General features: G+C 40.3%; 3 protein-coding genes across 4 annotated transcripts in view; 2 read left to right on the forward strand and 1 right to left on the reverse strand.

Annotated features, from left to right (window-relative positions):
* Nucleotides 1-6,660: 6,660 nt before the first annotated feature.
* On the reverse strand, nt 6,661-22,649 carry ATP6AP1L (ATPase H+ transporting accessory protein 1 like). 2 transcript variants are annotated; one of them, XM_015849754.2, is made up of 9 exons: nt 21,794-22,649; nt 20,869-21,039; nt 20,051-20,357; nt 15,261-15,301; nt 14,437-14,498; nt 13,064-13,305; nt 10,051-10,101; nt 8,544-8,787; nt 6,661-7,307 (listed from the first exon to the last, which is right to left on the reverse strand). In XM_015849754.2, the coding sequence occupies exons 2-9, from the start codon at nt 20,948-20,950 to the stop codon at nt 7,005-7,007; spliced, it is 1,332 nt and encodes a 443-aa protein (XP_015705240.1). In that variant the 5' UTR covers nt 20,951-21,039; nt 21,794-22,649; the 3' UTR covers nt 6,661-7,004. The 2 variants fall into 2 exon arrangements, with proteins under 2 accessions (XP_015705240.1, XP_015705241.1); XM_015849755.2 differs by lacking the exon at nt 21,794-22,649 and having other exon boundaries at nt 20,846-21,004.
* A 218-nt stretch (nt 22,650-22,867) lies between these two features.
* On the forward strand, nt 22,868-24,483 carry RPS23 (ribosomal protein S23). Its single transcript, XM_015849752.2, has 4 exons — nt 22,868-23,039; nt 23,288-23,447; nt 23,947-24,067; nt 24,289-24,483. The coding sequence occupies exons 1-4, from the start codon at nt 22,883-22,885 to the stop codon at nt 24,433-24,435; spliced, it is 585 nt and encodes a 194-aa protein (XP_015705238.1). The 5' UTR covers nt 22,868-22,882; the 3' UTR covers nt 24,436-24,483.
* A 20,922-nt stretch (nt 24,484-45,405) lies between these two features.
* The window catches only part of EDIL3 (EGF like repeats and discoidin domains 3), a 98,370-nt gene continuing 88,475 nt past the window's right edge, over nt 45,406-55,300 (forward strand). The window contains exons 1-3 of the mRNA XM_015849756.2: nt 45,406-45,413; nt 49,840-49,898; nt 54,768-54,771. Coding sequence (XP_015705242.2) covers nt 45,406-45,413; nt 49,840-49,898; nt 54,768-54,771 — 71 coding nt within the window. The remainder of the gene's footprint in view (nt 45,414-49,839; nt 49,899-54,767; nt 54,772-55,300) is intronic.

Raw genomic sequence — 55,300 nt, forward strand, 5'->3', positions numbered from 1 at the left:
TCCTGGGAGTAAGTTCCCTTCAGGTATTGAAAGGCCTCAATGAGGTCAGAGATGAGACCTTGGTGATAAGAACACTCTAGCAGTCATTTGTTGTAGTTTCATGGAAGTTAAAGCTTTGCTGTTTTAGCAGCTTCAGAAGTTTTCTCTTTGGAGGCTGTTACCTCACCAAACACCTCCAATGCAGGTGGCAGAAGACTTGCAGTTTGGGACACATCTTGATGTCTTCTGCTAAAACATGAACCCTGCATGTACTTTGTGTAGTGGAAAACCAATATGGAGCCTAGCACAATGTAGAAACAGCCAATAACCAAAATATACATATATACAAGTTTAACATTATTTATTGTTTTCATAGTCTGAAAATAGATTTCGCAAGGGAATCACTCAGTTTTAAAGAAACCATTAAAATCTGATTACTACAGTTTGGTTCTAAGGTCCTTTGAAGAGCAGTTCATACTGAAAAACCATCTGCATGTATGTGAGCAAGACCTTATACTCTCTGACTTGTTCATTCTTGTTATCCAGGGATGAAAGGAGAAGAGAGGAGCAGGTTTCTACAAGACAGAAGACTTAACAAAAGAAAACCAGACCAGTGATCACAGTCTTTTTGCAACTGCTAAAAAGATGAAAAGAGATTTTAAAATATGATAACACTTGAGTAAAATCATAGGAAATATTCAGCTCGGTCTTGCTTTCCCTTTGTTTCAAACAAAGGGCTGTAAGCATCTGAATGTATGAATGAAACCGCTAATGATACTATCTTTTTGCTTGATGGTTTTACCTCTCCAGTATCAAGTTGCGATTAAGAGTGGCTTCAGGCAGAGTTTGTGGAAAATACTACAGTCTAAATGGTGAAACACAACTTATAGTCTTATCCCAAACAAGTGTGCTGCTGTGTTTACTGTATTTAAAACCAGCTGCAAAGAGTGTACCTGTTTTTTAAAGAAAGACAGTGCTCCACTGCAACCTCTGTCTTCACCCAAATGACATTAAACTGCATGTTTCACTAAGAAACACCGCTTAGTATGAGGCAAACTGTCTGAAAGAAACAAAAGATTGTTTTTGATAGTTCAGGATACTTGTCAAATCATACAATATTTGACTGAGTTCAGAAATCTCGCTCCAGAATAGGGAAGTGAACTTATAGCTGTTCATTTTAAATGAAACATGCCACAGACTTGGCATGACAGTACACTTGCACCAGGCAATGCATCCTTCTGCTACACTATACTTCTTAATGGTTATTACACAGAAAATGTAACAAAATACATGTCTTGGAAGATGTAATTAGCATTAACAGAACATTTTTGGGACTACATCTCTCCTGTGAAAACTTTTGTCTCAGTATCCTTGGAGAAGTCATGATCTTAGACATGACTAAAACAGACAGCATAGGGAGATTAAAGCAGCAAGAATGAAAAGCCACAAACCTAAACCTAACCTTCCTCCCTATCGATCTAATTCTACCTCCTCCACCAAAATGGTGGAGGGGAAAAGGGAACAGGGCCCATAGACAGTTCGTAATGCTTTGTCTCTGATGACTCCTCAGCAGACTCTGCACCTGCTCCAGCATGGGGCTTCTCCACAGCTGTACATAGAGATCTGCTCCAAATGGTTCCCAATACACTACAGGGGGACACCCTGCCCCATCATGGGCCTCTCTACAGGCTGTAAGATACTTCTGCATCAAGAAAATTAGACAGATGTAAGCCCTCAGTCCTTTGCACAGACTCAGAGCACCAAAGTGGGCTTTGCCACTTGGAGGACTATGTAGACACCGTAATAGGCCATAGCCTGCCTCTGGCGTTGCTGCTTTGCATAGCTGAGTACATTAAAGCTTTTGGAATTGCTTTGTTAATTTATGATCTAAGAATCTTTACCAGTCTGAAACACATGGATTTACGTAAACTCTTCTGGTAACACATACTCTATTGTAAGCTGGTGAGGAAGAGCAAATAGTGCTCCCAGCTAAGAGGAAAACAAGTCTAGATGAAGTTTGGATAAACCAGTGTCAGGGAAGCACTCTGTAACTTAACTGTCTTGAATTTTGGGATTGATTTTTCAGCTGATTTTTTCCTCCCTTACAGTGAAGTCTTTTTGTTACAACATATTTGCCAAGTAATTGACCTTAACAAAGCTATTTTGTTCACAGAATTCAGTGAGAAATCAGAGACACTTTTCCAGGTCTGGAGAGTCAGTGGCAACATAATTTATTTGATCTTCATCTACTAGACTTAATTTTGAACTTTGATATAATTGTTCTTATAAAACAGGTCCTACAGAGCTGGAACTCGACAAGCAACTCTGGGATGTCTCGTGGTTTGGTTTTTTGTTGGTTTTTTTTAAGTTATTGGAAATTCAGGAATGTCCTATAAAATGTACGACTGGAAGAAAAATGCCAAGTCCATAATATTTGAAGTTCCCCTGCACTGTGAGACTTTTAGGGAAATTAAAAGGGGCTAATACCGATTAGGTATCAATTAGTCCTAATGCTTCTGTGCATTTAATGAGGACAGGGAATTGAAGATTCACTTGCTTCAGGGCTTAGGCTTGGAAGAACACAGGCTCTTCAGAAAACAGCATGGCTGAGCAAGTGCTGTCAGGGCTCCTGATGGCCCTTTGTGTCCCAGACCAGCCTCCCCACCCCTGCTCATCCTACATAACCCAGCTCAGAAATGTTACCCAGCCTTTCCTGCTTAATTTCTTTCATATTCTTTAATTCTTTAATAATCCTTCTTAAATTTCTTTACGAGCGTGGGGTTGCGGTGTCCATGTTTGCCCACCAGGGGGCGGTGATGCTCCAGATGAACCCAACACGCCGCGCTCTGAGCGCAGGCATCGCTCCATCGGCATTAGGCAGCATCACTGCCTAGTGTTTGCGTTAGCTCCTTTGCGAAACAAACGAAAATAAAGAAGTATTATAGCACCGCCTAAAAATATCCTTCTAGCAGTCGTCTAAAGAGTACATTCAGGAAGATATGCATTTAGACACTGCTACAGTGTGATCCTCCATCTACTTTGTGTACGCTGCCGTATTATGCTACATAATACACGACAGCAGATTTCCAGGAGAGCTGAGGTTTTCCTAGTGCCATTGAAGGGGTCTGCACTATCACCACATTCTCTATGGCGACGACCCACTAATCTCCCCAATGCCAAAGTAAGATTATTTGTGTACTTCTGTCTGCTTAACTTTCACTATGGAGCTCTTGCAAAAACTGAGGTGTATTCTGAGAGCAGAGAGACGTCTCACCATGGGCTGGCAGAGCATCAGTTCTAGTCTAAGTGTTTATAGAGCCCTAAACATTCCCAGCCAGCCCTACAGGCAGCAGCCGTGCTGACTAACAGGACCCACCGAGTGAACAGCTGGATTTATAATTACTTCTCCTGTAGTGCAAGCAGCCAAGCTGTTCCAAGCCAAATGGAATGGAAGCGCATTTGAAAGAGAGGAACGTCAGCACTGAGGCTTTGCTTCCTTGGAAATAGGTTTGGGGATTTCCACTGATATAAAGGACAAAAGGGAGCTGACTGGGAGGGATTTTCTATTGGCACACCAGGGCAACACCAACCATTTCTGAGACCTGCAAAGCAACCCGTATCTGGGCTGCAAAACTTCTGCACTGTGCTTCCAAATACTGTGTTCTCAAATTCTTCACCATTTTTACCCATTTCTTTTTTCTGCCAGTGAACAGTGAAGAAAGAAGCAGAGGCTCTGCTGGAATTTAGAACAAAGGGGGGCTAAAGGGGCATAGTTAAATGTAGTTTGTAGGTGGGAAAAGGAATGGTTAGTTAGAATAACAAGGAATGGAGACAATGGGTCTGGGAGAGCAGGAAGGATGCAGATAAGGAGTGAGAGCTCCCTGAGACACCTGGCAAGGAGGGGATTAGATGTTTTAAATATCAGAAGAGGAGTTGCATCTCCCTGATAAGATGGGCGATAACAAGAGGGGGTCTGCATGATAAAGAATTATTGAATATGTATCAGAATTACGGGAAATCATTGACTATGCATGAGGTGTACCTATATCTGTATCACGGTTTTACAAGTCGGTGTGCAAGTTTGGTGGAGCTATCCCCCTTGCACCCGGTGCTGGAATAAACATACCTGCTTTATAACCCATCTCTGGATTATAGAGTTTGATTCCGCAAGTCACCAGCTCTCCCTTGGGCCTGAAAATTGGTCATTTTTGTGCATTTCTCAAAAAAAAAAAAAAAAAAAAAAAGTGGTTGTGCTATTAGATTGATATTGCTGCCTAGGGTACAATGCGATGACCATCTGTGTTTCACAAAGACATCACCTTGCCAGCGGGAATCTGGGCACCGGCCCACTGCTCATTGTGTTTAGTTCTAGGACTGTGCACAATGAATGTTGCTCTCCCAGCCCACAAGAAGCCCTGGTTAGTACTTTGTGATGGAAATCCACCGCTAAGAGTGAAAAATCCGCTCACTGTTGATAAAGAAAAATGCTGAAACCTCAAGGATAAGACCCTGGTGAGCTTCAGGCTCTGAGAAGCCACTTTCAAGGCCAGGCACCTGGCTCTGTCTGGGCACTGTTAGTTCAGTTAGTTCAGAAGCTGGCTCATCCAGTGATGGCATTAAGATGAGGGAAGTGCTGTCATGTTTAAACAGAGGGTTATGGAGTAGATGAACAAATACAGAGAAGTGACATGGGGAGAAATCAATGCAAACTTCCATCCTAAATCAATCTTATGTTCACAAGCAGCAGCTCTCACCTACAGTCTCAGAAGTTACTCGCAAATACTAGTTCAGACCTTTCGCTGGTACAGGACATGACAATCAGTCAATGTGAAATTATCAATCATCAAAAAAAGCCTGTATCTGAAATTCTACCACAGAACTGCCATTGCTTAGCTCTTGTTCTAATTTGACGTGGAAGCCAACAAAAAACTGTCATGGAAAACAGAGTTCTGAGCAGTTTTCATCAGGAAACTGGAAATGGAGGAAGCTTTGGGAAGCAGTGGTGAGGAGCAGATCCACCTCGAAAAATGCAGACACTGGGGGGTGGGCTGAACAATGGAAGTTACAGACAGAACCCAAAAGCAATTTGCTGTTAGCTATGATACAAAAGGGAGAAACAATGCAGACAACAACCAGTGGCAATGACATGAGATGTGGAGCACCAACACATACACATGTAACTCAAGCAGCCATCTGTGTAAGAGGATTTATCCTATCTGTCCACCACAAAGTGAATACTAAGTTGTGATTTCTTCTCATTTCAGCATTTCTATTATTATTTGAGTGAGTACACATTTCCTGCAATTAACAGGAGTAATTAACAGGAGGTGTACCACGACATGGAAGGAGGTGCTGACATTCGTTGTCTTCTTCAGTCTCCTGTCGGTGTAACAGCAGAGCACTTCACAGCCATGCCTTGTCCAGTGCCTCACACGCACAACACCCCCATCTTTAATTCTGCACCAACATTCTGTGCTGAGACATGAGCAGAAGATCACATGGACAGGTGAGCAGGCAGGGAAGGAGGTAACCTTGATGGACAGGCTGCCACTGATGAGTGCCAGTTTTTCAGTGCCTGGTGGGACTGCAGACTGCCGGCACAAGAGCGCTGCCCTCCCACCCCTGGGGAACATCACCTGTTCAGCACTGACATGCTGAGCTCCTTCTAACATTGCCATCAACCTGCATCTGTCACTGTGGTGTTTAACGAAGGGGGACCAAGCCAGTGAGTGTGACACCACCTCGTGTAGAATGCCGTGGATTTTTTATTTGCAGCTCCAAGTCTTATTCTCATTTGGGTTCCCAGATATTCCTGTTTTTGCTTGCCTCCTTTATGAAACACTTTATGTTTGGCAGAGACCAGCCATGGGCAGCCCTGCCAAGTCCCCAGAAGCTTATCTCCCAACATCTGTTCAAAGATGACGTTTATTTCCCTCTGATGTGCTCCCCTAGCTCAACTAACTGCATCATACTTTACATCTGGTCTGTGTGTCACCTGTGCTAGTAAGTAAGAGCTCTTTGGACATCTCCCAACATGCTTAAAGAGCACTGCAGGATAGGTTAAAAAGACCATGAACAACTAACTAGCTCTGTTATTTAAAATGAAGGCATTTGATTATTAAATCTGCTTTTGCAGGAGGTTTTCTAACGTTCTGGAAATTCCTTGTGCTGCTGGGGAGCTTCCAATTGCACTGTGTTTGTGTGTATTTTCAATTTTAGTGTTAAGTATTCTCCATTTAGGTAAACTATTGGGAAACTAAAGGGATTTGATAGAGAAGAATCAAAATCTGGAATTATAGGGCATAATGCTCATAATCCTTCTTTTGGCATAAAGTTGAGCTGGGAAGTTAAGGGTAAGCCTTTGACCAGATGTCTGGTCCTTTCCCAGCAGATCTTTATGGTAAGCCTCCAGCTTATAGAAAAGTATCGAGGTGCCTCTGTACCACAACTATCACTGTTTCAGCAGGGTAGTGTGTAATATACAGCTTAAATGGCTCTGAAGAAGGAGTTTATGCAGATGAAGAGGAGGGATGTAATTTGGAATGCCTGAATTAAATATAATGAAAATACACACTGTAAAATGAGTGGATGCTATTTTGTTAGGATACACAGCAGAACAGCTGAAGCAGTTACAAAACCAAGAAAACTCTCATTTTCTGTAAGAATGAGCCAAGAGATATATATTTATTATTATTTTTTTTTTCTCTTTATTTAAGTTCAAAAATCATTCCATTAGTGACTCTTCAGAACTTGATAAGCTGGCTGCAAAGGTATGCATTTTGGTTTTGTACTACAGGAATAAACTCCTATCACATTGTATCTGTAACTCACACTGGAATCTTTTGTCCTGTTTTCAAAGGAAACTTTGAGATGGCTATCAATAAATAAAAGGATAAGTTGGATAAACAGTCTATTACCTGTTTTCTCTTTCGTTGGCTGGTGAAAAATTTGCACAAACTACATAGAACAAGGCCAGTAGAAGATAAATACCACTTTCACTGCTTCACTGAGACAGATGCACACTGTTAAATATAGATTTTACAAAACTGCTGGCTTCTAAGTTCATAGGATTCATTTCCACTAATTCTCAGTGGCTCTTTCTCATCCCCCATGTCACTGTCTTTCATTTGTGCAAAATAGGCAGGAGAAGCTTTGCATTCGTAGTGCCTGTCAAGAGATTTCAGGTGGATCAACATATGAAGAGCATAGGCGAGAACCAGCAGCAGAATCAGCGACATGACCAGCCCCATAAGAATTGCTGGAGAGAAAAAGGATGCACAATCTTTTGCATAGGCAAAATGTCCTTCTTGAATGTTAAAACCTTGAATCTACAAAGAGAACAGAAAGGCTCGTATTAAATAAGATCTTTGCAAACAGTTTTGTGGATCTGCTCTGGTGCCAGTAAGAATATTTGATTTAGTATCATCATATTACAAAACTATATGTTGCAGTTGTAGCTGGAGTTCATAGTGAGCTTATCCAGATCTGTCCTCTGGAAACCAAAAGTTATTCTAATCTCCTTCGCTCTGCCACCCAAAGGATTTGCAGTTGTATTTTAAACAAAATCTTCCATGATTGCTCTCAATATTTTGGTCACATTTAATTCTAAGTACCCCTCTGGTACAGAGCACTTCCAGTGTCATTTGTTAAGAATTTCCAGACTCTCTGTTTTAAACTGCACAAAGACTGGAAGATGCATTCATCTATGGCCAGGACAAGTTAAGTTTTACTTGTGGCTTCAGTTCTAATGCAAAGTTTATCATAATAACATTCACAGAGTTGACTGCTTCACTCAAATGGGTTCATAGACATTTACCAAATGGGGAATAAAAGGCAAAGAAGTCCCACGTCTCTGCATTTACTTCTTACACACTTGTTTTGCTTTACCCTCACTAAAAAAAAAAAAATAAAAAAATAAAAAATTTAAAATTAAAAAAAAAAAAAGCACTGAAGGTGAGGTAGAGTAGAAGTACTTCATCCCATCAGGGCTATTGGGCAATTTGGTCTGGGATTCATCCCCTAAAACTTAGGTATCTAAAAGCAAAATATCCAAGCCGAGACATTTTAGGATCAATTACTGCCAAATTCAGAAATACAGGCACGCTCAGGTGATGATTAATCTCATCCTAAAATAAGGACTTAGGATGCGTCAGAGGAATTATCCACTGGCTTTAGAGGCAGACTGGGGTGATTATAACCAGAGCACAAGGTTAACACTTCTTGTCTTCAAAAGTTGAGTTAGATGAATCCCAACGCTGATGACTGGTTTTAAGAGTCCAGCTCAGAGATATCTAATATTGACAGGTAATTTTACTTCCGTCATTAAGAGGAAACCCAAGCAAGACACTACAGAAAAGCTACATAGCCCTGTATCTCCTTTGACAGGAGAATAACTATAGTAATTTAAATCTCCATTTGTATTGAATTTGTTTGAAGTTTGATGAAGTTTGATGGAGATCAAACAAATTGTACACAGGAGATCATAATACTTTCTTGGAACTTAAGTACAGGATTTCCCATCAGTCTACCTATGAGATCCATTTGGCCCAGTTCCACAACATTACCTGGAAATCAATGAAAGTAACTTCCCAGAGCTTTGAAACATCGTTTGCTGAGCTCGGTATCAGGAGCGCATCATATCTCTGCAAGCTGCTCACATGTTCACAGTGGAAGGAGTAACTTGCTGGTGCATATATTCTTGTTGCATTAAACGTTGCTTGTACAGAGTGGTTGTAAAGAAGCTGCAGTCTCTGTAAGCTGAACCAGTTCTGAACAGACAGCTGGTAATAGCTGGTTGTTAATAAGAATCTGAAAATATTTTATGGGGAAAAAAGAAGAATATGATAGCAAGTCTGAGAGTTGGAACTATTAAGTTCATGACAGATAATCTTAGAAGACCAACCAATATTTTCCTCCATTCATATTATTGCAAGCTCTCACTCTCTTGAGTCTAGAAAATAATTTGTGGTTGTTCAGTACTGTAGATAAAGGATTTTGTTGCTCTTCCCCACAGATGGGAGAAAGACAAGAGTTTTTCCAAAAAAAAAAATGAAAGCTGTATCCAACATTGGTATTGCACCTCTGTCAACTATGGAGAAAGTCTTGTCAAACCTTGGCCTGCTGATACATACACTCATATGCCCATAAGACACTTCCTGAAGACCCCAGTGATCACTCTGAGACATGATGCAGTTCACAAGAAAACAATACAGATTTTATTGACGTTAATGATAACACTTTGTATGTGAAATGTGTTTCTCATTCCAAGTGTACTAAATTGTTGTAATGGAAAAGGTAAACTTTTCTTTTGTCACCTACACTAAAGCCCATTTTTTGCATTTTGTGTACTTTTGTTTCATACAGTTCCACAGTAGGATTCAGAGAGAACACTACAGAACACTACTTTCACTGGCTTCACAGAGAAAACTACAGGCAACACATATCTGTCTTAACTTTAGTCATGACACAGTAAATTAGAAAGAGCAGATAGATGTGGAAGAAAAAAGGCTAAATTGATATGATCTAATATACGCTCAATTTATGTATGGAGTCTTGGTAAAATACAATCACTTACGAAATTATTTACCAGGAAATGCTGTTTTCCTTGGACACCATTGAGCAAACACAAAGGAGGTCACAGTCTGATGCCTGTGCAGCCTACACTGTCAGTTCTTCCAACAAAATTCCCTAATTAGCAAGGTCTAGCAAATATCTTGGACTAATCCAATGAGATGACATGAACTTTTCTCATGAGCTGAGAAATCAGCATAGAAGAAGAAATGCCTTAAGAAAATACAAAAGGCAAATAATTGAAAATGACAGCTCTGTTTAATGCAAATATCTTGGTTATATCACAGAACCATAAAATGTCTGGGTTGGAAAGAACCTTTGAAGATAATCTAGTTCTGAGCCCCCTGCCAAGGACAGAGACACCTGCCACTAGCTCACATTTCAACAGTTCTATTACATCATTTTTATCATCTCTTTCTGCCCAAAAATCACACAAATAATTGCATACCAACAAATACTAACATATGATTGTCCAATGTTATTCTTTATCATATAACTTACCTAATAACAAGTCCCTTTAGATTTCCAATGTCACCAAACTTCAGAGAAAGCCTAGGTCAAAAAGCAAGTAATGTCAGGTTAGATAAAAACTTCAGAAGCCTTAAGAGAAAAAACAGCATAGAAAATTAAGCACAGTTACAGACAGTCTTTTCGACAGCACACCTTTAAAATATGTAGGAAAAAAAAAAAAACCAAAAAAAACCCACCTTACAATTATTAAATCTTTCTCCATTGAAATCCAGTAGTTTGTATGTTAATTTGAACAAGGTGTAGACTTTCCACAAAGAACACAACATACTTAAATCCCACTGTTTCAAGCTCAGTTGATAATTAGGTGCATTTGATCTACACTCACCTTTTCAAGTCAAAAAGGCTGATTTGTAATACAGTATTGCTCAGGTGTAAACAGGCATGTAATCCTCACCTTTTTAGGTACTAGAGTATAATAAATGCAGATATGGAAGTTCAGATTTTGCACATATGCATCATTACAGCAATATAAATACATTGGCTGTGAGGTAGATCTACAGAGCTTATGTGCAGTCAGCACAGGCAATTGAAGTGAAAGGCCCTAGCATGTACAAAACTAATTAAAAACATATTGCAAATTATTTTATACTTTTTGTGAGCTTTTTGAGATGCTGAAAATTACAAAATTTGTCAGCACTGCATGAGTATTCTGGATATTTCTTTCACAGTGAACATGCATTAAACTATGGCAACAAATGATACAAGCCAAAGTTGAATAATTAAATAAGAAAATTTACATGCCAACTCAATAACAAAAAACGCATGTCTTCACAGGTACACACATATGTACGTAGGTCTAAACATTATCAGCAACCACTGCATTGCATTCACCACGCTGCACAATTGAAACGTGGCTTTCAATTTGACTATGTGTGGTGGGCACAAGAGGTGGAGCCAGCTCTGCACTGAACCCACCCTTCTGCAGCATTCCCACATGGTCCATGTTTGAGCTACACACAACTGACCCATGAAAATTACCAATGAAAATCATGCTATAACGCTAGAAGTTTCTGATCACATGGGAGACACATCATTAGCCACACAGGGCCACAAGTGACCCACAGTCCACAGTCTGTGGGTTGCCCTCTCCTCAATATCTAAACAATCCAATGTTTTATTACAAAGTCATATCATAGTCCAAGGATAGACACATCACGAAAGAAGACCAGATGCTGACAAATATGACATTAAACTTAGCTGCCTGATCCATGAACTGGTGCTTAAAAACCAAAACCAACCACTGGCTAGTTTATTATATTATATTTACATAGCAAATGCATATGCATTTGTAGCCAGATCGTGGCTGCAGCTATTTTGTATTGATCAGACAGCATAAAGCAGCTTGAAGCTAATCCAAAGCCACAGCACAGGACTGTCTTAGCAAAGAAGGCTGCAAATGAGAGAAGTTTAAGGGACTTCCCTGGGGTGAGAAAAACAGGGCAATTCATCATGTGAGCACTCAGCCAGCTAATCCACTATCTAAGTTGCTAAGCCACTATCCATCATATCTGAGAAGTCATGTCAGTCTGGTGACTGGAAAAGGGGATTTGCAGCCCTAATTTTTAAAAAGAGAAAAAAGGAAGACCCAGGAACTACAGGCCAGTCAGTATTCCCTCTGTGCCTGGCAAGACCACAGAGCAGATCCTCCTAGAAACTACATTAAAGTACATGGAAAACACAAAGAGGCGTTTGGTGAAAACCAACACATGTGTTCACTAAGGGCAAATTGTGACCTTCTACAGAGAGTTTACAGCATTGGTGGATGAGGATGAGGGAAGAACAAGTGACATCATCTACCTACAAAGCATTTGACACTGTCCCACACAGCATCCTTGTCTCTAAATGAAAGAAACACGGAGTTGACAGATGAGCCACTCAGTGGAATTGGCCAGCTGGTTGCACTCAAGTCAATGGCTCCATGTCCAGGTGGTGATAAAGGGTGCTCCTCAGAGGTCTGTATTGGATTTGGTACTACTAAAACATCTCTGTTGGTGACACAGACAATGGGACTGAGTGCACCCCCAGAAAGTTTGCAAGTTACACCAATTGCAGAATCATAGAATGTTGGAAGGGACCCATAAAGATCAACAAGTCCAACTCCTGGCACCACACGGGACTACCCAAAAAATCAGACTGTATGACCGAGAGTGCTGTCCAAACACTTCTTGAATTGCAGCAGCTCAGTACCATGACCAGTCCCCAGGGAGCCCATTCTGATGCAACTCACTGGAGGGACAGGATGCCATCAAGAGGGACCTGGACAGGCTTGATGGGTGAGCCCACATGAACCCCCTGGAGTTCAACAGGGCTAAGTGCAAAGTTATTCACCTGGGTCGGGATAATCTCAATTATAAATACAGGTCGGGAGATGAGTGGCTTGGGAGCACTCCCTGCAGTTTGCTGGACGGAAAAGTGAACATGAACAAGCAGTGTGCACTTGCAGCCAAGAACATCAACTGTGTTCTGGGGTCCTTTCAAATCACATGCAAACCTGTAGTGATTTCACCCTTAAGAATCAGCAATTCATAAATCACATTCTGGGACATGCAGCTACTTAACTTGTAACAATGGTTTAGAATGTAAACAGTAATGGCACATATCCTATATGCAGATAAGTAGTCCACCACCCGAAGTCACATACAGGCAGCCTCTAAATTCCAGCATCTAGCACAGGGCCCATTATTCACTTTCCCAAGCCACTATTCAAGACAGCCAGAGACTGAAGAGATCAATAGTTCCAATCTCATAGGTACTAATGGGAAACTGGCTGGCCACAAGGTTTGAAATTACTGCAGATGAAGACAGCCACATACATCTGTATGCCCTATAAAACACTGATCTGAAAGCATCTAATTCACACTGCCTTGCTGGCTGCAATGTGCCCCTCATGTACTGGGGCTCTATACTACATATTACAAGGTTTGTTTCTTCAATATTTACTTACTAGACTTGTTATCTGGTACTAGTTTCACTGACATCTTACATTGCATTGTCTTCACTGCAGTTTGAATCTCCAACATCCACTGTCGCATGGACACCAAAAGTCTTCTCTGTCAAATCCAGCTGTGTGTGGTTTTCAAACTTAATCATGATCCTCTTGGCCCAGAAGAGAATGCAAGGGATGCCATTAATTGTGACATTGAGAGGGCTATTGTGGTTGTGCGTGAATGGCCTCCAGGATGCTCTTTCCAGGTGTTCCTTTCTGCTCAAGTTGTAGCTGACAACCTGAAGGACCATACAGAAGATACGTATCAAAAGACGGAGAAGCTGCAGAAGTACTGAGCTAGGGATGCAGAGAAGTCCCTGGCTCAGCCCTTCCAACACTGGGCAGTGTTCCATACAGACCTTTAGCTCCAACACAACTGGCATGATAGCTAATACAAGTTAAAGTTGTTCTTCTAGTCACTCTATGGAAGTATCATTAGAGCAACTGACATTTTTTTATCCCATCTCCACCCAGCACAATCACAGCTGCCCAACATAAAAAGATGAAGCAATGCTAGGATTACAAGCTGCTCACCCACACAAAAGGCTCTCTAGGACTCAGCTGTGCCAAAGCACACAACCTACCATTCCAAAAGCACATTAGGCAGCTGTAAAGGTGAAAAAAATATCCATTTTAAATTGACCTGGGCCCACAGCATGGATCAGTGTGGATCTCTGCTTTTACAGAATCAGTAGTTCATAACATTAAACACCAAGAAGTGCAGCGTCCACCATGGTCTCAAAGGACATCAGAAAAAAAATCTTACCCCATCTGAGCCAAAGAAAGACAATCTGGCTGTGAGATTATATGAAGTGAGACAGTAAGTTAGGGTTCAGAAAGGATTCTAAAATTTGCCATTTTCATATTTTAAAATTTCCAGATTTTAGCTTTTTCAACTGTACATGTATCCTATCTAAACATGATAATGCATGTACTGTCTGCACAGCTGTTTTGCATGCCATATGATTGAGCGATTTCAAAGCACGAACAAAAACAAAGCAGGTATTCTTTCTAAGTTTCAGCCACAAACAGCACCTTATAGGCTCCAGAAGGGACACAGTTAAGCCCCAAAGCTTTGTCTTGGCTTAAAGAGAGATGGGTTTTTTGCTGTTAAGATTAGCAAATCACATCTCCCAGCTCAAACCCTGAAAGACCCTTTTGATACTTGACCTCACATAAGGCACAAGGCTGCTTTAGGAATTAAAATTAGTAAGTACTCACAGCAACAAGCAGAAAGCAATGTTAAGATCAGCAAGAAACACAGACTATAAACTTATTTGGATAAGTAATAAGACTGTGTTATAAATAAATAGATAAATAATAATAATAAAAAGACAAAGCCTTTCCAGTACACTTCCTTCAAACATTACCTGTGCAACTGCCACTTGATTTACATTGAATTTTGGCTTCACACCACCATCATAGCGTCGACCTGCAGATAAAAGTGTGCTATGAGCCCACACAGAAAGCATCCACTCATTATACAACCATAATCTTGCATTATGTGGTGCAAGTTGCCTTGAAAATGTGTGTCTCAATGAAAACATCACCTTTCAGATGCTTTATCATATGTTTACCTTGCTCATAAAATAAAGTCTCCTTTTCAACGAATATCCTGCCATCCTTACAGGGAAGAACTCCAGTGGTCAAAAATAACAGAAGTTAGCCTACCCATGTATACATGTGTATACATCTCAAACTTTATAAAAACCTTATCTTTATGCAGCAAACTCTTTTCAAAAGGTGTGTGTTGAATTACAAGGCAAAAGCCTGTGTCTAGGAATTTCCCTGCAGGGGACAGAGATGGGAACCTGTGACAAACAGATGGTCTGTCTATCTTCATTGTCCTGACAGTGAAGATTTGTAGGTGTGAACTCACTTCATGGACATTCCCACATCTTCACCTTTCAATTAGCTCTGTTTTCATCTGGTTTAAATAATAATAATAATAGAAAAGAAAGAAAAAAAAAGACTTCTTTGTTATGTATTCCCACTATATTTCAGAGTCAATCAGCACATGATTGCTTTAACCAGGCAAATCCCTTAAAGGATATCTGTTAAAGATGGACATGTTTTAACAGAACATTTGACAAAATAGTCAGCAATACCAGAAGAAGCAACTCCTGGGAATGAAGCATTTTTACAGCTGCGCTGTCAGTCAGTATCCAGGCATTTAGCCCACTGAAAGCCTTACCAGTTCTTTGCAGAGAATCTTGATCTGAAACTACATGTGAACTAGAAGAGAACAGAAAAATATTTACTTTACAGCATCTGAAGTCCCCAATAGGTTTGCTAGGAAGAGCTCCTGCTGCTATGTTTCATTCAGTATAACATTCACAGCGCAAAATACTTGAAAACATGCATGCAAAGACCAGAACAATGTAAGGACAACGAGGTATTGGAACGGGCTGCTCAGGGAGATGGTGGAGTCACCATCCCTGGAAGTGTTCAAGAAGAGACCAGATGTGGCACTGAGGGACATGGGTCATGGGCACGTTGGAAGTGGGTTGATGGTTGGACTGGATAATCTTAGAAGTCTTTTCCAATGTTAATGATTCTATTATTCTATCACGTTACTAATAACATCTTGTTTACACTCATGGTTTGGAAGGGCAAGAGGCTCCTTCTTGTGACGATTGCCTCCCTAGCAAATGCATCTTTTCACAGGCATACTCCGTGCTGCCAAGAATAGATCTATTGTATATCCCTGCAAACTCCTCAAATCCAGAAGGCAAAACAGAGAAAAGTGAGGGGAGTCCATATCCCAGCTTGTCACTTTGTCACTGAACACCAGCCCTGATGAGCAGCTCTGCTCCTGACCATACAGGACACTCAGTCCCTTCAGCAACTGAGTCAATAAAACAGAAGACAGTCTCCAGAAAAAAAATGTGACAAAGTACAGAAAGACAGCTACCATCTGCAGCACAATGCAGTGACTCTAATCTGACCTGAACGAGCCAAAACCAACTTACGTTATAAAAAGTTCAATACAGATAACTCTGCTCAAAATCACTTTGGCAATTTTCATTAGACAAAGTGAGCACAGCTCTTTCTCCAGTCAAGAGCTGTTAAATACCCCAGAGTTCAATTAGATGGATCCCACTGAAATGCATGTACAGGGCATGTATCAACTGCCCTTAACCTAAAGCTAATTATGGCCCAAGCTGCACCAGAAAGCCATTGTTGTATCACACAGCAGACTGAAGCACCTCCAAGAGTCCAGTGCAGGAACAAAAACTGGCTATCACAACACATGACCACAACAGACTTAATTTTGTTCTCTTGACCAGTCAAAGCTCTCTCTAAGGTTCTTTAGTGACTAGGAGCTTTGCCTTTGTCACTTGGGCCCAATGGCAATTTCCCCTCCTGGTTTTTCAGGACAGACTGTGCCTTTGGGATAGAGAAGGCAGTAGCTCATCTGGGCATTTTTTCATAACAAAAGCTATAAAAATGAGGCACACCAAAAAGAAATTGACGTGAATTATTTAGATACCAACTTCAGTAATATTTAATTATATCTATATATAATTAATTATATTAGCTATACACGTAGCTTCTTAGCATATGCTTAGTTAAAAGCTCAAGGTCCGTTATTCCATTTGGAAATTGCCATGCTGAAGCAAGTAGACTGAAACTAGGATGTGAGGAGACAGGTGAAATCACATAATTCAGTTAATTGCACTGAAATTAAGAGGTTTTTATATTGCTCTGAAAAGAGAGAGGACTGGTTATGGTATTACGATTGTTGATAAGAAAGTCACTACTTATTTCCCATCTGGGATAATGCTAATAGTATGGCCATGCCAAGTGGTTCACCTTAAGGAATGCTAATTGATAAGCAACACCAAGCCTTCAGGAGAGCAAAGAATGAATGAATGTACGAAGCATCATACTCATGGCAAAACCCTCCACAGGGCTATACCCTGAACACAGTTACAAATGCCCTCCACACCGCCTGTCTCAGGCTGAAGTCTGTGACAACGCAGTCTGATTCTTTCACATCACATGCAATATACCACAGCCATGCTGCTCCTGAAGGCCAAATTGCTTTTTTCAGCAGCAAGATATTAAAATATAGATGAATGTGCACAGCTGGTGAAATATTCATGCTTTCATGAGGAATGCAGCAGATAGCGTAACCCAGGAATCACCACTAAGTACCACAGTATGACAAATGCTCTCAGCCACATGGCAGTCTTCTCGCACACTCGGGATGCAGGCAGAAGCACAGGAGCGGAATGCCTCCACCTGGGTACTACTATACTAGCTGCCTCCTTACCTCTTGTATGCTGTGTGAAACCCTACTAGAGGGTTTGCTTTGTCTCACTACAGCCCAACTTCTGTGGCACAGACAGTGGCATATGGGAAGGATCACCTCCCTTCCTCTGAGCAGAAAAAAATCTGTTAGTTTTATCAGGTCCATCAACTGCTTTTGACATTTATAACCCTGAAGTTTCATGGAAGCATGTCATCTGTGACAGAAACAGGTGGCATTCAATAACCATCCCAGTGTCACGTCAGAGGCCCTTTCAGCCAAGAACAATTGACAGGTGATTTCTGGCAGCCAGGTGCTTTTGCCCTCAGCTAGACCGTGCTTCATAAGATGAAAGCATCATAAGAGATAATGGGAAAAATCAAGAGTGAAATAAGAATACATATTTGCTTGTATACACAAAACATGAACTACAGTAAGGGGAGAATGTAAACTATCACTAGCTAGCCCTAGAACGTTCTCGGTAGAGAGGCTGCAAATCAGTAAGAGCAAATCATTTTTAGCAAACAAAAACATACACATGACTTACAAAAACTAATTATTTTTCAGCCATTCTGTCCTATAATAACTTCAAATTCAGGAGCACTCACAGTGTATGCTTTGAGGACTAACATATTCCTCTTTCAATTCAGAAATAACTAGCCCAGACACAAGCAGACAATATGCTGTATATTGAACATACCATTCTTAGTATGTCAGGAGCCCACATGAAATTGGCTTAGCCCTAATACGAAGCACTGGGATGACTAATCACTTTGTAAACCCCAATTAAATAAGATTATAAGAATAAAGAAGTGTAAATTCCCTCTTATCAGACAACATTATCCATCTACATAAGATAACAAAGTCTAACTTCTGTCTCTAAAATGTCTGTGTGGACTCCAGCCCTTGAAGACTCTCATGTGAGCAGGCTTTTGTCTGCTGAAGTGAACAAAATGAATAAACCTGGGATGCAAAAAGTGATCTTGTGTGGAGGCCATACTTTTCATGCCATCAGCTTAAAATGTTTTAGGTGAAGCAGTACAGACGGTTGTCTTTTACTTTACATATCACTGCTCTCACAAACAGCATCAGGTGCCAAAATACATTCTGCTGCAGTATTAACTCCAATACTCACTCGTATTGACCAGCTGCAGATTATTACCTCACTGACTGCTGAACTAGTGTCAATAATTTATGAAGGATTTATTTGAAAAAGAAAGTGAACCTTCATGCTCACTAAATATGAAATTATGAGGACCAAAAGGGAGGAATGGTTGCTGAGCAGCTGGCAGCAATGAACAGACTGTAGTCCCAGGGACACTGTTCATACATAATTTCTCCAAAGTTATTAAATTATAACCATGAGCCACATTCAAGGTAAAATCTAGTTCCTCCTAAGGAATGTACCTAACAAAAAAACTGTAATTAGATTTAGAATATATCTACTGATGTTGTATCACTAAAAAACATCTACAAGGCCTGTATCTCTTTACAGATTTTAAATTTTAAATATTCAGTGTCACATTTCGGTAGCTCCATCTGTGATGGGACATGGGAGACAGATTTATATTATTGTTTTATTTTGCACTGAGTACTGTTTGATCTGTACTTGAACTCGTGTCCAGAGTTAGAACCTACAGGAAACTATAGTTTTGAATATAAATAACAAAACTGAGCTCATAGAAAGTCTGGCAAAGTATCATCTCGCCTCCACTGGATGCAAAATTTGAATTCCCATTCAATTCAACAGCATTAGAACAGCTACATTTCTTACTTTTTATTAAAGTTAATGCAATATTTCACTCCCTTCTCTCAAATTTTGATCTGACAGCAAAGAAGCGCAGTCACACTAAGAAGACACTGACAAATCTGAAAGCTGGCAGAGGAGAACAAGTAAGCTATTTAAATGAAAACATATTGTAGCACTTACTGGTAACTGACTACCAGCTCTCTTAATACAAGCTTAAGCAAATCACCACATGTCCTTCTTGCCTTAGCACAGATTTTATTGCCAGCTGTGATCTTCATCAGCATATTTGTTATTAAGTGACTTGGGGACATGATTCAACTAATACAGTTTAGGCTCTTTACACTTTTATAATGCTTGGCATTAGAAAGTCCTCTTTCCCTTACTTTGATTTGGGCTTCCTATTAATATTTCATTAGATTAAAAAATGGCACAATGAACAGTGATAAATCCAAATTCCTTGCAATTTCTTAACCGTCAGACTTTTTAACAATGCTGAATTCATGCTTCTGCACAAGTAGAATATTTTAGCACCCACATTTCAAGGAGCAGTTTTCACACCCTTGCTGCTATTCTATTTATATCTCTTAAAAAAAAATAAAAATAAAAATAAAAAGGCCAGGGAAAGTCAGAGCAAGAGAATCATGGAATCATGAGCATGAGAATCATTATATGTAACGTAAGACAGACGCTCACAAAACATTCATTTTTAAACCATTTTCAGTGTTACACATAAAATTGTTTTAAAACTGCATTTTTACACAGTGCAGGCTTCAGTATTAACAATTCCTACATTTGTTCAATATTATCAATTCCTACATCTGCCCCAGCTGTTCTCCAGCCTCAGAGGAAAACTGACACCATACCCTGACATCCTAAACCACAGCCAAATCTTCCACGCAACACACACCACTAAAGGATTGCATTCAACACAAGCACCCAACTTCACCAAGGGTCGGTCATCAAGCTCACCATCACTCACCTGCCAGCCACTGTGGCAAGCATTCGTTCCACAGATGCTGAGAAGCCCAGACATGAGAACAGAAGGAACAACCTAAGTGCAGCGTTTCTTTCCATGGAGAAGAGCTGGTGGCTCCACTCCGAGCACATCTGCTCCTCTGGGCTGGTGGGGGGGGGGGTGCTGCGCAGCCCCGCACGCCCGACGGTGTGATGGACAGCAGATGCAGCCAACGAGAGTCGTCTGTGCTCTGGTACCCAGCGGCACCAAGTCTCCGTATGCTTCCATGTACGCTGACTGCATGCGCCGGGTGTGGGCACAGCCCGTGTCCCTGCGAAGGAAAGGTTAATGGTTTGGGGGGAAGATACACTGGGATGTGAGATGTCTTTCAGGAATTTAAATAATAATAAGGAAAATAAAGAAAATAAAAAAGGAAAATAATAAGAATAAATAAGGAAATAAAAAGAAAAATGGGTAGTCTCTGCAAGCTCTGACTACACGAAATCTACACTGAGCAGTGCTTGTTACCTGTACTTGACCTAGGCCTTGTGGAAAGGTGAAGGCTATGTTTCCAAACAGCTCATAAATTTTCCTATCTGTATAATAACCTGACATGGTTATTATACATAAGTATAATAAGTATAGGTAAGTATTCTAAAATAAGACTTACAATACGTTTACAGTACTAATGCTAGCTCCATTTTACTGACGGGAATTAGACTTAAAGAGCTCTGAAGTCAAACATGCAGAGTTGGTTAACTTCAGCTTCATTCCATTTGTGTGCATCCTCCTCTCTGGCTTAGCGGTTTACATACTTACAGACAACGTGAAGCAGAACTAACATTGCCAAATGTGTCTGCAGTCACTGTTCCTGGAAGCTTCCAAGCAACAAGGAGACATGGCACGGATGGACACGGTGGGCATGGTGGGGATGGGCTGAAGTGCTGGACTAGATGGCTTTAGTGGTCTTTACCAACCTCATCCATCCTACATGTCTATTACTGCAGGTCTATCTGTGTGGGGAAAGAAAAGGATATGGCACAATGACTCCTCAAACCCTTCTGTCCTTCTTTACTTACCCTCACTAACAGCATAATGCTCACTAACAGCAACTGGAATTCAATGTATCCACACAGGGAAAGCTGAAATAACATACACCATACCAAACCTATTCCCAAACTATACCCAGCCCAGTTGGTGCCTTGCGTGGCAGCTAATGTAAGCTACCCACTGATGTGATCATGGAGTAAGACCTACTTCTCTGATTAAGAGCTCCTGTCTATTGCATTCCAGATACAAGATTAAGATAGGGGCTTTAGCACTGTAACTACCCAAAAGGATTTGCCATCTTAATTTCTCTTTCAGGGATACAGAGAGTATTCACTAATCTTAAAAATCTCTCAGCAGCTTGTCCAGAGTCATGCTGCTTCTATCCAATTTAAGGCAGGATCTAGATACTTATGAGAGTCCTCCCATGAAAAATGAGGTGAGAAAAAATAGTGAAAAACAATAACCAAGTGGCAATAACCTTAACATTTAATTAATTTAATTTTTTAAAAATTTAATTTATTTAATTGTTCTTCCTGCCTGTATGTTTCTGTGGGGCTCTAAATCTTAGGATGGGGAAAATGCTTTCTCAGTCCACTGATCGACAGTGAGGAGAAAAGTGCATATTAGTGTGCCCAGAAACAAGGTTCTTTTGCAGGCAACCAAGACACAGAATGCCAAACTACTAACACAGGTTAATGGAGAAAAGCCTTTCCTTACCACTTGGTGTTTGCTGATAATATAAAGCATTCTAAGCCATTCTTACAAGGGTTCCTTTTGAGCTTCAAGAATAAAGAGACTGTACGGAAAGCAATGAAGCCATCCCATGCATACACTTTGCTCTGGAGAAAAATTAGGATGAAACATCCAACTCTGCAACAAAATTTCTATGAAGCCCATGAAGAAAACTTTTTGAATGGAGAATCTATGCAGTAGTGTTGACAAGGACGTGATTAGACAAGCTCTTGTGATCTGGTTGACAAGCTACCATGTACATTTGCATGTTTTATGTTGAATCACACAGAGAAGCAAAGCTCAATCAGACATACTAATCTGCATCTACATACATACACAGTGGATAAAAGGTGAATACAGGATAACGGGAAAAAAACCCATATTCTGTTTTATGGAACACACTAGGTTACATTCAATTCCATAAATGCATCCAACAAACTTCCTACGGAACAAAGCCAACAATAAACTAAGAGATTTGTTTATATCTCACAATATGGGCTACAGTGGGATGAGAGTGGTTACTATTTCAAATAAGAAAACTTGTCCTTGTGATGATTGAGCTGTTATCACTTGATAACTAAGACACTAAGAAGTGGTATTTCAAACACCACTGATGCAAAATGTACAGTAGTCAGTAAGGAGACACAGCAGATCTTGCTGTGCCTCTTTTTGGATTTGCTCTTATTATTTGGGACTTGCCTGGCACAAAAGGTAGCTAAGAAAGCAGCTGGCAATTATATTCAGAGTAAGGATTCAGAATTTCATGTGTTTTGTGAAGCCAAATCGCACAGCGCCCTGTCGGTAATCCAACCAGCACTCCTGGCCTTCCACACACAACCAAGTTTCAGCAAGGCTGACTGGGCTCAGCAAGGCCTCAGTCAGCGAGGATGGTTACATAAATGCTGATGGAGGCCTAGAGACAGCAGCAGTTCTGCCTGATGCACTGGGTTTGCATGCAGTGAGAGCTCAGACATCACTTTACACACGGATAGTTTATCTCTGTGGAGGGATCTCCTAACGCAGCCAACTACCACACTCAGGCTCCATTACCCCCTCACCCGCTGCACGCACACCATGAGGCCCCGCCCGCCGAGGTGTCCCTGCGTGTGCCGGGCGTTTTCATTCAGGCGCGTCGCGGGCAGCCCTCGGCGGGTCCTCATTTCCGCAGCTAGGCGGCGCACAGCGGGCGGGTCGCTTCCTTTTGCGCTCGGCCGCCGCGGCAGCAGGATGGGTGAGTGCGGCTGGGCAGCGCTGCGGGCCTGGCGGGCATCGGGGCCTGGCCTTAAAGCGGGCTGGGGCTGCGGGTTCCTTCCCTTCTCTCAGAGCCCTGCTACCCGCTGAGAGCCTTGACTACGCCGTGGTTCCACGGAAGCGGAGCAGCCATTTCCCGCCGCGTGGTCGGGCTGCAGAGCTTTGGCTGGGCCTCAGCGCTGCTCTCGGGCCTCCTCGTCACCTTTGCCTCCCTGTTTCCTCCCGCAGGGAAGTGCCGTGGTCTCCGCACCGCCCGCAAGCTGCGCAGCCACCGCCGCGACCAGAAGTGGCACGACAAGCAGTACAAGAAGGCGCACCTGGGCACGGCGCTCAAGGCCAACCCGTTCGGAGGCGCGTCACACGCCAAGGGGATCGTCCTCGAGAAAGTGTGCGTGACCATGCGGGGACCGTGGGGTTGTATTAGAGCGCTATGGGACACATTGCTTGCTTATTTTGCTGGGTTAATGAGCAGCGTTTATAAAGCGAAGCAATACGTTTTTATTGACCTAACGTAGGGGTGGGCGGGTGGTGATTTTTGTTTTTTTTTCTTGAAGAGGGAAGTTATGTGTGCCGTGTCAGAGATGCCACGTGCTTGTCTGCAGGATCTGTTAGTGACTTGTAAGCTTTTTTATAACACTGCTAAGATCTCAAGGGCTTCTTTTCTTTCGTTATTTGTAGGAGACTCATTTTTATTTTTTTTTGGCGGCCTAGGGCCTAGTTAAGTTTTAGTTCTGAGTAGCCCTAAGTGCATCAGTGATACCTTTCTGTTTTGAAATATATATCCAACCTGAACTTAAAACAGGACATTAATACATTGTGGTGTAGTCTGCTAGCTCATGAAACAATTTTTTTTTTTGCTGATGTGTTTCCATGTGCTTCCATTTTAGGGGAGTAGAAGCTAAACAGCCCAACTCCGCTATCAGAAAGTGTGTGAGAGTCCAGCTCATCAAAAATGGCAAGAAAATAACTGCTTTTGTTCCCAATGATGGTTGTCTGAACTTCATTGAGGTAAGTGACACCCAGGAACTGATTAATAGTATATTGTGTGGTGAGGTAACGAAACAGAACGAATGGATTTAGCTGATGGTTAGACAAAGTTTCATGTCATTCTAAACAGTGTGTGTGTGTTTTAATGTGATAGCTGCAGAGGAAGACAGAAAGCATCAGAGATATAAGTATGGACAGGCTTGTTGTTTATAGTTTTGTAACTGTGTGTTTTTTCATTGCAGGAAAATGATGAAGTGCTGGTGGCTGGTTTTGGCCGGAAGGGTCACGCCGTTGGTGACATTCCTGGAGTCCGCTTCAAGGTTGTCAAAGTAGCCAATGTTTCTCTGCTGGCCTTGTACAAGGGCAAGAAAGAAAGACCAAGATCATAAGTTTCTACTCACTTGCCAAGAATATCAATAAAACTTTTGATTGGAAAAGTTTCTGTCTCATGATTTAAGATTTAGAGCATTTTTTTAATGTGTTTGCAAGCAATGGGTCTCACGGAGGTGGGGTACACTGCCCTTTTACCGCAATAGGTTTTTCCTTATGTAACACATGCTTTGCTGTTGAACGAAAGAAGAAAGCCAGTGTGTCTTTATAACCAGCATGTTAGCTGAAAAGTTCCCAAGTTTACTCCACAGCAGCCATTTGTCTGGAAATTCAGAGTTTCACTTAATAGTTGAAAATTATTTAGCACTTTAGGGTCTGCCTTCAGTTGTTAGAGCCTTCATGAAGGCTTCTGCTATCAGGATGGAGCAATAGATGCCTCTGAGGTCTCCGTCCCTTTGTAAGCCCTTTCTGAAAGCTGTTGAGAAGATGGTGTAAGAGGCCATGCTTTTTGCATTACTGTCTCAAAGTTTGCTGAAATGGACAAGTTCAGGTAAGTCCTGGCCAAGGTTCCAGGGCTCCCTTTGTCTGAGACACACAGGAACCAAGGTTCGAGAAATCCCTTTGTTCAAGAGATGGACAAGTCTGGGAGCTACCAAAGAGAGTTAAGGTGCTGATTAATGGCCCTAAAGTGGTCTTTTTGTGTGGGCCTATCTCAAGGAAGATGGCCGTCTCTGAATTCATATGACTCTGACCCGAGCCTTCCAACAATGTCACGAAGGCTGGGAAGAAAGAAGTAGGATAAAAAGGGCACGGACAAACCCCGAATTTAGGTTTTCTGACACCAGATGCCTCACTACGGAAACAAGAAGGTTTTCTGTCATCAGATGCCTCTCTACATGAACGCCTGCATGCTGAAGAAGATGCCTGCATGCTGAAGAACCTTTTAGGTAACTGACCTCAGATTCCTCCACCGTTGTCCTACTGCTGCCTACTGTCTCTCCTGGGATTGCTGCTCGAGACTCTGCTCCGTGAGACCTCGCTGCCCGACACTCCGCTTCTTGAGAACCACGGTGCTCTGACCGCCTGCTCTGTGCTGCACCGATCTGCTGCTTGCGGCCTGCTATTCCGCTGCTGCTCTCCCCTACGCTTATTTTGCCCCAGACCAACGTTAACAACGTGCTACGGGACGCTGCTGCATCCAGGAGGTGACTATTCCCCACTTTAACGTAATTCTTGTTCTTTTCTACCTTTTCTATCGCCCACTTTCCCATCCCCATCACCCTAATTTTGATATTCATCGCTCTCCCTTCCCCATCCCCTCAGTTGTCTATTATTTCCAATAAACTGGTCGGATCAACATTTGAATGCTCTTCTTCTTGATCTCACTCCGGGCATAACATATCAAAAGAACCTTTGCCTCACTCCTAAGTTGGAGCGAAACAGATGGTCCCATCAAACAAAGCTGCTGAATAGTCATGCTGCCATGTGAACCTCAAGTCTGAGCATGATGCTGTCAACAGCTGTCTGGGGACCTGATGCAGGCTGTGTTACAGGAGAAAGAAAAGGTCTCTTAATTTTTGCTGAATGTTGATGGAGATTGGCCAGTGATTGTGCACACCACAAGGCAATGGCTGGTGCGTTTCAGCACTGGTGACAGTGGGTCATCTGCACGTACTTGTGCATGGCATACAGGCTTTTTTCCATCACTGGTGAAATTGCATAGCTGATGGTGACTGTGTTGAAAAACTGCTTTATAGCTGGGAGTCTGCTCTATCAAATGGTGGCATTGTGCCCTTTGTAATGGTTGTAGTTTCCATGGAAATAAATAGGAGGCAGTACTTGCCAAGCAGCCTACCTATTCATTCTTAGTATTCAAATAATGGCAGTGATTCCATTTCCTAGTGTGAAGGCAGGCTGTGGCACCTGACACAATTTATCACTTAGGTCCTGAAGGGATTATTAAGGTATTTACCTAATTTCTCTGTACTCCTCAGCCCCCAGAACTTCACCCAGCTGCTTTCATGTTACATGTTATGAGTTAGTCTGACTTGAACAAGTTTTGCTGATTTGAAGATACTGTTTTCTTTCACTGCATTCCAGTTGTTATCTGTTGTCGTTTAACTACTGTCATACTGACTTAAATATATCTTTGAATAATACTTTTTGCTTTCCTCTGCCACATCAAAAAACAATCTTCTAAATAGTTGGGGTTTTTTTGTTTGTTTTGCAATCTTGGGTTGGTTGGTTTGGCTTCCCAGAGGTCTCTACACCACTGTCAAAACACTGAAGCTTCTACCACTTAATATTTTCAACCATTTTTTCTCTGTATTGTCCAGTTTTTCAATATCACATTAAAAAATGGATGTTATAAGACATATAACATAGAATTATAGATGATAAGAGGTCTAAATGTTCCTCCATGTCAGACTTAACCACTGCCAAATCTTCCTCACTGTCAGTATCTGCACTCTTTTTACCTCAAGTTTGGCCCTTTGAAATTACATTTTACATAGAGCTTGCGGTGGAGCAGTAGGTTCTCAGTTTCATGCTAGGGCTATCTTATGCAACAAAACCCAGAAATATCTAAATGACTGAAGTTATGAGTGTAAACAATTCCCTCGTTAATATCGTGGTTCATTTGTGTGTTCATCCACAGGGCTCTGCTTCAATCATTCACCAATTTATAAGGAAAAGGAATAAAATTTAAGAGCAGCCTGAGAATCTCTGCCACTTATTGTCTTGTAGCTTAATTGTCTAGTTAGTTGCGAGGTTTGGATTCAGATTTTTTGCTCAGATCAGGCACGGAGGCAGCGCTGAACTTTGTTTTTCCATAGCCTTCCTAATGCTGTAACTGCTGTTCCTACTGGAAATTTTTTTATCTGCATCCCCTTCCCAACTTCAGGAAAGCTGCTGTCTGTGATTCCAGAATTAAGACTCCCTTGGCTGCAACCTGACTCAGATTTTCAGACCTTAACTTCAGAGGCACAGAGGTCTTTGGTGCAAAGAAACACGAAGCTGAGAAGACCAGGGCCATGATGAGTGGCGAAGACACAACAGAGCAATACAGAAGAGGGATGAGTCTGCATTTATCCATGATATGCAGACCATGGATAAATGCATATCAAACCAAGCACAGGTAAACAGAGAAATCATAAACAATTACACACAAAATGGACCAGCTAAAATGCTTCCTTATATATATATAATTTTATTTTTTTTTCAGGTGATCCTTGATTACAGTAAGATTAGAAGCTGCTGGCTTAGCAGACCAGCCACTGCGCTCAAGTCTGTGATTCACAGCTTGCAGACCTGACAGCAGTTCTAGTGGAAGAGGCAGGTCCCTGTCAGTCAGTTTAATCAACAAATCAGTCTCACGTACACAAATAATGTTATCCTGCACCACTGCTAGAGTTACATTACTTCACCCAAGTTCATCACCAGCAAACTGAGTCTTACCGTTCCTACTGTGATTTGCTTTTCTTGCTTAGCAAAAAAATATATATATCTCAGAAAGGATTTCAGTAAAAAACAAAACAAAACAAGGAATTATACTGCAGCTATCAAAGAGGTGTGTTAAAAACGTTGTGGTTCATATTCTTTTCAAGTTCTGAAGACAACCTGACAACAGAGGAAACGAGGGTTTAGCGGGGATAAACGGGGCTGTTTCTGAAGGTAGAGCAGTGTCGTGAGGTCATTTCACCACTAGATGTTGCTGTAAGCACGATGAGGGGAGAAGCTGGAGCACAAAAGACGTAAACCAAACAGTTGTTCATGCGCACTTCGACAGCAGAAGTCTTCAAAGTGGAAAAGTTAGCTTTTGACTGATTTGGCGAGTTTCCATTAGAAATGAGGCATTTAATGCCATATTGTTTTTATGTGCCCAATGGGAGGATAGATGCCATACAGAAACACCAGAGCTTACGGCGTGAATTCATTGCATATCTTGTTAAAACAAAACAGTAAAAGAATACAGAAGATCACTACTACACTGAGCTAATGAATGTTTTACAGGCCTGGTTAAATTAGACCTTTTGTTTGTTTGTTTTTTGCAAAGATAACATTATGTAATATTAGCTGCAAGAAGTGAGCAAACACAGTACTGGGAGCAGAAGCAAAGCACTAAGTTATTAAATCAAGTTGCACATTTTGAGCTGCGTGTTGTGGCTGGCTTTATAAACATGTTTAGCACATCAGGTCAGAATTTGGGCTCCTGGAATGGCTATGGAACCTGTCAGTGCTCAAGAATAACTTCTGTTATTTGGATGCTGTATAAGAGAATACAGGGGAAAATGACTGAATACTGTGATCCTTCTCTGTCTATAGCCTAATCTCAGGCAGCACCAAAGGTTGGGAAACGAGGCACCTGAATTCTGTCTGTCTGTCTGTCTTCCTCCATCTGGCCTCTGCTGCTGGCTCATCACACATGGCTCCTGAGCCTGACAGAGCCATGGGGAAAGACATGGTCTAACCTTTCCCGACAGCATGACTTCTTCCAGTGTGCTGCACTAAAAACGATATTGAATAATAATACTGCAGGAAAACATGCTGTTTTCTAGCAGGCTGGAGAAAAAAGGTTTTCAAGGCGAGACTCTATAAAATCACTCTTTCTAAACACTTCTCTCACTTGAAGTAGAAATTCATCTTCAGTGGGTGATGGTTACAACAAGCTCTCCTGTGGTAAGTGAAAATTTGCTGTTTTTTATCAGGTACTTCAAGACACAAAGGTAACTGCTGCTGTAACACTTTCCTAACTCTTCCTGAGCACTCAGCCCAAAGCCGCACTCCTCAGGGCTACTGTCCTAGTATGCCCCTCCTCCTCTGTAATTACCCTGGCTTTCTAAATTATGAATTAACACTGCAGCTATTCAACAGGGTAGTTTTGCAGCTATGAACTTTATGTATACACTTTTTATTCTGGGTGGTACAAATTCATTGCTAAGAAACATTTTAAACTCTTTGAAACACTGAAAAAAGGCTACATGTGATTAAAAAATATACACTGATAGCACACGCTGTATTCTCTAGAAGAGAGTATTTCGGAGGAAACAATTGTAATTTACAGCTCAGGAGAAAGAGCAATTGTTTTCCTTTGTGTTAGCTCTGGAATTCTATGCAATATAAATACAGATGTCCAAACAAAGTCATTAAATTGTGCTCATAGCAACTGGCGAAAAGAAAAGAAAAGAAAAGGAAAGAAAAGGAAAGAAAAGGAAAGAAGGAAGGAAGGAGAAGGAAGGAAGGAAGGAAGGAAGGAAGGAAGGAAGGGAAGGAAGGAAGAAGGAAGGAAGGAAGGAAGGAAGGAAGGAAGGAAGGAAGGAAGGAAGGAAGGAAGGGAGGAAGGGAGGAAGGGAGGAAGGGAGGAAGGGAGGAAGGGAGGAAGGGAGGAAGGGAGGAAGGGAGGAAGGGAGGAAGGGAGGAAGGGAGGAAGGGAGGAAGGGGAAGGAGGGAAGGGAGGAAAGGGAGGAAGGGAGGAAGGGAGGAGGGAGGAAGGGAGGAAAGGAAAGGGAGGAAGGAAGGAAAGAAGAAAGAAAGAAAGAAGAAGAAAGAAAGAAAGAAAGAAAGAAAGAAAGAAAGAAAGAAAGAAAGAAAGAAAGAAAGAAAGAAAGAAAGAAAGAAAGAAAGAAAGAAAGAAAGAAAAGACACTGAAGAAGTTCTGCTGAAATTCATGGAGTTGCAACAAGAAGTGATACTGACTACTTCACCATATTCTGCTCTAATTAACTAGCACTACACTGACTGTTGTGAAAACAAGCATGTGATCTGACCCAATAAGTGCTTCTTTTAGTAACCAAAACCAAACAACAACAAACCTTCTGGCTGACCAGATGGAGGATAAATTCTAACCTGATCATTCTGACACAAATGAGGAATTATGTAGGTTGGAACTGCATTTCAAAGCAGAGCATGTTTTTTGGCTTAGCTGAACACACAGAATTCATTTTTCTTGCTGATTCTTCTAACTAAGGGCAGGTATGAGTTGGTTCCCTTAAAAGAAGACCCCAGAAGCCATGGTCCTCAACATGTCTTCCCAGATTAGCAAGGATGAATGACTGAGCAAATCAAAACCCACGTCCAGATCTAAAAGCCTTCAACAGATTTGCTAAATGAAACAACTAAATATGGTAGAAGTTAACCTGATTTTGAAATAAAACAGGATTTCTATATGTATGCAATATCTGCATCCTGTAAGTTACTGAGGCACAGATGCAAGTGGGGAGTTAGATGCCTACATCCATTCAAGCCATTAGAAGGTGGGTTGTTAAACATGATGATAGCTCACCTTAATCCCAAATGTTTAGGTTAGCCTGTATTTGTCTCTCAGTCTAAGCTTAGAGCATTTGTACTAATTAATGAATTTTTGTTTGGTGGTATTCTGGGCAAATTTCAGGGCAACATTGACTCTGGAGATGATACTGCTCTGTTCCTTAGTTGTTTATGATGTTAAAAGGTTAAGAATTGTAGCAGGGCAGGGAACTGTCAGTTTGCTTATCCACTTCATGCTTTGTATTATCATCATTGCATCCAGCTAGCTGGGAACAGGGTCAAGGCACTGCAGAGGAATTTGGAGAGGTTTTATCAGCAGGAAGGAAGAGAGAGACTGCTTCAGAAACTGGGAAGAACTATGACTTTGCAGCCAAGTGAATGTGTGGTTATAAGATATGGAGGAGGTAGAGTGATTACCAGCAGAGGATGTGTGGAAGCTGGAGTGTGACTGTCAGGACACTGACAGAGCAGTACCCTGCTGGTTGAAGCCATCCATTAGCAAGTGTCTGGGGTTTCTCTGACAGGAAATCTTCAGTGTAGTACAATTGCAAAATTCTGTCCAAATAATCTTCAGTTTTGTTTACAAGTGATAAATTAATGTGGAAAGAAAAGGCTGAAGAGAATTCTTTCATGTCAAAGAAAATATGTCGTATCTTGGAATGGTTTGGGTTGGAAGCGACATTAAAGCCCACCCAGTTTCAACCCTCTGCAATGGGCAGGTTGCCACCCACCAGGTAACACTGTCCAGGGACATATCCAACCTGGCCTTGAGATCCTCCAGGGATGGGGGGCACCCACAGCTTCTCTGGGCAGACTATGCCAGGGTCTCACTGCCTCTGCATAAAGGATTTCTTCCTAACATCTAACCCAAACCTCCTCTCTTTTATTTTAAAGCCATTCGCTCTTGTCCTGTCACTATTAAACAGTGTAAAAAGTCCATCTCTCTCATGATCATGAGCTCCCTTCAAATACTGGAAGGCCACAGTGAGGTCTCCCCCCAGAGCCTTCTCCAGGTTGAACAAGTTCAGCTCCTTAGAATTCCCTACTGGGAGAGGTTCTCCAGCCCTCTGGTCATCTTCATGGCCTTCCTCCAGACTTGCTCCAGAAGCTCCACATCTTTCTTGTGCAGAGGCCCCAGGTCTGGATGTAGTTCTGCAAATGGGACCTCACAACAGCAGAGTAGAGAGGGTCAATCCCCTCCCTTCTGGCCACCCCCATTGATACAGCCCAGGATGCAGCTGACCTTCTAGGCTGTAAGCACTGCACTGTTGGTTCATGCCCTACTTTTTGTCCACAAGAACCCTCAAGTCCTAATCAGCAAGACTACTTTCAAGTTCTTCTCCCAGACTGTATGCATATTTGACATCACTGCAACTGAAGTGCAAAACATTTCAAGCCTCATTACGTTTCCATGGGCTCACTTTTTCAGGCCTGTTCAAGTCCCCTTGGATGTCATCTCTTCCTTCTGTCATATCAACTGCACCACACAGTTTGGTGTGATCTGCAGACTTGTTGAGGGTACACTCAATCTTTCCACATCACTGATAAAGATGTCGAAGAGCACACTGTCCAACCAACAGCATCTCACAGATAATACTTAACATACTTCAAATAATCAGTCTTGGCAATGGTAATGAAGGAACCGAACTGCTCAGAGCCTGTTTCAAATAGTAGTACTGTACCATAGTTTCTGCTTTTGAGGCAGAAACAGCAAAAGCTGATTTATGAAACTATGCTTACAAACTCTGCAGAACAACAATTTGGCAGTTGAATCTTCTTAAGGTTTAATGATTACTACTGAAAACAATATTCAAGGGTGTTCCAGGCTCTTCTCATTTCCTTTATCAAGTAACAGCTCTTGTCTGGTATTTGGAAACATAAATACTAAAATGACATCTGCAAGTTGTTTCAATACCATTCTGTATTCGGGATTACATCTTTTCTTCATATTCCTTAATGGTGTAATTTCTTATAAGTAATTTATCATCAGCACAGTACCAAGTGACATCTGTGATGATACAGGAAAATGAGCGCAAGTGATCCTCAGGTACACTGATGCAGCATTCAGTGTTTGTGGTATGAAAAATTCCATTGGTCCTTTCCACTTCACAGATCATAAGGACGGCACGATCTAATTCAGACCTTCATGGAAATAACAGTACCCAAGGCTAATTCTCAGACCTGGGAACTAATTCTTTGGACCTGGGAACAAAGGTCCAAAGGGCTTGCCTGCACAGAGTGGATGTACCAATGTGCTGGACAGAGGCAGCAGAGCTGGCCAGCAATGTGAAGCAGCTGAGAGCAGCTGATTGCTTTCACCCTTTTGTTCTACTGCACTGCAGATGAAGATGACAGAATAGGGATGAACGTTTAACACATTTTACAACTGCTGTCATCTGCTTTTTGTTTTTCCTTCTATACAAATCTTAAGTTTTAAAACGGGCTAAGGATGTAACCATCAAGCACATGTTACCAAAAGTGTTAAGAAAGATAATGTAGATGCTGCCGTGGTACATCAATGGAAGTCCATATTTTACAAATCTTACATGGAAAAAATACCTTTTCTGGTTGGTATGACCCCGAATAAATGAGGTGGTTTCATTATTAATTTCAAGGGGTTTGCAAAACAATACTGCACCAATGAAATTTCAAAGGCTTTATTTCAATCCACTAAAAACATATGATGCAAGTTTAAAATATGCAACCAATCACAATATCAAGAAGAAAAAAATAAAAAACTATTTGAGAACTACTGTATCTTACATTTCCAGCCCTGGTGTGGCATACGTTAGATACTGCTGAACATAAAAAGTAAGATTTTCAATTCCATCCTGCTTAGGACTAGTGGTCTGTTTTATATTACACATAAACGTGACTGGGAAGGAATCCAAGATGGCTTGTACAGAAGTTACATCTGTTTCTCAGTGACTGCACTACTATGTGATTCCTACTTGCTCAAACTTCAACAGCTGTCAGGGGAGGCTTGTGCAAAGACTACAGGATAGGGACTAAACATAAACAACTACTAGAACAATGCTAAATACTAATTGACTACAACAGTTACTCCCTTAGGGTATGGCAAAGCTTCCTTCAGAGGCACCGAGGCAGGTAAAAGCCTGATGTTCTCACAGGAAAGCATTAGGCACCATGAACTCCAGAACCGTACCTGCTTACTAACAATATGAATACTCTCTGTTCATGGAGTCCTGATCCACTTTGCTTTCTTAAACATGACATATAGAACATCTTCTTAGTTTTATTCAGCCCTGAGATTTGGATATTTTACGTGTATAATGCCGCATAAGAGGGTCAGTGTATCAGGTTATGCTGGAGAACGTGTTCCCTAGGCAATGTAGTCCCATACACTGATTGCTACAATCTTAAACCACATTATTCAAGTCCTTTCTGTACATATTCTCACACACTGTGCATGTGAAAGCACGTAGACACAAACAAAGCATTTCAACTCTGCATCCAGGAACCGCAGGCTTGTGCATTTGTGTGAAGCCCTGTTAAGCCCATAACCATGGTAAAGCAAAGGAAGAAAATGAACGACTTCAGAGGGTCAGTGCTGTCACAAGGGAAAACAAGTGTTGGTGGTGTTTGGGAGTTGCCATCACAACTGCAGCCAACACTTATGGCTTCACCTGTAACTAGACAAGTGCTTGTCAAAGAAAGAGCCATGAACAGTCATCTTTCAGTGCTGTACTGCTTACCAATCACACAGAATGACTTTAGTCTGTTTCTTCTCTAGAAAAGTCTTCAGTAGCTTTACTACATGGTTGTATCACCTGTCTTCAAGCTCAGGGGTCTGAAGTGGAGACATCAAACAGGAAAAAGAGAAGGGATGAAATTCAAATTAGTGAAGCAGAGTTTTGATGGATGGCACCATCAACCATGAGCTGGAAGGTCTGCCACAAAATGCTCCTATACACCTGAGAGATACCTCCCTCTCAGGAAAGTTCTGACAGTTAGGAAGGGTCACAGCAATGTGCCAAACACATATCTCTCAGCACAAATTTCCATTGCAAAACATGAAAGGTAACAAGGCGGTTGTGTAAGCAAAATACCAAAATCTGAGTCCTAAATGAAATGAACAAAGGCTCCAAAGGCAAAGATAATTTTTTTTCAAAGAGCTCCAAAAGCAAAGATAATATTTTCATCAGTTATCTAATTTTCTTACAATTTTGGAGGATGATGTGAGAAGGGTGATGGAGATGATGTAACTTTCTCTTACCTTCCACAAAATTTCAATCAGTTTCAGCATTTGTATTCTCTTCGGGTCCTAGCTTTGCGTAACTCAGGGGTAGATTTAGACCCACAACTGGGCCTACTGTACTTAGCCACAATACAATGTAATTTCTGTGTCTAGAAAAAAAAGACATACATAATCCATGAAGATCTTACTCAGTTTTTTTCCTGCGATACAGATACAGCTGACAGTAATAAGGTATTTTAAAATGGGGCTACTCCTTCACTTGAGCAGTATCAAGCATGTTATCATTTTCAGCAGTGAAGTGACAATACAGAATCCCCTTCCATTTGGACCAAGGAAGCTGTTCTGCCCATGCCCACTTCCCAGCTGACTTACTTTATCTACAGCACATACACCTTGCAAAGCACAGTCGTGTTTCTCACCTGTTGTCTTTTTGTGAACCGGCCAGTATAGAACACATGAACTCATTAGTCCGGCAGGGGTGTAGAACGAAAAATGGCTGTCCCAGTAAGGGGTGCTCCTAAGAAATAATGTCAGTTGTTTTATTATACAGAAAGAAAACAGAACATGTCATCTGCATTTGAAAAAGATGTAGGAGGGTTCATTTGATGCAATTTTCCCTTTTCAGAATTTAACCCACATTGTTTTTCTACTAAGTCATTAACAAATCAATTATTTTACCTACACTACATTATCTTACCTAAAAACAGAAATAAAACCACCAAGTACACTAAGCCACAGTTTTAATTCAAATGTAAAAGATTCCAAAAGCAGCGCAAGTTATTGTATCAGTATTTGTCCAATGCAAGCATAGGCAAAACTATTGTATTTGATCACATGTAATATATAAAACAAAGCTGCTCCATGGAAAATCTCTTTAACATAAAGCCCTGTCAAACTTCTTCTGGGCAGTAAACAGTTTAATGTGGAGCTTGTAAGGGGAAGCAAGGAGGAAGAGCCATGAAAGTGGCTTTAGCTTCCACTAGATGGCATATCCTCATTTAGTCTATACTACAGAAAAATGTCCTGAACTGTCATTGTCTGTCAGGAAGCCGAATCAAAATTATCCTGAGGAAAAAATCATTTTGTGATTTTTAGTTAAGTCAGACACACTCCCCACAGTAATACTTCCTGTGTTCCTTTCTAACTTCACACAGCGCAGGGAGCTGCTGACAACACAGCCCAGTGTTCCATAACATTTCCTCTTTCTTCTCCAACAGCCACTCACTCTGAGTATGTGTTCTGAATTAAGCAAGCTTGCACTCAGTCCCTGGCTGTAACAGTGATCTCACATCTGCTTTTACACCAGTGATACCAGGAGATGAGCACATCTAACTGTCTGCATGCACCATGCTCTGGGGAACTGATTTTCCTTAATGCTGCTGAGGTCACCGTTACCGCTTTCCGCCACAATAAACAAATTCAACCTCACCCTCACACTCAGCAAGGGTGTAAGCACTTAACACAGGACAGCAGGGAACAGCTAGGGGGTGATCCCAGATAATGAAGACGTCATACACATGGGCTAAGGATAGCCTGTGTACAACTGAGCACAATGTGCATGACCATCTGCCCGAGCTTCAAAGCACCACGCACAGCCAGGGCCAGGAGGGAACCAGGCACAGACCACCTGGACTGAACAGCAGGATCATCACCTCTACACTGTGTCCTCTGTGACACAAGCCTGGCTGGCAGCACAGGGCTGCTCACCGTGGCCTCAGCAGATACCAACAAGAGTGTGATGGGCAACTGACCCTGGGCAAAGACACAAATTTAATGCTCCAAGAATATTTATTTCCTTTGTCTAGGAAATAAAGTTCCCCGGTTCTGTGACTGCATTTTGTGACTGCACTGCCTGCACTGAAGAAAGGAGGCTCATCAAGGCTTCTTGCTGCATGGTAAAAACTCCTTCTCCAACTCCTTGCTTACAACAGAAAACAAATCCTGGCCTGTCATCTTCTGCAAAGAGGGTATATCCCATATTGTCTCTTTCAGTTAAAGGGCAGTTGTTTCTCATGCTGAGAACACTCTCATGAAGAGCCATCATCTTTGTTTCTAAGAGAACTTCAAAAACTTCCCAAAAGCTTCAGAACACATAAAAATAATGTTCAGAAGGCTGTGTTTTTACACTGCAGTGCAAGAAGATAATGCATGCATTAATGCTACCATCTGCTGTTGGTAACAGTGAACTGATGCTTTTTTCCATTGAGAAATCTTTACAGTTTTAATTAAAAAATCCATTCAAATTATCTGCTAGCTTAAATCAGTTTATACCTCTAAAGTATAATCTCGGAAAAAAAGCATAAATTTTCAAAGCTGAATATTGAGCCTAAGGTCAATCCCAGCCATTCTGTGACATGGTATTTCATTCTATCCCCTCCCACTTCTTGGTTGAACCAACTACCAATGAGTGACAAAGGGAGGCCAGAGGTAATTTCTTAAAATAACTGATTAACCGTATGTTCTGCATTTCTCTTTTAGTTTTTCCTCTTCTTAGAAGATGACATAGTGAGACTGAAGAATTCCCCAACTCTAACAATTAGATGTCCATATAAAAAAGCAGAGTGTGTTGCTACCCAGTTTTCCAAGAGGGTAAAATCCTTGGTCCTATCTTTAGTGTAAACATATGACATATGAGCATGTGACGAAGGCTCTGAGAATACTTGGTTTGGTTTAGTCAAATCCTCCTCCTCCCATCTCTCCCATATCTGTCAACTTTTCACGGGTTGCTTCATGCAGAAGTGCCAGAGTGGTCTGAATCTTGCTACAATACACATAATTTTTAATGTCAACAATGAAGTGTCCATGAACTCAGAAAAGTTTATTGCTGCACAGATCTTTCAGCAAGAAAGTCCATAGGCATAATGTCAAGTAAACAGTCGTGTCTAAAGTGCAAATTTTTCAATAAGCTTATTGCATCAGTTTATTTTTCCCACCCTAAATAAGAGGAATGAAACTGCAAGAATGGCACGTTGTTCAGAACTGTTCAAAGCCTGGAAGATACAGATTCATCACACACTGCATGTCTGACAGGAAAAACACAAAAGGAGAAGAGATTAGAAGAAATATCAAGCCAAGGCCCATTATCAGGAGTCTCTAAAAAGGGAAATGGCTGAGGCAAGGAGAAGAGCTGCTGAGTGGTCAGGGAGAACATTCTGAGAGCACCAGATCTGGTTCAGTCCAATTGTGAATTTCAAATCCTGTACATAATGGACTCCCATGAGGCTTAATGTATACTCATGGTTAAATGACTGACACAGCAGCTCTGAAGAAGAACTACCAGACAGCTGCCCCCAAAAAAAATAAATAAATAAAAAATGCAAGAGTTATCAAAGCTCTGAATGATTTCAGAATGGATATCAAGCTACAAAGCCTTTTTATTGTCAGGTCACCAGTTCAGATTCAGCCTGATCTGGCAGTGGCTAGAATTCATTCTTATATGATGGCTGTATATGCAACTGTCTGGCTTCACACAGGCCAATCGGCATTAATTAGTGCCCTGGTGGTGGTGGCTGCAGATGTGCCCAGAACTAAGGGCAGTGGCTTGTCAACCCAGAAGTAGTTTAGGTGCAAAGTGCTCTGTCAGGAAATGTAGGAAATGTGCAGATGAAATAGTTTTCTGAGTAAGATGCTAGGACAGCAACACTAGCCTGCAGTTAGCCTCTTCTGGGCACCTGTTAAATCCTACCAAAGTTTTACACACACAGATCACTTCAAATAACAAACAGTGTTCTCATTTTTTATCAGTCATATAGCAGTGCCTTTTACTATGCCTGTGACTTTCAAGTCAATTCTCACAATTAGTCACTGGCACTGTATAGAAAGAACCCATTTAGAGTTTGCTCTCAACTCTTCTGGACAGCGATACCTGGGCAGTTTTTCTGAAATCTGCAACTTTATCTTCTTGCACCTATCCCTGCACTGATGTGTAACACTGCTCAGCAGTAGGCACTGCAGTCCACCACACATCTGTGTATCTCTGAGTCCAAACCAACTTTAATGGGGAAACAGATTATTACAGGGAGCAACTAGCTCCAGTGAATGTGAAAACTCAAATCATTGCCAAGTGTACTCTCTGCAGGAATCTGCCTTTACTAGGTAACTTCACAAATGACCCAAAAGGATGATCTGCACCCATTTCTGTATCTGTTTGCTCAGTTCTCTCATATGAAACCACATAAGAGAGATGGAAGAGAGATGTGAAATATTTCCCCAGTAGTTTGGTGATGAATGTGGCTTTGCTTAAGGATGCCACTGAAGACTGATAGTGACTGAGCAGTGTGACAACTTCCAATTTGTTAGCTGAGGAGCTAGAACCATCCCTGCAGCTGGGGTGAGCTTACTGGACTATGAGGTCAAACTAGCAAACTTAACTTTCTTTCACTGAGGGTTATGTTAGGTAGTATGCCTGAGCTCTTGGCAATAATGATGAAGACAAGCACTACAGGCTTCCAGAGACTGAAAAACACCTCTGTTTCAGAAGCAGCTTTTTGTCAGTGTTGTAGGAAGGTCTGCTCTCTAAGTCTGTCAGGAACACAAAGGCTCCATGACTGTCCTTCACCCACTCTGTCACTATTTACTAACACAACTGGATTTCCCTCACAAGGTTATGAGGAGTGAAGGTGTAAGCTTCATCTTCTGTCTGTGCAGTTCCTGTAACACAGTGAAATTGTAGACATGAATCTGAACACTGGCAAAAATTGGGTAGTTCGTAACTGCAAGTAGAATAAAACACAAAACTTCCTCTAGATTGGATTATGTCACTTTATCTAGCAGTGCATGTAGGAAATACTATCCATGTAAGATTTAAGTTAAAAATAAACATTACTTCAGGTAATTGCCTGTAGGTAGCTGTACTATGCTCTGCTCTTCTCCTCGCCAGCCAGCAGGTATTTTGTTGTCAGTACATCTGTTGTAACAGCACCATTTATCTTCTGTGTCATAGCTGGAGATTGTCCAGTAGTAATGGCTTCTATTTTCTCCAGTGCTACATTAACCTGCCCCTGAGCATACATCATAACTTTTATGGCCATTTACGATAGTGCAAGGGATTTGTGCCTGAACTACCTCTGCCCAGATCTAGTTTGCATGATGTCACTTTACAAAAATAACTCACTAAGGGGTGTCAGAACTTCCACGTGGGATACCTTACCAAACAAGCCAGAACCAATTGTTTTCAGGTATCTTCCCAGCAGTGTTTGCAATTGGAGTTATGAGGTCAGAAAGACGGTAGAATTAATAAATCATGACCCTAAAATCTCTTCCATTTAGGGGTACAGGAATAATGACACGATGAATAAAGAAGTTGCATGCCCTCGAATTCACAAACTCCTTTTTCATTCCTTGATTTTATATATGCCAATAGTAACTTACGTGTCAATAAAATCAAATTCCTTTCATTCAGAGAAACAGTAATAAAATTCTGCTTTTCAGACTAAACACATGTCCCACAAGCAGAACAATAACTGTACACATGTGTAACCTAACATGTGTTGAACTTGAGGTCAAAAGAAGACTTCATGCTCCAGTTACACATCTGCCCCAGTTCAGCTACAAAAAAGCAAGTAACAAGCAACAAACCCTCATGAAAGAGGGCTATGGGAACTTCAAGCCATATGCACACTGTGATTACAAGAACCAGCAATGGTGCAAAGACAACAGGACAGCAACAGCTGTCAGATGAAAAACGTTCCAAATGTTTCTCTCCTACTGTTTCCTTCTTCTTACACAAGTTTTTCCTCTAATAATGCAAATACTACAACAGAAATTCCATTACTATGCTACTGCTGTGTTGCAGAAGCAGCATTATGGAAATGCAATTACACCAGGATCTTTTATCACTTACTTAGAAGGTGCAAATCGTAGCAATAAAGCTGTTAGGATACTAACTGTATAGCACTTTTCCATTCTACTGACATGGGTCACAACGTTGCTATTAATGCAGCCACTTCATAAAAATAATGTTTAAGTAATAGGATTGGTATTGGTTACAGAGAAATGATAATAAGAAATGTGATTGCTGTTAATACCTGTTAGATCAATATATATATATACATATCAAAAGCTCTTTATATCTTAGGGGCATGGGATACAGTTTATTATTACCTGGGATGGGTAACATATTTAGTCACCTTGAGTTCAATTTACAAACAGAAGCCAAGTCATCCTCCTGATATAACTGAGGAGAGTTTCTGTAACTTTGCAGTAAAACCCAGAGAAGCACTCCTACTGCTAAGCCTGCTGGAGATTAAACAACCTACTTCTGTCTTTAAAGACTGCTAAAGAATAACTATAAAAGTGCAGCTATCCCTGTTCTCCTGCATTTTCTGAGATAAACAAAATAAATCTGCACTGATACTGAGCTAGGGAAAACTACAGGCTAGCTAAGGACTCCAATGAAATAAAAAAGTGAAAACTAAACCAAAAAAAAGCAAGTTTCTGCAATTACTGAATCACTTTTTGGAGAAGCCTCCAGAGGGATTCTGATTTATTCTCAAGCTCTTTGCAGAAGAGCAGTTGAAATTGTCCTCATGATTTAATAGATGTGTTCCCTGTGTATCTCTAAAGACGTATCAGCTAACTCCAGTGGCAAGTTTACATTAATCCTTTTATACTACAAACCCTACACAGCCAACGAAGCTTTCTTTTTGCATCAAGTTTAAAGTCAAAGCTGAAAAAGCAATTCATCAAACTGCGAAGATTTTTCTTAAGGAAAATGGAGTTGGTTTGGCGGATTCCACTGCACAAATACATGATGTTACTTAATACAGACAGAAATTCTGTGAGATGAAGCACACCTACCACTTTGAACCTGCTGCTTTGAATCCACCGTGGCCAAGAAGGTGGAAAATCTGGTTCTGAACAAACAAAACACTTCATGGCACAAACTGACAGTGCTTTTTTCCATAAACAATACCTAAAACTCTGCTAATGACATTAAGTCCAAATGCAGCTTTTTGTCTACATTTTACAAGAAAATTATTCTCTTGTTTTGGACAGAGATCTGACCACCATGTTCCACGCACACGTCATCTCCATATTGCTAACGTACTGCTACTTGTGTTGACAGCTGTAGCTTCTGCTGAATGTGACACTTGAAAATGTCTGCAGTCAAATGTTACAAACACATCAATCTAGCTCTTCTGTTTTTAAAGCTATCAGATCTATCAGAGTGTATCCCAAACCAGAATGGCACTTCTGTCCGCAATCTTTTAAGCTTTTTGCTTCTCTTGTCTAAAGCACAGCACAAATGAAAAAGTCACAGACAAAGCCTGTTATCCAAAATTAGTGTTTTCAAGGGCAGCTTGTGGAAATGAGTTTAAATAGGAACTTTTTCTTCAGATAACTTAACATCTTAGGTCTTTTCTACTTCAGGTGTATTCAAAGGATAAACAGCATCTCCATGTAGTGTTTTCTGTAACTAACAGCAGTGGTAACAACAGAAATTCCATAAGATCTGATGTGTATGAGTACCTTTTGTGCAGAGTTAACAAATTACTGTAATATTTTAAGAGCAGAGAATTAGAAAAATGTAATAACTAATTAGATAGCCAAGATCTGGTATGTTTCATTCCTGAAATCAGTTCACCTAAGCAATTACAGAGTGATGAGGTGATGATCCTTTTTGCAGTTAATATATAAATTTAGTATCTTATTTAATATCTAACACAATACACTTGGAAGGCATACCTAAGACAAGCATAACATATATCAAGAATAGACAACACTGTTAATACTTACATATGTAAAACGAGGCTTTCATTATTAAATTTAAGAGCAATTGGAATCAAAGCACTAGATGACGCTCAGACAAAACTATGTTTTCAAAGCCTAAACTTCTCACAAGCATGTAACTTGCATTTAGGATTCTTTAAAAAACCTCTATAGCTGAAAATTGGCAGGTCCATAATTACATTGTCAAGAAATGGCATCTCAGCCATTTCTCCAAGAAAATAAACAGATGATTCTTCTTCCATGCTTGCCAAAATGAGATTAATTCAGTTGTCACAATTTTAGTTATGTGGCATATAGTCTTAATTAATTACTATTTAAAATCTGTTCTTAAGTTAAGAGATTCAACTAAGGCGCAAAGCTGGAAGATCCAGCAAGCTGTGGAAGTATGGAAAAGATACAGGGGACAGATTTCCCACCCTGATTAAAAAATGGTACATTAAAAAAATAATAATCCGTAGTAGCATTTGACAAATGCACCCCTAAAGGATTTACTTTATAGTTCCAGGAGTTCCTGGACAAAAAGATGTTGGGAAGAGAGGCTCCATTGGAATTTTGAGCTTGAAATACTGCAGCTACCAAATGTGATGGCAAATATTTCCACCTCTTCTTTATCACTGATAATTAATGGAAAGCAAAATTCTGCTGCAGCAAGGCAGCAGGATGCTAATTTAACTATATCAGATACAAGGAGGAAATAAAGGGTCCAGTTTCTGTGACAGCACAAGTGAAACACCAGACTCTCTCCTGAGACCAAAAGCTTATGCAAGTGTGAACTCACCTTTTCTTTAGGAGTCATAGCTCCCATTTTGCAAGGGCATTTTGTGTGGTATATCCCCTTGTTCTTGAATTATGCTGCAATGCAGCCAGAATGCAATATACAAAAAGGAGAGCCTTAGCAGGGCTCCAATCAACTTTCAGCTTTAAGAGCCATCAGTTGACATTGTGAGCTTTGGAGTTTCCATGCAGTTTCATTAACAATTCTGACTCTATGGAGAACACCCATCTCCTTTTATGATTTCATTATCTTTACTGAAGTTCAGACTGCCTTAAGAATGCAAGAAGCGCCTTACTGGATTGGTCCATCTAGCAACATATCTTGTGTCTGACAGGAGCAGTTGGAAAGATTATTTTAGAAAAACACACGTTTGATCCTTCTCTGTGGTTCATCCCCCTTGTACAGCTTCAGCATGTTTGTTGTATTAGTGTGTGTGAGGTAATTTTGTAGCCATTTATGGACAAGTGGTTCCATGAATTTCTCTAAATGCTTCCAAACCACTGATAGCATCTGCTTCCAAAACTTGAGAGCACAGGTGCTTAGGTATAAACACCTAAATTACATTTGAAATAGCAATTTAGGAGCTTTATTAATAATAATTTTTAAAAAATTAAAATCCGCAGAAGGGCTTGACCAAAAGCCTGTGTGCTGTAGAAACAAAATTGGACATTCTTACAAAGTTTACAGCAGTTCTATGACCATGCCAGCTGTCTTTCACATGGAGTTTAATTGAATGTGACATATATGACAACCACGTCTCTCATACTGTGCAATCAGTGTTGCCATGTGTTTTAAAATTTTTCATAAAAGCATTCAATAGGAGGGGAACATTCAGTAATCACCTTCATTCCAGTAATGAACTGCTGGATCCATACAGGTCTGCTGCAAGGGGAAGACTCCTCACAATGAGTAATGTCAGACCAGATAGAAAATATGCCATTGCATCTCTCTGAAGAAATCTCTACCAGAGAATATCTGTGGAATTCCTGTTACCAGAGAAACTGCAAATACAACACGTAGCACTGACACAATTTTTCTACACAAGAACAATGAGGATTCAAGTACTAGGCCTCAGCACTAGGGCTTGAAAGGCTATCCTGAACTGTACCTTGGCCATTGGCCAGGATCCTCCTACTACTTTTTATTTCTATATGAACATTATCAGCTAAGCCTCTTTGTTATGTTACACCATTTAGTACTAGTCTACCATTTGGTCTTTACCTCCTACGAAATTAGTCAGACTAGGTTTATATCCATAAAGTCTTACTGGAAGAAACTTGAATCATTGTGACTATGCATTATTAATTAATGCTTAATTTTTAAACAAAACCTACTTGCTAGATTGTACATTACTGTTCCTTGTTTTCAGCCACACAATTTCAATTTATCACAGAAACTTTTAGTGTTAAGTAAGTATTAACCCCTCTTCTCCATTCTTGGATTTTTTCCCTTTGAAACAACCTTCCAATCCATGCTGGTAATATTCTCTTTCCTCAGGATGTTGTACTAATAATTTTCCAAAAATATTAGCAGGGGATCCATAGCAACTGTTGATATGACTCAAAATGATTTAAGAGCAATCTTAGCAACCTTCTGTTAAGATATACTTTATACAGCCTCCCCCACTTAGCAAAATCCCACAATATGGCAAGAAAGATTTGTATGTCTAAGAATAGCTACCTACACACATTTTTCAAGATGACTGAGCCATAATGATTTAAATCCTCCCTACCACAGTTTCAGCAAGATGTGCCTCTACAACACTATATCAATGTGCTCTGCTCAGAGTTTTGAATCCTTTTCCTTTTCTAAATCACACCATTAACATCCCTGCCATTTTAGAAATAATGTTTATTGATTTTTCTGTTAACACTGCTATAAATTAAGTGATGTAATGGACAGGATTATTGAAGTACTATAAAGAATATGTCTTTCAGATACTTAACTACATATTGAAAAAGCACAGACACTGGAAAAATACTGCAGTTCTCTGCTGTTCTTGAAAGTTTAGGTTTGGAAAGCTTCTTTTTATATGACAGAATGGACATGTAAGAGAGATGACATTACAACTACCTGCTAAGTATCAAATGACAGAAGAAAAACACATGATTCAGATGAAACTGACAAATAAATATATAGTCAGAAGTAAGAAAATTCCTTCTTACTTATGACCCTGAAACATAAGATCAGTAATTCGTGGGACAGAGCTGCTAAAATCCCTTTATGTAGCAGAGGTGTTATTAGTAAATGCCAACAGCTTTGATCATTTGCAGGTGAAGAATCAAAAAAGAGCTGAACAGTCTGAAACTAACGATGCATGAACAACACAGAAGAAAAACAGTAGAATCACCACCAGCCTTCCTTAACTAGCATTGGTTTCTATTTATGGGTTATACAAGGTGAGCTTTTAAGCTAACGCTTGAAACACGGTGGAAGATCTTTTAACAGACCATCACATAGACAACAATGATCTTCCTTTCTTAGGAATTTATTCAAGATTACAGAACAGCAGGGACATACCAAAGGAGAAACAACCTTTTAAGGAAGATGCGTTCATGAAATTGAGCCATGGAGCTGTGAGGGGTCTGGAGCACAGATCTTATGAGGAGTGGCTGAGCGAAAAGGGATTGTTAAAGTCTGGAAAAGAGGAAGCTCAGGAGAGACTATGTCATCCTCTTCAACTGCCTGAAAGGAAGTTGTGGCAAGGTGGGGATTGACCTCCAAGGTAACAGTGACAGGACAAGAGGGAATGGCCTCAGGTTGCACCAGGGGAGGTTCAGGCTGGATATTAGGAAAAAATTATTCTCAGAAAGAGTGGTGAGGTATTGTAACAGGCTGCCCAGGGAGGTGGTACGGTCACTGTCCCAGGAGGTGTTTAAGAAAAGCAGATTTGGCATTTATGGACCTTGTTTGTAGGCACTGTGGTGACAGGTGGATGGTTGGACTGGAAGATCTTAGTGATATTTTGAACCTTAATGATTCTATGGTAAGCTAGACCACTAGATTAATCTTTTTTGCAATGTCACAGGAAAGATACTTCCATATTAATGTATCCACTGGAAACTTCTAAGGAATCTCAGTGTCTTTTGTACCCATCTGAGAGCATAATTCAGGCTGACAGACAATGTGAGTTTCTACAGTACTGAAATCCAGGCCTGCATCAGACCTCACCAGTTACTGCATTTACAGTCAGCATCCCAATGCTGCCGATGTCTTTCTTTCTGGGGCATTTCCAAAGCACTAAAACAAGCAAAAGATCAAATCAATATACGATACATGAAATTTGTCCACTCGCATGCCTAGGGACATGCACACAGATTTTGAATTCAAATTTTGATAATAGATACACTGAGTCTGAACTGTTTTTAGTAAAAACTGGCATGGTATGGAGAAGGAGGGAGGGAGCACACAGTCTGTAACTTTTATAATCCTTCAGACCCCGAGTCACAGATTAGTTTTTTAGACTGTTTCTACAGGACCTTCAAGTCACCAAGCTTTCATTCTCGTTTATTGGGCAGTTTTTCAATTGCTCAGCCTCCCATTATAATGCAATTCGAGTTCTATCCTTGGATGTTTGATTTTATATTCTGTCATCACTACACATTGATTAAGCTTTAGCTCATACACTTGATTGTGCTTATTGGTTTCTTAGAGGATGGTCAGGGTTTATGACAACATAACACTCACAGTTTTTCTAAGAACACTTTTGGTGATACTTGTTCCTGACTGTGATCAGATATATTCAGCAGCTTTTAAAATTATCTTGTTTGCTTCAAAACAGACACACAAAAAAAAAAAAAATAACAGAGGCTGGCAAGCCTACCAAACCTGGTCTCCCATAGAACGTTTCAGATAGGAAGAAGAGATGGTTGTTTTTACCCCACTTGACTCTACAAGCAAGTAGAGAACTAATCTGAAATGCAAGAGACCTAGATTCAGCTTTCTTTTCCACTTGCTTTTCCTAGGAGAACCATTCACTACCAACTTACGTAGTATTTTGAGGTGGGAACATTTCACTTTCCGCTACTGAAGCTGTTCTATCCTGGACACAGTTTTATAAACACCTGTCGGGACAAAGACAAGATGGAAATGAATACTGCCTTCACCTACGGCCCAACCCAATAAATATTCCAGTATTTCATAACAACTTCTAGAAGGTGTCTGGGAAATAAATAAGTCTTTATAGTTCACTATTAATAGGTAATTGTATGCATCAGTGGGCCATAAGTTAGAAAAGCAAGTGTGTAAAAATAGAAGACAGAACTTGACATTCATCAATGCTTATGGGCTGGCTGTAACTATGTAGTCACTTTTAATTGCTGCACATCTTCCATTCACATGAGGGGAGATTTCCAAAGTGACAGAAGATAAAATATAGCCTTCTTAAATGAACTTACATTTAGTTATCTCTGTTATATAAATTCCTGGTTGGTAAACTATACATTTCCCATGGTAAAGCCTGTATACTTGAACAATAAGGTTATCTCCCCCTTGCTTCTTTTCTGTTCTTTGCTCTCCACTGCTGGGTCTTGTTAGTTTCTCCTACACTTACAGGTCTTTTTTCTTTTAAATCGTCTCATCATTTAACATTGCACCATGTCACTTTTGGAATTCTGCCAACTTTGGATGCCCCTGGTACCTCGATTTTCATATGGTGGGTCTGATGTTGGCTTACATAAAGGAGGACCATTAGGTTGGAGCTTTTATATACAATGCCACTACGTATCTACCTAAAACGATACTGGATTTCTCTGCTAAATATCAGAGCATATGTGAGAGAAACACATCTTGCTGGCATGCATTACCATGGTGACTTGTTTCTTCACTCCTTTGTATAGACTTTTACTTATATAGACTTTGCATAGACTATTAACATTTACCTTAAATTTCCTTTAGCTTGATCCAGTTACTCAAAGCTATACAGAATGTTTCTTGTTTTGTACTCTACTATGAAATGAAATCTCTTCAGGACCATCAATCTGTTTTCAACCTCTCTTCTGATATGTCCGTTTCCCCCCAGTCCACCCTCTTGAACATTTATATCTCTTATTCATTCTAAAAGCCAATATATAGCTGGCTTAATAAGTACTTTTGAAATGCTATGCAACCAGGGAAGAAAAATAGGGCTAGAAGCCTGAGAAGTCCAAAAGGTCCCCTAGGATACTGACAAGGAGGATGTAGGGCTGGGATTTCATCATAATTCCCTTGGAACAGAATAAACCAGCTGCAGGGCAGCTAAGGAAAGCTATTTTGTTTGTACTTCATGAAAAGTTACATCAGAAGCAGCTTCTTCAGAAGAGCCCATTTCTAGCAACTATTAATTCACAAAGGCAAAGAGCCATTCTTTCAAAGTACATAAGGAGTAATAACTAATACAGGATATCCTCAAAAGCACTCACCAAGTTACAAGAAAACTATTCGGGACACAGACATGCAATGTCTGCAATTCCATTTCTGACTCTTCATAAAAAGAAGCTAAAATCACAGTTGGCAAGGGTTCTAAAATGCAACAGTAACCATAAATACTCCTTAATTTTCCTGTCATTGCAGAATTAAGCTACTTCCAGCTCACACAGATCTTACCAGGTGTGCTAAATTGATGTCATTATAAACCATCAGGAAATACCCACAGAGACCTGTAGCAACATTTAGAAGTTTTGTTAAACAGCTGTGTGTTATAATTGATTTGTATTATTTAAAACAGCTAAAGCAAGTTATCTCCGGATGTAGAAAAGGGATGACTGAAGACTCCAGGGAGATTTAACTCACAAGAAAGCCAATCATAGGAACTTCATTTGAACATTTTAAGATTATTACTAGAGGAAGTGCAATTAAATCATCACCATTTATCAATTATCATTATAAAATAGTATGCAACCTTATCATACTAATTTATTTATGAGAAGGTAACTAGATGATTTCTGCTTTCTGCAATAAAAATCATCTAGTCAGTAAAAACATCTGAAGGTATTTTCCTTGAAAATGAATGTGACTTTCCAATGGTAATCAAAGGTAACAAAAAAAGTTCAGGTTTTACCTAAAATCTGTTTTTAACTGCATAGGCAATGTAGGTGCTAAACACCTGAACTCTTCAGAGCTTAGGCAGCATTCCACTTCAGGTCCCAGTTATGAAAGGCAAGAGTATGCACATCACATAAAAGACACAGAACACAAGTACCTAATGCTCAGTTGACACTTGTGGATCTGTGATTTATAAATGGCAGCATAACTATTTCCCCCCTAACCTACCAACCCTTTAAATCAAGGGTTAAATGTTAAGTAATATTATCCAATGACAGTCTTTTGTTCATTTTTTTCCTAATGGTGAACTGCTTGTAAAATTCTGAATTTTTTGTTCTGTTCAGGAGCAAAACCCCAAATGTTCTTTCTCTGCTGTTCACGTGTTCTGAGATTTCAAGCTTGTTTTGGTGATTTTGCCCAGTGACTTGCATTATATGATCCACGTCCCTGCAGGCAAAGCATAACCCACATAACAAAATGGGTCAGCAGAAATGCAGAAGAGAAGAGAAACTGTGTATTTCAGTTCAAAACCCTGACCCACTTGAGGGCAAAAAACACATTTTTTCTTGCAGACCTAACTTGTTTTGATCTGAGCCTTGCAGGCAATCGCTTAAAGCATCTTTTATAATTTCTGTGACAATTCTCTGATTTTCACTGTTGTCTTATATACAATCTGGCATGCGTATCTCTCAATTTACAAGGGGAAGCGTTATATCAGCAGTTGCTGGCATTTATAATGCTACTATGCTGGCACTGCAAATAGTGCCAGTGCTTTCCCTCCCCTCCAACTCTGCCAGGAATGTACTGAGAACCATGCATTCCCTTCACATTCTGATCACTAGACTGAATGACCACGAGTGAATGCATCCTCACTGCCTGGTGCCTTTCTGCTCTCATCTAAAATTAAAACTACAGACCCCTTAAAGCTGCTTTCCCAGAGGCTCTCTCTCACAAACATGCAAAGAAGCACATTTTCAACCCAGGAACACAGCTGGGGCTTACCAACCCTGTTCAATACTGATGTGAAGCAGGCTTACCTCACTCAAAACAGTGAAATTCAACAACCTTAAGCCACAGGTACATAGCTTTCAGGGAGAAGATATATGTACAAAAGATGTAGGGGGAAAAAAGGTAATTCTAAACTACATGTTTAGTAGAACTGCTTAAGGATCTCATCGTCTCCATTTTCTACCTGCCAGCAGTTCCAACATCATGCTTGAGGCTCAGTCTGTATTATTCTAGAAGAAATGGTTTAACTTAGTCCGCAGTGTCCTTATTTAATGGAATAATGCCTTGATGTGTTATGTTCAAAAGTATTTTGCTGTAAAACTAATAATTTCTCTGAAATATTCTTTCTCATATCCTAATTTCTGTTTGTCACTGGACTCATAGTCTGAACTGCCCCTGGAAAAGTGTCACCAACTCAAGAGTTTCAGCACACCATACATTTTACCATCCATAAAACACATATTCATAAGCCTCATACACATCTCTAGTTATAAGATGCAGGACAGTTTTACCTTACTGTTCATTAAGAGTAATCTTGAGGCGGGAGTTTTCTGGTTTTCCTTTTGGATCCCATTGCTCTGGTTTTACACATTTCAAACATATTCCTTACACTTTCCTCACAGTAGCACTGCATTATGATTTATTACTTATACAAGGTTGTAGGTTCTTGCAGCACTTTGCATCAAACAGTAAGAAAAAAATCACTTTCTATTGAATGTGAAAGTGGCTTTGGGCCATAGAGGATTCTGGAAGAGTGTACAGAAGTCAAAAAAACCTCTAAAGTGCACACAGCAGATACTTCTACACATTTTTGCATGTGGGAATATAAACTATCCACAGACAAGAACAACTCCACTGGGAAATACTAGAGATGATAACACTGAATGATTCCTAACATCTGACTGTAGGGTTACTGGTCTCTATCTACCAGAAATGCAAGAAGATGCACTCAATGAAGGCAAAGTTAATTGAATCCTCTGCCTCTCTATGCAGAAACAATGATCATTTAGCTACAAATCTTACACTTCAGCTATGAATCACAAAACTTCACAATCTGAACTATAAAACTTTCTTGTAAAGATAGGCAGCTACCTGCTAGCATATTATTTTATTAAAATCTAGTTTTCTTCATCCTGCAGTAGACAAACTGGGTAATTAGCACTTTATTTAAAAGCATCTATTAAGAGAGTCTGCAAACTCACAATTAGAATTCAGAAATGCACGGTGAACACTGGATAACCAATGCCTGTGAGATTCCCAGGGAGGCATTATAATACATATAATAGTCTGTGGCTGCAAAAACATGAATGTTGCTTGTGTTCCCATGATTGAGTACCATTTACAAACAGTAATTAAGTTGTATTAGTTGAATTATGGGAACACCCGTAGACCTCAGCTGAGGTTACATTCCAGTTGTGCCAGCTGCTGCATCAAGAAACCTGTGTACCTGAAAAGAGCTAAGATCAAGAAGCCAATGATTGAAGCAGTAAAGGAATAGAGGCATCAATATCTTCCTCTGATGACAAAAAACTTCACAATTGGAGAGACTCCACTCTTTGTCCAAACTTGCTCTGCAGGCTTGGAGCAACCAGCTCAGCTCTGAGCCATATGTCACTTTTCCTACGCACAAATGAGACAGTTTTCAAGACAGCCACCATGCAACTCCAGGAATATGGTATAAATTGCTGAAACAGTCTAGTGACTTCAAGACCACTTCAAATAAAAGTGATTTGAATAGCTCTAAAACAAGGCAGTGATAGAAGAGTTCACTAATCTGTTTCCTCTTGTAAAACACAGTATTTATTAACCACTGATTCTTAAGCACAGTTGTCAGGAATAACATATTATTTGATTGAGAGAGAATTTTTTTCTCCTTCTATCCTAGGAATTGCAAGTTTTCTTAAAATAAAAAATTATACAGACTTTTTAGTAACTTTATTAACAGATGATCTGGGAAATATTGCATTACTAGACAAAACACAGGTAAGTAAAACTACTTTTTTATTTACCCAAATCCATGATTACACAGAAATCACCAAAACATTTCATGACTGGCTTTGGTAATATATTTGTAATGAGAGATATTGCCACATTAAGTTTTAAATGGTGAATTCTTCAAAATCAAGGTCTGAAAATGTTGTTGGTTAAGTGGCTCAAAAAGTACCTCAATAAGACTTTTGTTTGCATACAGGAGAGAAAGAAGACCAGTGAGGATTTGGGCACATATTGCATTCATCAATTGTGTAAAGGACTAGTGGCTTCTCACCTGCTGTGTAATAGTGTCCCACGGTCCTTCCTGCAGGCGAGCCTGGTAGCACAGATGAACACTTTTCCATATTTCATCCAGAGTTAAAGGTCTTCCATCTATAGAAGTGGAAAAGGGAAACACCACCCACAGTTAACACAGTTACTTATGCATTCTATATCTTTAGTACAGAGCAGCAAAAGTAAATACAAAAATACTGATTCTCTGGAGGGAGAGGGAAACAATCACATCAAAATGTGAGGCCACTTCTGGCCTCAAAACTCCTGAACAGCATAGCTCAAGGTCCTAACTGGATGTGTGTATAAAACTATTCTGAGTTCTGAAAACTAACGTAAATACTCTTATCTTCATTCTCTGTCACCTGAAAGCAACAACTTACTCTCTAGATTGCAATTTGTAAAGTTAAAGTAATTATGTAAAACAACACTCGGGTAAAAGAGATTAAAAAACACTGCCCTTCAGTAACCTAAATGGCTGCATTGTTGCAGCAGGCTTATAGTTAGGATTATGCCAAGGTTTTAGTGCCAACCATTTGGAAAACAAGCAGTTTTTTTCCTGAATATTTGTTTTCGACAAACAGCAATAGGATATTTGGGTATACTTTCAATAAGTAGCTACACCTTAGCATTTATTAAGTGTCAGAGACTATTATTCTGTGATAACCAGTTTTATTCTACTGACATTTTCATGTCTGTAAAATGAACAAGATTTATTCACCCAATTAACATTTGAATACCATGTTTAGGTGTAAGTTAAAATCAGCTGCCTACTGCCTCTGTTTCAGTCTCTGCACACATTTTATAATGCAGCTCCAAGTTTTGCCCTTACATAAGACAAAGCAGGAGTGTTAAGATATGTAGCAAATGAAGTATCTGTGAAAGCAACAGAATATTCAGTAGATATGCAAAGCCATCCTCGGGAAGGTGAGACTTGCTAGATGTTCATGTCCTATAGCCTATGATGGCACATATCAAAGTTGCTCTGGAGACAGTCTAACACCTACTTAGAAATTTGGTACTAGTGTGTAAGTAAAGTTTAGAAGGAAATATTTACACCCAGATGACCAGTGTATATGTAATACAAAATGTCACAGGAGCTTTCAGTTTTCTAATTGCCTGCAAAGGCAATCCAGAACAACTCCCAGTGCAAGATGTAAAACAACACACATTTCAATAAAAAATGTCATCCGCTCTTCTAGATTTTGCTCTGTACACCTTTGTATTTGTGAATTGTTGGAACATTCCTGAGCAAATGCAGATTATACACATGGAATGTATTATTCTAAATTTAACTATCCCTAACTTTAACTGTTTAACTAACTTCAACATCTACAGAAATTATCAAATACATAACAAGAATTAAGCACATTATACTTAAAAATCACCAGAGTTTTGCTTTTACTTCATGTATGAAAAGCAGTACATGTTCCATCATATTTCACTACAGAACTATTTTCATTTCAGATGAAAACATGAACAAATTTAAACTAAAACTTTTACATTACCTAAGTGAGGTCACAGTAAAAAATATCACTAGTTATTACAGAGTGATTGTAGTGGTTCACATAGGAAATAAATAAACACTGATCTGGGCATTCTGACCATGGATTTATGTAGCAAAATATGTTTGGATTTAAGCCCTCCTCAAATTTTGAATTTTCCTCACAAATTTAATATGTTACACTAAACTTTAAATGAGTTTGATATCAGTCAATTTTTTATTTTAATTGAGTAATATTTCATACGTACTCCCAAGAAAATTCCTATAAATTCTTAACTGAGCTTGACCAGCCTGGTTTCCTAGAAGATGGGAAGATGACTACAGCAAGAAAGAATAACTTCTCTATACTTTACATGGACATGAGGTTCAGCCACAAGCTGGGAACTGTATGAATTCTTGCAAAAGGACAGGTGATTAATAGGCAGTTTCCACTTTGCCCCTTGCAGGGTGAAGACCTGAAAGGCTAGCATTTTTTCTCTGCATTAAAGGAATAAAATACAATAACCAAATTAAAACAATATAGAATAGAATAAAAAATACATGACAGAACTATGAGAAATAGAAGAGTTTGAAGTTTCAGTGGTCTGTTTTGTTTTTGATTCTACAGGCCAGTAGAAAACTGTTGCTGCTGGCAATGAGGGGCCTGTGGGACTCACCAGGCCTAGCAGCCATTGGGTCTTGCCGTTTGTGCATCTCCACTCTCAGCTCTCTGCAGGGGAGCTCAACTCAGAAAGCACTTCCAGAATAAGAAGGCAGCATCAAGCAAAGAGACATGGCAGTAGAGGAAGGTGTGGGCTGCAGATTCACTCAGCAGTGTATTTATTTATTCATCAACCAGCCAGAGGTTGAGGTGTCTGCTGCTCATCCCAAGCCCTGCACTAGGTTTAGCTGGAAGCTGGTGTGTTGACAGAGGAGAAAATTTTGTGGTTTTGTGTAATTCAGCGTACTAAATAATCACACAGTTCGCCACAAAGAGTGAAAGGAAAGGTATACCACGCAGCAGGAGCTGTGTGTGGGCCAGCCCAGGCTTACTGTACCTTTCTGAAACACTGTGCTCATAAAGCCACAAACCTGCATACAGAATCACAGAATCACAGAATTACCCGGGTTGGAAGGGACCTCAAGGATCATGTAGTTCCA

This window comes from Coturnix japonica, chromosome Z, assembly GCF_001577835.2.
Source record: "Coturnix japonica isolate 7356 chromosome Z, Coturnix japonica 2.1, whole genome shotgun sequence".
In the NCBI taxonomy this organism is placed as follows: Eukaryota; Metazoa; Chordata; class Aves; order Galliformes; family Phasianidae; genus Coturnix; species Coturnix japonica.

Excerpts from the sequence above, each read along its gene's own strand:
- ATP6AP1L (XM_015849754.2), bottom strand. The coding sequence starts at position 20,950 with ATGCCCACCGTGTCCATCCGTGCCATGTCTCCTTGTTGCTTGGAAGCT. Across the intron at positions 20,358-20,868 it reads CTGCAGACACATTTGGCAAT|GGACACGGGCTGTGCCCACA; the intron begins GTTAGTTCTGCT and ends TTTCCTTCGCAG. Across the intron at positions 7,308-8,543 it reads TTACTTTCATTGATTTCCAG|ATTCAAGGTTTTAACATTCA; the intron begins GTAATGTTGTGG and ends TTCTCTTTGTAG.
- RPS23 (XM_015849752.2), top strand. The coding sequence starts at position 22,883 with ATGAGGCCCCGCCCGCCGAGGTGTCCCTGCGTGTGCCGGGCGTTTTCA. Across the intron at positions 23,040-23,287 it reads CCGCCGCGGCAGCAGGATGG|GGAAGTGCCGTGGTCTCCGC; the intron begins GTGAGTGCGGCT and ends TTCCTCCCGCAG. Across the intron at positions 23,448-23,946 it reads GGGATCGTCCTCGAGAAAGT|GGGAGTAGAAGCTAAACAGC; the intron begins GTGCGTGACCAT and ends CTTCCATTTTAG.